Source organism: Arachis stenosperma, chromosome 6 (assembly GCF_014773155.1).
Source record: "Arachis stenosperma cultivar V10309 chromosome 6, arast.V10309.gnm1.PFL2, whole genome shotgun sequence".
Classification (NCBI taxonomy): domain Eukaryota; kingdom Viridiplantae; phylum Streptophyta; class Magnoliopsida; order Fabales; family Fabaceae; genus Arachis; species Arachis stenosperma.
In genome coordinates, this window is record NC_080382.1 from 130,225,322 (window position 1) to 130,296,625 (window position 71,304).

Consider the following 71,304-nt stretch of genomic DNA (forward strand, 5'->3'; position numbering starts at 1 on the left):
AAGGAGAAGTGAATACTTAGCTTTAACATTTTCAACTTTCAAGAAACTATAACTAAAGTCAAACTAGTTCCGCCGCTTTCTTTGAAAGGAAGGGTTTAAATTTGAAAATGATCATATACATAGAAATGCAATTTAATTAACCATAAGGAAGGGTTTTCACTTTCAGTTAATTGCTTAGGAACGACATATTAACTTTTTCCTAACCTCTATATAGTGTATAGACATCAATTCAAGCAACTTACCCCTTAATTATTATATGGATATTCTACTTTTTGGATTTTTTTACTATAAAACAAAAAAAAATTATTCAAACTTTAATTTTCGAGATATAATTTTTTTATACATTTGAGTCAAATTTATTGTACTTTTCATGAACCTCATTATATTAATAAGATTTGTCATAAATCTAAATTTTATATAGAATTTGTTATATTCCGATGAACTTCACATTGAATTCGCCTAAATATAAAAAATCGTAGGAAGAATATTTGATTTTTTATAATTTTATTTATTTTTTAACTTTTTTCATTCTCATTCTCTCTTCTTTTGTCAAGGTTATTTCTTTGAATATTGTTAAAATTTTTTATCTCTTTAGTTAGATCAAATAATTATTCTGTTGTTTTATTTTTTTAATTAGTTTGTAGTTATTATGTTTCTCATATTTTTATGTTTTCGTTTCACATTTTTGTTATGTTCGCTTTCATTCTCTTGTATTTTGTCAAGATTATCTCTTTAGACATCGTTAAAGTTATTGATTCTTTGAGTTTGCCAGTTTAAAATAATTCTGTTGTTATATTTATCATTTAGCAAATAAAGGCGTGCATGTTTATTTTCTCAATGATGTAGTGTATGTAGGTTAATTTTATTATTGTAGTAGCTAGCTAGCTAGGTTGGGGGTTGCAGTTTGCACCTGCAAACTATAAATAAGTTGAAAAATGTGGGCAATACAGAAATTATTATTTAGGGTTAACGTACACACCAAATGTCTCTTAAAGTTTTCTTTTAAATTTAATTTACTATTGCTTGTGCCAAAGAATGTTCGTTCCTTCTTTGAATCATATTGAAGTTATTTGTATTACTTATTGCTTAAGGCAAGTTCAATTTGATTGAATGTCTCCAAGCAAAAACAGAGTCCGACAATTACGTTTTTTTTTTTTTTCTCATTAGTAACTTTTACTCCTTCAATAAATTCAAGGATGCTTGTGGAATTTAATCATACTATTATATATGTTGTATTATATATATATATATTTGATACAAAATTTATCATAAATATGCCAGGTATAGTTAATTATTATTACCCTATTAAATAATTTGCAGATTTATCGGGTGAATTATTATTAGCGTGAGTTGTCAAAAAAAAATAAATAGGCAACTATATATCCAGAATCCAGATAATAACTAGCTAAATAGTCAATAATAATGAATAATATAATATCATATCACATATATAGCATTTACCTTCAATATATTTTGTTGTTGCCTTTTTTTTCCCTTGGAATATATTAGTATTTAACCATTTCTATAGAGTACCTACAGTATGGCATTGACTGAGGACAATCACCTATATCATTCTGTTTCCAAAAGGGACAGGTTGACCCTGTGATTCTGTGAATAAATAATTAATTCCACATATAGATATTTGCTCATAATTTTAATTTATTTTATTTTATTTAGAGTTTTTTTTTTTTTAAAGAAAGGTAAAGGGTCTAGTAATGTCCTTTGCATGAAGGACATGACAATGAATTACAATTCACTGTGAAAAAGAAGGATAGGAAACATGTAAACAAGTAAAGAGAATCTGCAATGTGACCAGGTTATTGATGTTATATATAGAAAGGAATTTAGCAAAAAAATAAAAGCAGCCCCCCTCCCTATCCTTTTTTTTTTTACTGTTTTGTGGATGTGAGATTTTTGAAAGGACTAAAAGATACACATACTCATTTATTCATTTTTCAAATTTCAAATGTGAAAAAAAAAACACAAAAGATGTGGAAAAAGAGAAGAACAATAGCCAGAAAACTATAATTTTTATTTAATTTCGGTGTAACCGAAGTATTTAATAATTAATTTTATTTATAAATAAATTTAGAAGCATTATAAATTTTTATAAATAAAAATGATGATATATATAAAAGTAAAACAAAGAAAAAAAGGACCAAAATCTCAGCAAAGGTCAAGATGAACTGTCCATGGGACCTACATGGTAGACAAAACTGGCAGAGTTAATATGACTTTAGTGAACCTAACTTTGGAAGGAAATGATAATAATAAAAAAAAAGTCAATCTAATCTCTCTTGCATAGATGATAGATCTGTATTTCATTCTCAAGTTTCAACTACCTAGCTACAATTCTACCATTTTCCTGTGCTTTTTATTTGTAAACTATCATTTTCTCTCTCTCATTTCTCAATTGGATCATGCTATAATATATATTTTACTAAAACAGTACTATACTACAATACAAGGACCATTGAGTAGGTATTTTACTTGTTAATCGGAAGCAATAATTGGAACAAGAATCCTAAGTCACATTTTTTCTTGAGGCCCTTTTATAAACTTAGCAATTAGCATAGTCAATTAAAAGGTGACATAGCCCACCATTTGGACACTAATTTTGCCATGCTAATGAGATTTACAGTAGGCAAATCTTATATTGCAGGCTCGTTTGTTTGCGTTTTCAAGATAAATAAAATATATATTTTAAAAAAAATAAGTGCTCATTTTATTGTTTAAAAGTCAATTTTTTTTTTGAAAAGATAGAAACTTGTTTATGCTAAAAGCAAAATCAATTGAAGAAGGAAAAAAAACTGTAAAAATATTAAATTATCAATTTATTTTCATATATTTTTCCTTAAAAGTATCTATTTAAAAGTATAAAAATCCTAACACAATTAGTATATTCTATTAAAAATTTATGTAACTATTTGATTTTATACCAACAAGTAAATATATAATAAAATAATTATACTTTTTAATTTTTTAAATATCATGTTGTGTAAAATATTTTTTTCCTTGTGACATTAATTGTAATTGGAAAAGTATAGAAAATCAAGAATTGGATAACTCAATTAATAATTATTAATTTAAATTATTTTTTAAATTTAAAATTTAATTAATTGACATTAATGATATTTTTTAATTAAAATTTATCATACTTTATTTTCACTTCCACTCATCATTTATCACACAAAATCATAAATCCTAATTCCTCTTTTCAATGCCTACGCTACCGCGGTTCATCGTGCCACACTGCCATTGTAGCGCTGCTGTTGCACCATCCTCGTATGTGATCATCATTGGTCGTCCTTGCATCATTTTTCGCCACCTTATCTGCCGTTTGCGCAGAAAAGACAGCCACCATTGCGCTTCTACTTTATCCACTTTGCTTCCCATCGTGAATCGTCCGTGTAGCACTCGCACCCACTCCGCTGCCCGACGCATCCTCGTCGCTTGCGACTCCCCATTGCTCCCCACTCGCACCCTAAGGTTCTCCATCCGTCGCGACGCAACCACTACTAGGCCCCCATTCGCGACGCACGATCAACTACTCCGATCCGTGGCGACTCCTCCACTCGCAATGCGCGGTCTTTGTGGCTTCCTCCTCACAACGCACCACCGCGAGTCTCCCACCGTCCATGACGTTGTCGCCGGCCACCATGCGACTCTTCTTCTCCTCCTCCTATTTGGTTTTGAATGATTCTTTTAACTAATTTTTTATGTTTTTTTCTCCTAAATTTCAGAGGATTCTTTTTATTAGTTTTGGATGATTTTTTTCGATGTTTTGTATGTTTTTTTTTTTTAGGATTTAGATTATTCTTTTTTCTATATTTTTTATGTTTTTTTTCTTAAGATTTTGATGATTCTTTATCTTATGTTTTGGTGTTTTTGTTTTTTGGAATTTCAAAGTTTTTTTTTGGAAAGAGGAATCAGAGTTTGCGTAATAAATAGTAAAATAAAATGTGAATTAAAGTAATAAAAAGTAATTAATAATTATTAGTTTTGTATCTTTAAAAAAATAAATTTAAATAATCACTAATTAATAAGAATTAATTAATATAAAATACAATTTAAAAATATTTGTTAGCTTGTTGTTTGTTAGACCCTATAGTTCTCTAGTGAGATTGTATTTAATTTTATGTAAAAATATTTATATATTTATATCATATTAAAATAAATAATTATTTATATAAAATATTTTCTGTTTTAATTTATGATTTGAAGAAAAAATAGCCCTCTTAATTACACAAACAAGTGCCGGATTCTCTTGTCCCTAGAAAGACCATTATTATCTAAATTCACTGCTGATTGGTCAAATTGATAAGAAAAGATAATAATTTCTCCTTTTTATGAACTCTTGCTAATTGGAATCCACCTTTGGAACAAATTAAAGGTAGGTCCCCCCTCCCTCCTCCCCGTCCTTCTGCCATGGTGAAAATAAAAAGTGGCCAATGCCAAAAAATGGAATGCATGTACATTAAGGAAAATTGGACTGTTTCTGCATCACATGATTATTAGTATTAAACTATTGTATGTATTATATTAAATGTCACTCACTGTATATAAGTTTTAACCCTCCCCAGTTCCCACCATAAAAAATAAATATTTGTGACATTTAAAAATTCAAAATTCAAAAAACATCACATTTGTAAATTGTAATGTACGAGCAGTACCACAAAAGTTTATAGGTCCTGTAATTACGGTTTGACCCCCCCCCCCCCCCCCCTTCCCTAACCTTTTGTGAGAAAGACAAGAAAGAGTGAGCTTTGCCCAAAAGAAGAAAATGGCATCTTGTTACTGCTATGCTATGCATAATGCATGATTGTAGGGTGTAATATTAGTATTTATGATGATAAATGGGAAAATAAATAAATGAAATAAAAACAAGTAAGAAAAAGGCAAGATATATAAGGACAATAAATGAGATGTGGTAAGAATAATAGTGTGTGTTAGTGTTACTGCTTCCACCTCTTTTCTTCTTTTTTATACAAGAAAATGGTGTACACGTGCATATGGTTTTAAGTTCTCAGTTTCATAGGCCCCTCTCTTCTTTTTCTCTCTCAAAAAAATGGCACGAATTTCCAAGTGAACACACAGTGAATCAATGGAAGAACCAAACAGATTCAACTGTTAAGTTAATAAAGCTAAGAGAAAAAAAAGAAGAAAAGAAACCTCTCTTCTCTTCTTCTTCTCTTCTCTTCTTCTTCTTCTTCCAACTCTGTCTATGCTCTCTTCTATTCTGTTCTGACTTTGTATGTTCATACACTTCACTCTTAACACAACAGAGAGAGAGAGAGAGATTATTATATTCTGTTCTCTGCATTCTCATAGGAGTCATTTTTGGTGCAAACTAATGATAAGGTTTCAGTTTCTTCACTTCTGTTTCCGTTGTCTTCTGCCATTCATTCTTCTTCTTTAATGAAACTAACTGCAACAACAACAACAACCATGACAATGGAAGAAGACTCCTTAGCTGCACTTCCATTTGACAGAGCTGTTGAACAGGTTCAATTTCCTCTCTACACTTCAAAGTTTAGAATTTTTTTTTCTTTCAATTTTGAATTCCTCATTTTCCTTTCTGCCAATGCCATTGGCTGAGTTTATGATATCACTTCTGATTATTCCAGTTTTAGTTTCAATTTTGAATACTATATGGGATTGGGAATTAATCATCTTTTCTGTTTACATCAATTTTCTTACAACATAAGAATCCATTGAGGCATGTTAATGTTCTTTCAAAAACCAGAATTCTTTCTTCTCTCTCCTCTCTCTCATTTTAGTGTATATATATATATATATATGCACACATTCCCATGTCAGTGTGGATCATCATGAAAGGTAGACTTTAGTGTTTGTTCTTTGGAATTGCCAATGTGAATGATATTTTATTTTTGTTTTTTCGGTATTTCCTTTGTGCAATAGTTTCTACTGTTTGTTTACCTTCCTTTCTGACAAACTTCAAAATTGTTTTTTTTTTTCCTTTTTCTTAATTAATTTCTGTTCAGGCAATTGTATCTATAAAGAAAGGTGCATATTTACTAAAGTGTGGTCGCAGAGGAAAACCAAAGCTCTGCCCTTTCAGACTTTCCCCGGTAATAGGCATATTTTTTATGACACATTATTTCAATAATTTCTTTGCTTCTTCTGATAATTTCTTAATGATATATGGCCTATGATTTTCATTACATTCTCTTCTTCAAATTTGTTATATAAACATTAAATTTAGAGGTTTTGAAATCTTCCCCCTGTTAGATTCTCAATGGTCTCACTAGTGATTGAAACTTGTATTTGTTGTTTGTTATTGTTTTTTATTTTTACTGTTAACTACTAATCCATAATGCTATCTTCAAATAAAACTCTACTTTGATCTGGAAATACTACTATCTATGAAGTTTCTTTAACTATGATGAAGATGTTAACATGTCTTCTCCCCTGATTATAGGATGAGAGGAATTTGATTTGGTACTCAGGGCAGCAGGAAAAGCATTTGCGATTGAGTTCGGTTTCGAAGATTATTCAAGGGCAGGGAAATGTATGTAACAAACATCCATGGCCATGCTACCTTCTTGCTTGATGAATTTTCCAGATGAACCTGAAGTTTTGGTCTAATAATACAACACTAATCCTTTTTCAGATAAGGTGCCAAAGGCAAAATGAAGCTGAAAAGGAGTGCCATTCATTTTCACTAATCTATGCTGACAGCGAACACTCTCTTGATCTGGTAATATTTGTGATTAGCACATTGCATATAACTGTATTTGTTTTCTTATATCCATATATCATTTATTTATTTATGCTAAATGTAGATATGCAAGGACAAAGCACAGGCTACTACTTGGTTTGTTGGATTGAGAGCTGTGATTTCTCGGTGCCAGCATCCTCGACCCTTCAGTAGTTTAAGAAGCTGCAAAGGGGTTCAGAGTTGTGTCAGTAGTCCGGCTGGAATATTACGAAGAAAGAAAAATCTTGGCCTCCTGGATGATACCTCCCAATTTGCTCAGGTTATAGACATATTCCATGTATCTATCCTAGCTATTTATAAAGACTTGAGAAATCAATCTCAATTGCTGGTTGATAATTCTAAGTTCCATATACAGAAAATTATAATCCTAGTTTTTATTCTTATATAATAAAACTAAGACATGTTGCTTTTCGCAGTTATGTTTGACATGCAACAAATTATTAGTCTTTCATGTACTGACATGGTGGAAATTTTCGTTTCACCTTGTTGAATGGTTTGGTAGCCTGTTATGCTCTCGGTTCCTTTCACATTTGGTGCTTCTTCAATATCTTGAAAATAAATGAATATTTTTGGAGTGATTGGATTATAGTTTAGATAGAAAATTAGGAGAATCATTGTGGAATTGAATGGTATATTTCAGACAGAGTAGAATATAGAAGAAATGAATCAGATAAAAGAGAAGAATATAATTAGGAAGAAGAGAGTTCTAAGGCATTTTACAAATTCCATAATGAATGTTATAATACCTAACTCCTATTTAAACTATTTCTATTAATGTCTAATATCTAATTCTATTTCTAAGTCCAATTATGCTCATTACAAAATGTATAATTTTCATAGAAGACTGAATATGACTTTCACTTTTGATTTCATTTTGAAGGTACATAGTGTATGCGCAAGTCCCACTTTGTCACTCTCAGAAAGGTGTTTTTCTGATGGCTTATCATATACATCTGACAAGTTTTATCCATCAACACCTTTCCTTTCCAGTGCAAATGACATGATTGATAATTCTGTCCCAAGTTCTCCATATATTGATCCAGATACTCCTATTAAGATCGAAACAACACGTCTCAACAAGGAGCACAAGAATTTGTCCTGCAGGTCTATGTTGAACCCCGCCGCACCACTCATAAGAAACAACAATGCATTGAAGGATGTAATGGTTTGGGGTGGAGGGATTGGAGGTCTTGTAGGGATTGTAAATGAAAGGTTTGTGAACCAACATGGAATATATTCTTTAGTTCCAAAGTTGCTAGAATCCACTATGATGTTAGATGTACAAAATATAGCTTTAGGAGGAAAACATGCTGCCTTGGTAACAAAAGAAGGGGAAGTGTTTTGTTGGGGTCAAGGGAAGTGGGGAAGGTTGGGGCAAAAAATTGATATAGACACTAGCTCCCCGAAAATAGTCGATTCTCTTAATGGTGTTCATATAAAACAGGTAACCTGTGGTGAGTATCATACATGTGCTTTGACAGATTCTGGTGAAGTATATGCATGGGGGAATGATGTTTGTTGTTCGGATTTGGTTAATGAAGGCCGGATAAAAAATCAATGGATACCACATAAACTTTCAGGTCCTCTAGATGGTATTAGCATTTCAAGCATTGCTTGTGGAGAATGGCACACTGCCATTGTCTCTAGCTGTGGAAAATTATTTACATATGGAGATGGTACCTTCGGAGTTCTTGGCCATGGCAATCTTCAGAGCTGTTCTCGACCGAAACATGTTGAGTCTCTTAGTGGTCTAAAGGTGAGGTCTGTTGCTTGTGGTTCATGGCATACAGCTGCAATTGTGGAAGTCATGGTTGATCACTTTCGGTATAATACTCCTACAGGCAAGCTGTTTACTTGGGGAGATGCAGATGAAGGGAGGCTTGGTCATGCAGATAATGGAAACAAGCTTGTTCCGACTTGTGTTTCGCAACTCGTTGACTATGATTTTGTTCAAGTAAGTTGTGGAAGAATGTTGACTGTAGCACTTACTAATATGGGGAAGGTATTTGCAATGGGAAGCGCGAGATATGGACAGCTCGGAAATCCTCACGCCAGAGATAGAGCAGTAATGGTTGAAGGACAGCTTAAACAAGAGTTTGTTAAAGTGATTTCGGCTGGTTCATATCATGTTGCTGTTTTGACTTCGGCCGGGAGTGTCTATACATGGGGCAAAGGTGAAAATGGTCAACTTGGACTAGGTGATGCCGAAGACAGGTACACGCCTTCTTTTGTTGAGGCTCTAAGAGACAGGCAAGTAGAAACAATAACTTGTGGATCAAGTTTCACGGCTGCAATCTGTTTGCACAGACCGATTTCTATCAGTGACCAGTCAGCTTGTAGTGGGTGTAGGCTGCCATTTGGATTCACAAGGAAGAAGCATAACTGTTATGATTGTGGCCTTCATTTCTGCCGCGCTTGTAGTAGTAAAAAGGTTATAAATGCTTCTCTAGCCCCGAGTAAGAGCAAGGCCTTTCGAGTTTGTGATCAGTGCTATGATAGAAGGCAAGGAAGTACACATTCAGCAGTGGCTTTGAAGTCTAGAAATTGCAACTCCCAGCAGATGCACAGACTTCCTGATCTGACTGAAGATAGAGGAGAGACAACTATGGCACAGGGTCCTCTCTTGACGCTCGGCCAATCATGTTATAGGAAAAGCATGCCCAGTGGTAGAAAGGACTGGAAAAACCAACAAGAGAGCCAGCAGCATTTAGAAGATAGTTCTTCTTCTATGTTAGGTGGGATGCCCCAGTGGGGGCAAGTTCCATGCCCTGCCCAATTTAGAATTAATTGTAAAGAAAATTTGGCTGGGCATGTTTCTTCGTCGAAAAATAAAGTAGCTACTGTTGCCCCACCAAATATAGAATCTCCGGCGGCAGCATTCAACTTCTCTAGTGCAGAGTCAGATACAACAAAGTCTGATAGGATGCTCATTGAAGAAGTTCAGAGGCTGAGAGCTGAGGTAACTTTTGTTTCAATGTTGTACATGCTGCATTTGTGACAAAGAAACAGTTAATTATCCTGCTGAGATTTCTATAAATGAATATATTCCTGTATGTATCTCCAGCATTCAACTTTAATTCAAATTGGTAAAATTTGTCTTCGCATTTTCCGATAGTATAACTGGTGAGCCTTTAGCCCTTTAGGTTGCTTCATTTCATTCCTCTCATTCTGATTTTCCTTTATCTGAGTAGCAATTAACCAGTGCTGTTCACTTGCGTATTTAGAAAACATCTGACTGTGCATTTAATGTGTTCTCTTATGCATGCTATTATTTCATTTCTTTTGATAGTTAAAGAGACTTGAAGAACAGTGTGAACTCAAAAACCATAAGATACAAGAGTGCCAACAGAAAATTGAGGAGAGTTGGTTTGTAGCAAAGGAGGAAGCTGCTAAGTCCAAAGCTGCAAAAGAGGTCATAAAAGCTTTGGCTTTAAGGGTAAGTTTTCTTATATTGTTTTTGTTACAAGAAACATATGTTGTAGTAGTCCTTATGATATGGCCTTAACATTATATTAATTATCACCACTGCAGCTTCATACAATATCAGGAAAAGAGAATGCTGGACAAGAAGGAAAAGTTGGGATACATGATTGCATGTCTAATTTGGCACCTATACATATAGATATGAATAGTCCTAGGGATGACAACATGGACAGTCTATCTAATTCCCCTATAGTATTCTCAGACACATTGAAATCAAAACTTGGGAGAAACATGTTACTCAAGAATGATAGAGTGACGGAAAATTCTAGCGTCGCTAAACCACAGTCACAGCAAGACAATACTGACAGCATGAAGGTTGAATGGGTAGAACAGTATGAGCCTGGTGTTTACATCACATTCACAACCTTGCCATGTGGGAAAAAGGGCCTTAAAAGGGTCAGATTCAGGTAATGCCTATTCCATGCTTCTTGTCAGCCAAAATATATCTAAACAATATGTTTTCTGAATCTGCATTACATGCATAATTCACAGCCGGAAACGATTCTCGGAGAAGGAAGCAGAACGGTGGTGGGAAGAGAATCAATGCAGAGTGTACCATAAATATGAGATTGAAGGGTGTATAAACAATAGCCAAAGTCAGGTGAAAGGCTAATTTTTGGTTTGCCATTCATCTCTTGAAGTTTTTGGTTTCACTATTATTCTTGGTAGTGGAGAGCAGGTTCTTAGATATGAGCAGAAGCTTATTAATTATTACTATTACTGCAAAGAAAATATCAAAGTCTATCTTGCATGTATAATCATGCTTTGATGATTATCAATCATCATGGGGCATTCTATATATCCTATTGTACAGCTATAAATAACAGAATGTCCCCGGATTTTCTTACTATTCAATTTATAAAAGCTCTTTCAATTTTCAATGTTTTTTTTTTCTGCTCATTTTTCATCCACAGTTAGCTCATTGTTGAAGATCACTTCTAATCACTCTATTAACAATTTTTTTCAAAGATTGATGTAGTAAAATGTAATTGATAACATATATAATACCTGATATGTTTAATTAGATATTAATCAAATATGTTTATGAAAATTTATTAATTTAGTCATTTTCTCCAATTACAAAAATCTTATTCCTAATATGACCTAGTGACTAAATTGATAAATTTTTGTAAACATATTTAGTCAACGTCTAATTGAATATGTTATATGTCATGTATGCTATTAGTTCATGTTTCACATTATCAATTGTCGACGAAAATTGTGAGTTGAGTAATTGAAAGGCAGATATAATTAATTTGTAATACCAATTTGATTGAAAAAAAATTTTAGGGACGAATTTGAAAAATGTCTTATTTAAGACTACTTTAATTATTATCCAGTGCAAAAATTAAAAAGATAATAGTTTTCAATCAGAGTATTGTGAATTAAATATAAATTCACCAACCTGTGATTAGTAATCATGGTGCAACCAGTAACAAAAAAAAAATGAAAATATTCAATGATTTCTTTTTCACTATTTCCTAGTTGAAGAACTGGATCATGTGGGCCCTGCATTCAGGCCAGCTATTTTCTTTAGGCCTGAAAACTGAAAAGGATTCCATATAGTCTCCTTTCGGCCCTTGTATATGCTTTAAATAGCCATAAAACAAAAATTTGTATTTTATCTACATCTCTATCCTAAGTTATTGCAATTGTGTCCGAATACAAGGTTAAGGGGAAAGGCATTAAATCAATTAACGAAATTCATATAAAAATGAGGGCAAAGTCTTGATAAACATGTTACACGTTACGTGCGTATGTTGAGACTTCAAATGGAGTTCGCTTTCCGAATAAATACACCGACATTTCTTTTCTGTGATTAACAACAATTATCTCCTTTCCAAGTCGGTCTTCTGATTATATATAAAATAAAGACACATATTTCTATTCTAGTAACAACTAATCACTCATTTGGCTCCGTGGTTATCCTTTTCAATTTTCATTGTTTTTGCCTTACAGAATTTATTAATAACAAATGTAAGAAATCCTAAATGAAATCTTACCACGATTATCTATTCTTGTTTTTATATAATCAGATTTCTTTTTCTTTTTATAATTGTATCCATTGGATAGAACTTCTATCCTCCATAATTTTGACCAAATATATATAAAAAAGAATAAAGTGGAACATTTATATTCTATATCTATATCCTAATTAAATTCTAAGCCATGAAGAAAAAAAATAAAAATTTTATTGACATGTGTCCTAAGGTACATTTTAAGAATACTATAAAATTAAAAAAATATATTTGTCTTAAAAATTATTAAATATGTATATATTAAAAAATTAGTTATCAAATCAGTAATTATATATATATATATATATATATGAAAAAACTACCATTTGTAACCATAAATTTTGCGAACTCTGATAAAAGTACCCATCAAACAAGAAAACTAATGTTGTACCTATAAAAGATGGGTTCTGTATGACAATAATATCCAAACAGTGATTTTTCGTTGACTTTTTAATAAAATTTTCAAATTACCCCTTTTATCTTCTTCTCCAAATTTCAAATTTCACAACCCTCATTCTTTGTCTTCCTCCTCTGCTGCTGCTAGCCACCAGGCATGAAGACGTTTCCTCCCTCCGACACCTTTTACTGGTACAAGAATGAAGATGTTTCCTCGTACCAAGGTGGCTTGGAGCTGTGGAACCATCATCGTTATCATCACCAACCGGAACACGACCTCATACCTCAAGCAAGGCCTCTCTTCCACCAAGATCTTTACAGCTTCGCGGCTGCTTTAGGAGTGGGTCCAACCACCGTGTCCGACGATCAGTCACCCTCGAGATCGGCCTTCCTAGTGACGGCGTCGGCCGTGGGGAGCGAAGCAGCAAGTGGAGCACGTGAGATTAGCTTCCAGGACTGCGGGAACCAGGCGAAGAAGGATTGCCCTCACATGCGGTGTAGGATATGCTGCAAGAGCCGTGGCTTCGATTGCCAAACCCATGTGAAGAGCACTTGGATTCCCGCTTCCAAGCGCCGCGAGAGGCAGCAGCAACTCACCTCTATCCAACAACAACAGCTTCTTGCTGTTGATGTTTTCAAGTTCCAAAGAGATCATGCCTGGTGACTGCAGCAGCAGAGGAGGAAGACGAAGGATGATGGTTGTGAAATTTGGAATTTGGGGAAGAAGATAGAAGAGGTAATTTGGGAATTTTATTAAAAAGTCAACGAAAAATCACGGTTTTGGTACTACTATCACACGGAACCCATCTTTCATGGGTACAACGTTAATTTTCTTGTTTGATGGATACTTTTGTCAACGTTCGTAAAATTCATGAGTATAAATGATAATTTTATATATATATATATATATATATATATATATATATTATTTAATTCATTTTTAATATATATTTAAAATTGTAACATATATTTTATTCAAGTAAATGATTATTTGATGTCTTATTATTTGTGTATATTAGCATGGTTGAAAAGTTATTGAAAGATAATATTTTTTATATTTTTAATACATGAAATACATAAAAAGTTCAAAAAATTTAATTATTATATTTTTAAAATATGATGTTAAAGACACAAAAAAAAAACTAAATTCTAAATTCAATTATTTTAATATAAAACATTTAATTATTCTAGTATCTGATTATTTTAATTTATTTAAAAAACATGTAAAAAATATACAAAAATATGTAACGATGAATTAGTGATTAGTTTTTTGATGATGTTCAAAATTATTGTTAATTAATTTGTATTTTCTCTAAAAAATTTATATTTGAATAAAATAAAATGGCATGTCATGTTAGGATAATGAGGAGAAAAATCGTAAGCAAATATAATGAATTATTTCTTAAACAATCCCATGGCAGCATAAACTGAGAAAGGAGAAAAGCACCAAAAGATGGATTGGTTAAAGGGAAAGGGAAAGCATGAGATGACATAAGACTAAGTTATAGTAATATACTACCTATTTAGTTAGGGAACATTTAATTTGCATCCATCTATCAGCTCATATGGGAAAAGCATCAGATAACACACACAAGTCATCCTGCCATGCCACGTTGGTTCTTTATTCATTTCACGTGGCAAAATCTGGCCCCACATGGGTCCCACTTCCAAATTACCTTTCATTCATTGGCTGATCCAACTATAATAATATATAATCATTTTCTTTCCATGCACAAAATTTAAGTAATCTATGTTCTTATATGAAACTCCATGAGTAGTAGTCAAGTGTGAACGGTATGTAGTTTTCTTGGGTTATGAGGAAGAGCCGCCAAAGTTGGTTTTCCTACTGTTGGTCACGTTAATGCAGATTCTTGGTCTGATGAAAAAGGTTTTGAAATGCATCCAATTAATATATTCCATGCATTGTCATGTGGAGCATACCAGAATCCAAGAAAGAACTAGCAGGAAGCATAGGATCATTACCACACAATAACACAACATATTAAACCCAAGCTTGAATACAAAGATAAAAAGAATCTTCCATTCCATTTGATCGAAAAAGAGATAGTGGGACAACCCCAATTTGCTTCTTCATTATATTCTCTTTTTGTCCTCTTTGTTAAAACCCCAAGCAACCCCAACATTCCACCCTCCTCTTCCCTCACCCATTCTCTCGCTCTCTCTCATTTTTCTAGCTCCCAACGTTCCACATTAAGGTCTCTACTCTTTTATTATTATGTACAAATACTACTATATGTCGTATTATATTAATTTTGCTAACAAACTGTTCTTTTTTGTTCGTTGGTGACAGGGAAGGGAGAGCATTATTATTGCATCATTGGAGATCATCGCTTGGATTATTGAGGTTTCTGATAGTTTGTTAAGTGGGGTATTAGAGATCATATAATATTTAGATATTATAATGGCACCAGTTTCATTGCCTCCTGGTTTTAGGTTCCACCCAACAGACGAAGAACTGGTTGCTTATTACCTTAAAAGGAAGATCAATGGCCGTAAAATTGATCTCGAGATCATTCCTGAAGTTGATCTATACAAGTGCGAACCGTGGGACTTGCCAGGTACATATATTATATACATGCATGTCTATATCATCAAGCTTAGTATATTTTTTTTAATTTGGTTAAGGGAAAGAGATACACATATATTAATTTAGGGTTAGCTGGCTAGCTATTCTGAACGTCAACACAGAGTAATGAGAAAAATAGTGGGATTCCCAATGCAAGTAATTAAACAAATAAAAACAGTAAAAAGGAAACATTCACCCCATACTTGTTTGATGCGCTTGGACAAGAGGTTGAAATTCAGAAATTGAGATTGAAAAATAAAATTTGGAAGGTTGAAGTTAAATTAAGTTTTTCTATTAATTTTTGTGTAAAATATACTAGATTAAATTATATCTTAATATTATATTTAGTTTAAAATAAATATAAAGATTAAATGTAGATTTAGACTTGATTTAGTAAAGTTTTTTAAAAAAGTGTTTGTATTTTTTTTAAATATAAGTATTTTGTTTTATGTTTGATAAATTAAAAAATTTATATATTTATGTTTATAGTTTTTAAAAGTTAAAGTTCTTTTAAAAGTACATAAGAAAATAATTTTTAAAATTAAAAAATTTAATATAATCTCATATATTTACTAATATTTAAATTTAATTTTTATATTAATTTCTATTATAATATTTTTAAAATTTAAAAATTATGTTATTAAACACACTTATTATTACTTGTGTTTATTAAAAATCATTTTAATTTAATTTATTAAATATAAAAGTTATAACTTTTAAAAAATTATCTTTTACAAATTAATTTTTATAAATGATTTTTAAAAAATAAAAATTTTATTAAATTAAATTTTAGAATTTAAAATGTTAAATAAATTATTATTTTTTTAATATTATTAAAGTTTTAATATGAGTCAAAAAATTTTAATTTCTTATACCTTTATTTTGTGTTTTAAAACTAAAATTTTAATTGGAATATGTGACCTTTCAGTATCACCGAAAACAAACAATACCTAACTATTTTCCTTTATATTGACTCAAGGAATATTTATTATTAATATTATACAGGGAGGTCGTTGTTGCCGGGTAAGGATTTGGAGTGGTACTTCTTTAGCCCTCGGGACAGGAAGTATCCAAATGGGTCAAGAACCAACAGAGCAACGAAATGTGGGTACTGGAAGGCCACTGGAAAGGACAGGAAGGTAAATTCACAGAGCCGCGCCGTAGGGATGAAGAAAACCCTTGTGTACTACCGAGGCAGGGCGCCTCACGGGTCTCGCACTGGTTGGGTCATGCACGAGTACCGTCTCCATGAGAGGGAATGCGAAACCAATGCTGCTTCTGGCTTGCAGGATGCCTATGCTCTTTGCCGTGTTTTCAAGAAAGCGGCGGTCATAATCCCCAAAGTGGCAGATCACTATGCTGGTAACAATATCATGATGATGACAACTGATTCTCAAGGAACACCCCAAGTCTTTGACACCATGCCTTGGGATCATCATATTGGACACTTATCTCAAGATCCATTCCTCAATAACCTTCCTTCTTCATCATCCTCCTCGTTTCCTCATTATGGAGCCCTAACTTACTCTCCATCTAAGGTGCCTAATACCTTTCTTTTATTTAAATTAAAAATATTAACTGCACACTAAAATAAGGTGAATACTCACGTTTAATTATTTTTATCAAATCATTTGACTATAGTTAACTAATAACTTCACATAAAAATAACTGCACATAAATTTCTCTTTAAATCAAATTAATTATTATATATTTGTGTATATTTTTATGTTTTTCAGGTGGATGTAGCACTAGAGTGTGCAAGGATGCAGCACAGTTTTTCCATGCCTCCATTGGAGGTAGTGGAGGAATTCCCTAATGTGGGAATTTCAGAGCTCAACATCATGACACGTGGCACCACTTCAATGTGTGGAGGAAGCATGAACAATAACAATGAATCGGATATCTTGCAACAGATTCTTTCACTTGCTAATGCTAATGTTTCTTCCCATGAATTCACAAATCAATCAAACCATTCGCACACATTATTGGGTGGCAACAATGCAAATTATGCTGCTCCTCATCATCACGAACATGATTTTGCTTTTAATGCTGGCACAAGTTACACTAATCACGCCGTAAATGATATGAACCCCATGAGATATGAAATCCAAGATCAAAACCTAAGAACAATAGAGATTGGAGATCTTGAAAGCGAGTTCAAGGTATGTTGTACATGACCTTATACCCATTACTTGCTACAATAAAACTAATGTTGGAACTTATATGATTATTTTCATAATTTTGCAGAGCTTTATGGAAGAGCAAAAGACGGTTCCGATTGAGGATATATCAAGCTTCCAAACAAACATACAAGAAAATGAGGTTCAAGGTATATTAATTAGCCAACAAAGCTAGATAATTAGAAAACTTTATATATTTGCTCCTATTACTCTTAATAAATAAATAAATGAGTTTTATTACTTTATTTCATCAAACAGTTTATTAATAAATATTTTTTTTCTAGTTATGTAACACTTTTCTATCATTAAGCATGCATAACTATACACAAACACATGCATGATTGCTGTTTCCCTTTGCCATGTATAACTTTCTCTTGTTTACCTTTTTTTTTTCTTGAAAAAAAAATAAAACTTTATTTGCAGCAGAATCTGAGCTACACAATAGCAACAAAGAATTCAGTGAAGCTGACATTGACAATTTCTCAATGGGGTTCATCAACGATGGTGACCCAAATGAGAACTTCATCGACGATGATGACAACATTGATTATTCAAATTCCACAAGCTTTGAGGTCCTTGAAGAAACCAAGGTTAGCCATGGAATGTTTGTGGCGACTCGCCGAGTAGCCGACACATTCTTTCATCAGATTGTTCCTTCACAAACCATCAAAGTTCAACTGAATCCAGTAACAATAATGGGCAACAATTCTTCCATGGAGATGCTCAAGAATAATCAAGAGTCTTTGTTCAAGAAGCTGATGATGATGAAGTCACCAAATACATTAGCAAGTGCTATTGTATTTATCTTTGCACTATTGTTGACGCTTTGTGTTAATTTGAAGGGGCAAGTTGAAAATTATTGGGCATCAAGAAGTGATGATGATACAATTAATGTGAAGAAGAAATGTTGCTATGGTGCTAATAGAAGCATGAAGAGAATGAAACAAGTAGCTCACAAGATCATATGGAACCAGCAAGAAAAATCTTGGTGTGTTGGAATTAAAAGTGGGAGAGGATTTAGTGTGGTGTTGAAGAAAATTGGTATTTTCCTCTCCATATCTTTGGCTCTTTGTACCATGTGGGTTAACCATGTTACAATTAGTCCTTAATTGACCTAGTAATTTTATTTTCTTTTAGCTTCTAACTTAATTAAGGATTTCATTATTTAGAAGGATACTTGTATTTTCTTCTCACAACAATTCTTGTATTTTACTTGGTCAATATGTTATTTAATTAAGAAGTAGTATTGTACTCAATTGTATCAATAGAAATTGATAGGGCCGTCAAAATGGGCTAAACCCATCGGGCCAGCCCGTTTACCCGTTTAAATGGGCGGGCTTTGCCCCTAAAATTAAGCCCGTTTAAATTTCGGGCTAAACGGGCTGAGCCCGATTAACCCGAAAAAAATGACGGGTTAAACGGGCTAGCCCGCGGGCTAAACGGGTGGTCCGTTTAATTTTTTTTTAAAAAAAAGTAACACTTTTAGCTAATATTTTTCCCGACCCGACCCGAAAATCCGACCCATCAACTAAAAAAAAAAAATTTTTAAATGATTTTTGACCTAAAAGTGGTATTTTTTGTCAAAATATTTTTCAAAAAAAAAATAAAATAATAAACGGGCTGGCCCGTTTAACCCATCGGGCTGACTATAAATGGGCCGGGCTAAAAAATTTTGGCCCGCGAATAAAGCGGGCTTAAATGGGCCAGCCCGTTTAACCCATGGGCTTAATGGGCTGGGCCTAAATGGGCCGGGCTAGCCCGTTTGACAGCCCTAGAAATTGATATATAATTCATTTTCATTTAATCCATTTATTTTGTTATTCAAGCATAAAAAAGAATCAGTGTGGACAACCACAACTAACAATAACCGCCGTATGAATCAAACAATGTCATTGAACTCTATTATATATCGTATTTATAGAAAGACTATTTATATGTAAATTTTGTTTGACCATCTCATGAATGGTCTTTCTAAGTTTTTTTCTACCTTTTATTCATTGTCTATCTTCCATCTCATCCACCATCCTAATTGAATGCTCTATCGGTCTTCTTTTCACATATCCAAACTACCACCACTCATCAATCTGAACATCTTCATTTCTGTCACAGTTAATTTATGTTCGTGCTTCCATTTGACCGCCCAATATTCTGTACTATAAAGTATAGCCGATTTGATAGCAATGTGATAGAATTTACTTTTAAGTTTTAAAGATATTTTTTTGTTATATATAAAACCAGACACATTCCTTTATTTTGACTAATATGCTTAGATTATATGATTTACATCATGTTCAATCTCTTCGTTATTCTGTATGATACACCCAAAATATTTAAAAAAATTTAACTTTTCGTAAGATGTTTTTTCCAATCTTCACCTCTGTATTAGGATTTTTTCTTCGGCAACCGAACTTACATTCCATATATTCCGTCTTGCTATGACTTATGCGCAGATCATATATTTCAAAAGCTTCTCTCTATAAATCCAACTTTTTATTTAGATCTTCCTTTAACTCTCTCATAAGAAAGATACCATTGGCAAAATTAGGGGTGGCAAACAGACCTAAACCTGTCGGGCCGGCTCGCGTAACCAGCCAAAAAAGACGGACCGGACTGAAAAATTGAGACTGTCACATATCAAAAGTCCGCTTTATCCGCAACGCTTAAACCGTGGGTTTTAGTGCGGTGGGCGGGTATTTCCGCCGGATTTAGGATTTTTTTGAAGATGTTCTAATTAAGTGTTTTGGATTATATTTTATGTTTGATTGATTATGTTCTAAACTTGTAGATGTTTAATTATATATTTTGGATAATATTTATTTTACTTTGGACAATATTGGTTTTATTATTTTGTTTCAAAAAATTTGGTTTATGATTATATTTATTACATATTTATAATTATAAAGACTTTAATGTTTGTGAATTTAGATATTATAATTTTTTATGTCTTTAAAAATTATAAATTTATTAAAATGGTTGTGAAATTATATATATTATTTAATAATTTTTTGGTAATTTATATTATTTAATACTTAATAGTAAAAAAATTAAAAAAAAAGATTTGGCGGGAGCGTGATAAACTTTTAGGACTATCTCATTAGGCGGGCGGGACGAGCCAACTCGCTAAAGGGTGGACTTTTCCGTTTACCACCCTTAGACAAAAAGCGTACATCATGACATAAACTCTTCGATATGTTTTATGAGTACTCTTTTAAAACTAATGTAATAAAGTATATATTTAAAGATGATCTTTGGTATAATTTTATACCAATAAAATTTTTTTCTGTTACACCACTTTAAATTTTCACACTAATTATAATTCTAATATTTATAATTACACGAATATATACAATAAGACTTTCTTTAACACTCCATCATATGTTTTTTTTTTTAAATATAAGGTGACAACTATCAGATGATTTTTTTTCCCATATATAACATTTTCAGTTCCCAATCTTTGCATGTCATTAATTCTTTTTTGTTAAAATAATTTTGACAAAAGATTCCTGTATTATTAGACTAATATTTTTAATCCCATAGCTTTATAAAAAAAGAATTGGTTTCAACACACAGTTATGCACGCACACATTAAATACTCTCTTTACATATTCTACTTATTAAGAGAGATTCGAATTCATCACGTGGTATTTTCAGAAGGCAAATGTATTTTTTTTGTGTCTAAACATAGAAAGAAATAAAGTAAATACTATCTTATATTCAAATAGATGATTTGTTGGAGATCAGTATAATACTCAGACCAAATAACATTATTAGAATTATTCTTGGCACTATATCTAGCCATCCAATTCGCAGCTCTATTTGCTTCTCGGGACACCTACTCAACGTGAACAAGTTAAGGACGAGATAAAAGCTCCTGAATCTTATGAAACAAATCTGTTAGTTCAGATGAATACCCACTTGTAAGCTCATGCATGATAGGCAGAATGTCAAGGCAATTCGTTTCACATCTAATATCACTCAAACCGCAATTCCAAGCTAAAACCAGCCCCCTCCAAGCAGCAAATAATTCACATCTGATGATAGACCAGGGGAAATGCTTCAAGAGCAGCCCGAGATCCAATCTCCCTTAGAATCTCTAATAATACACCCAAATCCCACTAAATTTGAATCCAGATACAAGCTTGCATCACAATTAACTTTAAAACTATTGCCTATCGGTAGTTCTCAACACAGGCAATTTCGGAGAGACCTAAAGACATTGTTTCGATTCCTGTAAACTTGTAAGTCCTTGGCGGTAATTCTGGTCAAGGCAACAACCTTGTGGTCTGTCCAAGAGTTGTCAGTATTGAATATGTCATTGCACCTATGTCTCCATACCCACCAAAGTCCTACACCAAAAGGCGCCTCGTTGTTAGCCAAGGCCTTCCGAAACCACTCTTCAAGAGCAGTACCCGCCGTTGAGTCCAAGATACTAGGATCCAACATATGCCAAATTGCCTTTGATCGATCACAGTCTCTAAGGCAATGATCCATAGTCTCCTGCCTTGTTACATCTCTTACACATATCTGAAGAAGCTAAATGCCGCTTGAATCGAAAGGTCTCAGTTGGTAGAGTATCATGTAAGCCAAGCCACATAGTAAATTTGAGCTTCTTCGAAATGTTTGTATTCCACAACCAGTTCCAGTTACTATTGGCATTCCAATTCAATGTTTTCTCTAATAATAACCATCTATAACCCTCCCTTGCACTATACTTTTTTGTTGTTGCAGGCCACCACTCCCATTGTGGCTCCAACTCAATCAAACTAGGATAACTCAGACCACAAATAAACTGTTTAATCTCATGCAGAATAGGCGTGGTAAGACTATCAACCTCCCAAAACACCCCTTTCTACAAGTCAGCCACTATGAAATCTGATTCAGAAATATGTACATAAGGAACAAAGTTGCAAAGCTTACCAAAAGGAGTCCACTCATCATATACCAAACTGATTTGTGAACATTCCTAACATTCCAATGAAGCCTTTCCTTGAGATGCTCATAGGCACTAACAATGTTCTTCCAGGTAGCCGATGAAGATTTTCTACTATTTGCATTCATACCAGATTGATTCCTGAGATATTTATACTTCAGAACCTGCACCCACAACTTCTCACTATTATTTAGACAATCCCATACCAACTTTTTCAGAAGCGCCATGTTAGCATAGGTAGTATCTCAAATACCCAATCCTGCCCTTTTAGAAGTTATGGCGACCTCCCACATGACCAGAGGCAGCCCTTTGCCGGTCGCTTGGCCTTTCCACAAGAACTGTCTCATCAAGGAATCAATTTTATTACATGCATACTTCGGGAGAAGAGAAATTTGCATTTCATAAACCGGGATAGAGGCCATAACCGATTTAACAAGACAAAGCCTCCCTGCCTTATTCAGCAAGCATCCTTTCCAACTGGAGAGCTTCCTCAAAATTTTTTCAATAACCTCCTGAGCCGTCTTCCTGGAAGCTCTGGCATGACCGATGTTAATTCCCAAGTATTTACCCAAATAATTGTAAAAACGGATGTTAGAGACTCCTGAGAGAACCTCTTTTCTCTTCTCCGACACCCTCTTAGAACACTGGGCCTTTGACTTATGAAGATTTATCTTCAAACTTGACGCTCTAGAAAACAAGTCCAGGCGATGCATAACCTCTATTACTTGAGCTTTCGATGCCTTACAGAAAAGTAAAAGATCATCTACAAATATCAAATGAGAGAGTCGTGGTCTGTTTCTAGAAACCGCTACCGGATTCCACAAACCTTGGGAGACTCTATGAGAGATAAAGCACGCAAGCATTTCCATACAGAGAACAAATAGATAAGGAGACATGGGATCTCCTTGCCTCAATCCTCTCATTGGATTGAAATTTTGTAGCCTGTTCCCATTCCACAAAACTGCCAACGAAGAGGAAGTCACACAATTCAATATAAGATTAATAATAGCATTTGGAAACCCAAATCGGACCAAAATCGCTTCCAAAAAACGCCAGTCTACACTGTCATAAGCTTTTTTCAAATCAATCTTGAACGCCATGGTCCCTTTTCGAGACTTGGTGTTCCTCATGAAGTGCATAATCTCCTGAGCAATGATAATATTCTCTGTGGTTCCTCTTCCTGGAATGAACCCTCCTTGCAAAGGACCAATAATCTCCGACAGGAAAGGTCTGAACCTGTTAACTAGAACCTTTGTGACAATTTTATAAATTACATTACATAAGCTAATGGGTCGAAACTCCCGTAAGGAAGAGGAAACTTCCACTTTAGGAATTAGAACAACGAGAGTATCGAAAATAGCCGCATTCATTGGCTCACCCTCAAAGGCTCGCTTGACCAGTCCACACACAACATTGCTAAGAGAGTCCCATAACTCTTTGTAGAAAATTGCTTGAAATCTATCTGGCCATGGGGCTTTAAACGAACTCATGTTCATCACAGCTCTTTTAACCTCTTTAGACGTTACTGATTCCACTAGCTTTTGACAAGTCTCAGTACTAAGAGATGGGCAAGGAAAATGTCCCATGGCGTCCAAGTCAATATCCTCCCTTGTAGAAAAGAGTTTTTGAAAGAAAGAATTTGTCGCCATTTCTAGAGTCGAAGTCTCTGTGGCCCAAGACCCATCCTCCAAAAATAACCCATGAATTTTGTTCCTCTTTCGCCTAATAACCGCCTGCAGATGAAAAATTTTTGTATTTCTGTCTCCACATCGCACCCATTGTTCTCTAGATTTTTGATACCACAACAGCTCTTCTTGAAGAAGGACAGCATTCAGTTCCTGATGTAAAACTTGCTCTTTGATCCTAAGCTGTTGATCCTCTTGACTCTCCAGAGTAATCTGAATGTCATTCAAAAGCCTCTCCAGCTCCCTTTTCTTAACAAAAATATTGCCAAAAACCTTTTTATTGAAGCTAGTTGCATCCTTTTGAACCTCCAACAAACATTTGACCACATCCGGAACTCCTTTATTCCAAGCTGTATGAACAACATTCCTAAAGAAAGGATGAGTCATCCATGCAGTCTGAAATCTGAACGGACGATGATTCTTGGTAGCCTTCTCTGCCATTTGCACCTAGTGAACAACGGGCAATGATCAGAATGAAGGCGCGCCAGCACCTCAGTATAAGCCTCCGGAAACATTAGTCGCCAGTCCTAATTGATGACTACTACTCTATCAAACTTCTTAGGTATAAGGCAAATGTATTTGCCATTATGATAAAACTCAGCCAAAAAAAATTTTAATAGTGAGAATATTCTTAGATAATTATTTGGTGTTCTTTTTTTTATATTATAAAGAAATAATTTTTTTTTATTTTTTTTAACATTTGAGAAAATAAAATATGATTTTTTATTATTAATTTTATAAATAAGATAAAAAAAAATATGAAACAATAAATATTAAAGAATTAGAAATTATACTTTACTCTGTTAACTGTTAAAAAAATAAATAAAAAAATTACACGTTCCGTGATTAGTACTGCGATATTGTCTATTGAGTAGGAAGTAAATTCTTATTGTAATTTTTGAAATTCACGCCATTACTTAATTTAATAATTGATGCTCTAGTTTTAGTATTTTATAATAGTGATCTTTTAGATCAAACTTCAAATACCATTGCTAACTTAATTATTGAAATGTTGATGTTGTTCTTTTTTGTTATACTAGAATGTTCCAACAAGTAACTGACGTGACCAAATTATAATTAAACTCAATTAGTCTCTCCCTAAATTTGGATAATTACATAAATACTAGGGACTGCTATAAAAATTTTCTCGAATAGGAGGAGTTTATTAGCTTGAGAATTCTTTTCCAGCATATAGTTATTCATTTCCTAAGCACCTTAAATAATTTATTCCATCAGATAAGTGGCATGAAGGTCAACGAGAGGATACACAGAAGGAGTTGCACCCAACAAGAGGAGTTATTGAAGGAGATAGAGCCAAGGCATTTCAATTACAGGTTGAAGTTTTTCATCTCAAGCAGAGACTGCAATCAAAACTTTCCATGTGTAGTGAAAAGGTAATTTGATGTTTAATGTTGGTAAGAATTTCAGGAAAAATGCATCTTCAAAAATGTTTTGATGGACAGTGTATAAAAGTATGCATTGAGCCGCCAGCAAAGACGCAGTTAATGAAAGAATTAGAATTTGGCAGATTGGATTTGTACATGTTTGACTTAGTGAATTCATCTTCCACAGTCCTTTATAGGAATAGATTTTGTTAACACTTGAGCTGAAGGAAAAATATTATGGAAAAATAAAATAAAATAAAAAAGTGAAACATCAGAAACTATTTACGAATATTTTGATATTTATTCACATTTATATTATGACATATGATATTCCATAAATATCTGATTTTGAAACAATAATCCAATGTCATTGACTTATTGTGAATTTGGACTGTCAGCAAACACGAAGGAGTCAATTTACACATGATTCGTGAAGCTGTCTATCACGGGACCATACACCGTACCATTCATCATTTTACATTTTCTCAAATGCGTCACTCGCTTCAACACGCTTTGAGATTTACACCATAATTGTCTTACCCTATGGTATCTTAGACTCTTAATCTTAATTAGTAAAAAAATATAAGGTTAATTACATTTCATTTTTTCATTTTATATTATGTAATTATGTGTTATGTGTATCTTGATATCCGACAATGATCAATAATCAACTACATACTATAATGGAGCCCTATAAAAAAGCGGAGTTTAGGTCCCTTTGTTTTACCAAAGTGTTCACACTTCACAGCCGGTTTATTTATTTATTATTTTTAACATAGCTGATATCAAAATTTATTATACAAGTCACAAGATAACCTTTTTCTTTTCCTGAACGGCTCATATGACAACTTTAATTAAGCTCTTGTGAGTCATTGGTTGAGCAAATGTTAGATAATAAATTTATCAATTAATCTGGATGTAGTAATCATTTTTGTTAGTTACAAGAAGCTGCAAGCAGGGAATGAATGATTTTGATTTTGAGTGTAGAGTTGTGAAGATGAGGTAAGGTGAGTGCACAGCACATGCTTGATGAATTGATCACTCAAACATTGCAGAATGCAGAGTATCAAAGTGAATTATAGGGAACAGTAAGTACCATCAATTTAGGAACCAACATAAATATACAAGTTGAAAAGAACATGACAAAATAGCCCAAAGATAGGTTCACGGGTCACTACACTATTAACCTCTTTCTAGTAAAATATAAGAGTGCGAATCCCACTAGCTACATGCCAACAATTCATTTCATACTATAGGAAAATTATCAGGTGTTCCTCAGAACATCGGTGTTCCAGTTGTTTTAACCGTTGATTTTAATTAATATATATTATATATAATTTTTATAATTCAGATCAACGATTAAAACAACTGGAATACCGGTGTTCCTGGTACACCTGATAACCTTCCCATACTATATATTTCAACAATATTATTTCTTTATTGCAATCCATTTATCATTACATTTCTGTACTCTCAAGTCTGAATCTCCATCTATATTTCATTATTCTCATCACAGAAACTAAAGCATTATTTATCAGTTTAGCTTGGCTGCAAAACATAATTGCTATAGCTAAAAAGTTTATTAGCTTTCTATTATTACCTTCTAAAAGGTAGCTTAAAATAATGACTATGAGCAAAGTGTGGCACATATATAATTAGCTCAACTGTTCACATTATTTGTGTATAGCAACAGGTTTAATTACTTTATCATTCATTCACCTTCATGGACTCAGCTCCTTGTAGTTCTTGGCTGCAAGCCTTGTTCTCTCTCTTGGCATTGGGTTGGGTCTTGAGCTGTTGTGGAGGTGTTCGTGGAGGGACCACCCCAACAAAAGTGAGCAGCTTCTCAAAGGTGGAGGATGCTGTGAACTTCCACATTTATTATGGCCAGACCTTCAAAGTCATTAAAAATGCTATTGATGGCCAGAGCTACCTTCTTCTCCAGGTAATTCATCTTTCTGAACATTTTTCTTTTCATTGTCTTTGAACTCGTGTTAAGATTGCACTGTATCCTTAAGATTTGTTTAGTTTTCAGTTTACAAGGGTAAACAATGACATGGAAATGAGGGGGAGGTGAGGTCCTTAACATGAGTGATTGTGTTTTTTTAATCTTTACCAGCAAAGTCATTTGTAGATAAAGATAAGAGATTTTTTTAAAAAATGACATTGGCATAACAAAAGAAATAGATAACATTGATCTGAAAATACTCAAAATAGATGCTGATGAAGGAATAGCTTCTCATCTTTTGGGAAACATATGAGTTAGGAATTGCACTATTTTTCTTTCTTTTTTTTCCTTCCTTTTATAATTTTACCATGTGTGCTGTATTTTCCCTGCTAATTAAGCTGTATTTCTCAGCTACTCATTTTCTTCCATCATTTTGCTGTGTCATTGGCAGAATAATTCAAGGATTGCATCAAGGACTAAATACTGCACCTCAAGAATCAAATCATTTGTCATTCCATTGTCAAACTATTCTGTTGATACAGATTATTTTCCAGGTATATACCCTGCTTATCTCATTCACCTTATGGTTTCTATTCTTAACTGGGAACCAAAATGTTAAGCATAAAAAGGTAACACATCATTTGATCTACCACCAAACTAATGCAGTAACCCTTTCATTGTATTTGTCAATATTAAAAAGATTTTTCAATTCATTTTAGCCAATTCTTATTGAATCATATACTTAAAGGATGCCTTAATACAATAATGCTTTCATTTACCTTTGTTGCCCCTAACTTGTTTGTCATTCTTTTCTGTCTGCTGGGATTGGAACTCAAGTTTCCTTCTTAGAGGTGAGAGTCTTTCAGTGCTCCAAGTTTACATGTTAAACTTCAAACGATCATGATAGAAGGATTTTCATCTAATCTTTCCCTTTTTTAGAGCAGATTTTAGGTTTGCTGGAGAGCTTGAAAGGCATAACAGCAGACTCGGTGGCTTCTCCATGTGTCTTGAAATTGCGTCAAGAAGGGCAGATTCAAATATTAAACAAAAGTGATTATCAACAGATTGCACAGTTCTCAGCACACTTCTATAGTGACACTGATCAACAACCAGCTTGCAACTTTGCAACTTTTGTTCCCTTTGTCGAGGATACGCCTTTGCAGGTAAGCACCTGAAGATCATGCACTGGCTAGATTTTCAATATCCAAAAGGACAGAACAATATATATATATATATATATATATATATATATATATATAGATTTTTACCTGGAACAGTGGACATAGGGTACCAGGTTAGCTTGTACACCTGGCTATTGAAGAGAGATGTATGTACTTATGATAATGAAGATTTTCTTTGCCTAGAATGTTTGAACTAACTGTGTTTACTTTGATAGAGAGCAGAGTGGATCAAGTATATTGGAGCTTTTGCAAATGTTGAAGCTAGGGCCAATCAAGTTTATGCTGCAGTAAGAACACTCCTCTGTTCCACCATCAGTAATAGTTTATATATCATTATGAAGAATATTTTTTTCTCTGTAAATTTTTGCTATCATCAGTAACCTGTAGACTAGTATATTTAAAATGAAAGCTACAGTTGGATAATACACAATGTTTTCATAATTTTATGAGATATATTGCTCTGACAAAATGGTTTATCATTTGTGTAGGTTAAGGAGAATTATTTGTGCATGGCTAAACTCACAACGAATCGAACATCATTCAAGCCAACAGTAGCTTGGATGAAGTATGATAATGTATGTATCAGTATCACCAAACTCCAGGACACACCCTTTTATCTGTCATCTTCAAACTATATATAAGGAGCTATTGAGTATTTTATCTTTTCAGGGTGTTTGGTCTTTTACAAAGGAAGCATATCAATTGAAGGTATGAAAGCATTGCTGTTAGATAAACAAGCCTTTAACACTTGATCTTTGTTAATTTTGATACACAAACTATTCAAGCAGTATGTAGAAGATGCGGGAGGAGAGAATTTGGATGCTTCTATAAACAAGAACACTTACAATGTCTCTAATCCTGATGATGTAGAGGAACTCCATGCCATCTTATGTGTAAGTTTATTATGATTATGTGATAATTGTTTGTCATAATTCTTTATCTTTATCTATGATTTTTTTTCCATGTAGACCGTGGAAGTAGTCATCGACGAAACATTAACTTCTGATCCAGCCAACTACATGCTATCAACATTTATCCAAAATTTAAACATTGAAGATCGTTCTTGTTTTTCCTTTCTTACAAACACAAGCCTATGGAGATATGACAAAAGGATTCAAAATTATACACTAGGTAACTACGAAGTTATAAGTTATAACTTGTTGCATTTACCTCACTAATTTAAGCTACTTGATAACTAACTAACTAACTAACTTTCCATGGTGCATGTATATGTAGATTGGTATAATGGAGCATTGGCCCAACCTCAATTGGTATTAGCAGATCTAATTGAAGTTTTATTTCCTACCGGAAATTACAATATGACTTACTTTAGGAACCTTGCAAAGGTATGATTTCATTAAATTTTTGAGAATAAAAAGAGAATTTGCAAGATGGTGTTTGGTATTCCTTCCCTAACTCTCAAGGTATTTCCTGTCTTCTTGCAGGGAGAAGCACCTATAAACATTGGTCCTGAAATGTGTGATAGGAATACTTCCACTACAATGGACCCTACAGTAGTAGCATGTGGATGATTATATCTCAAATCTCAAATTACTTTTTTCTTTTAAAAAAAAATATAGGATCTATACGTTTTTTAATTATTATTATTTGTACTCAGCAATGAGTATCGATAGTTCTATACACAGAATGTAATAATGCCACTTTTTTGTTTGGTACCATTTTAACTACAAAAATTGAACTTACGACTATTGGTTATGAAATTAAAGAACTTACCATCTTGATTAATTTTAAGTTAATTAGTATTGCATATTAATTTGTTTTAAAACTATAATATAACTAAAAAACTGTATTATTAGGGTAATTTAATTTGTCTGTTGTATAAAGAAATAGAGTTTAAAGTTTTTCTGTTGCTCCATCCATTCATGTCATTCTCTTCCAACAACAAAGAACAAAGGCTCGAGAGTTAAATAATTCTTTTATTGAGTTTTCTCACACAAAGGCCAAAGCAAACTATTTGTCACAGAGAAGCAACTTTTATTGAAACAATTTTGAATTTGTAACAATTACAGAATATTATTTAATTATTATTAATTTTGTAATTATATAATGTACAAATTTTATTATCTTATTTAATAATAATTAAACTCTCTTTTTTATTTTATCAACTTTGGAGCTTAATTCAACAATTAAGCATTAGAAAGAAAGACAGACACCAACATCCAGCACCGTGACAAGAAGAAGCATTATGAAGCACCCTCCACTTGATGTTATGCTCCAAATAAGCTAAAACGAAGAAAGAAATTATTGAGTTGATAAATAAAAGAAAATCATGAACTTTTCAAGGACTATATAGCTATTATTAAGTAACTTACCTTTGCAATTTGGACTGTGAACGTCTGCTATAGCAAAAACAAATAAACTATATGTTAGCTTGGATTAAATGAAAAATCAATTTCTCATAAAGACATGATACACATCTTGAAAGCAGAAATAATTCAAGTGAAGGATATTTTTTTTTTCAGTTACTTCAGTGTGAAGCTTTGTGTGAGGTGCTGATTGTTATACCTAGTTCCTTGTTTCTTCATACTCTGCTGCTTTGGCACTGGTTGAGGTGGTGGAGGAGGTGGTGGAGGTATATCACTTGGAACCGGTATAGTCTTCACCTGTGACATTTAATTTGGGACATCAGAATTGATAGTCATTCTTGATCATAAGATTATATTAACTATATTAACTATTAGTAATTATTATGGATGTGTTTCAAAGGACTAAGCACATTGACTTACCAATTTTTTTAACATAAGATTGTAGAACATCTGAATGTATCTCTTCTTGGCCTGTTTTTGCTCATTATTCACTCTCCTCCAAAATGTATAAATGTTTCCCATATCCAGCAACTTGTTTGCATAGATCTTCCAGGTATAGCTACAAAACAAATTCATCAAATTTTTGAGATTATGATTTTACATGTAGGTGTATTATAAATGTTAAATTGGTGTGAGTCTTGTTTACCATTCGTCTATGCGCTGCAATCCGGCTGCAGAAACCTTGTCCCAATATGTTGAATCTACTTGGCATTTTTCAAAGAAATCAGCAATTTTGTTGCTTGATTCTTCTCCATTAAGGGGATCAATATGGAAGCCAGAGATCCCATCTACAATGATTTCAGCTGGACCTCCTTGGTTGGTTGCAAAAGTAGGCAAGCCACAGTTCATTGCTTCAATGACAGTAAGGCCAAATGCTTCATACAAAGCAGGCTGCACGAAAGCTCCTTTCGTATCAGCAATGAAGCGGTAGAGCTCGCCATTTCGATATCTATCCGTCTGTGCAGCTATCCATCTAAATTGACCCTTGAGTTGGTACTTTTCCATCAAATCATGCATCTTTCTTATTTCTGCCATTTCCTCCCTATCTTTGGATTTTGAAGGGTCAAAGAAGCCTCCTACTATGACAAGGTTCACCAGGTTTCTCAATCTCTGGTTCTTCCCATACCATTCGGCTAAGCCGGTTAAGTTCTTGACAACATCAAACCTTGCCATTGAGAATATGATTGGTTTTCTTCTGTTTTCTAGATACCCACTGTTTCCATAATAATTTCAGCATAAAAAAATTGTAATTAAGGAAGAATATAGTGATTATTATCTGAACACTAACCATAAGAAGTGGCAAGTAGTCACTTACATATGCTCTTTGTTATCAACTTTGCTGTATAATAGTTCCTCAATGGCAGCATTAAATTTAGTGAGTCTTTTGTCTTTCTCTGTGTTAGGAAAATAGACAGATTGGTCTGCTCCAGGTGCAGCTATGTTGAACTTGGGATCAAATACATTTATACCTGAAACAACCCTGCAGAGCCCTGGGAGTGTAAATGCTGCATGACTTTCATATTGTCCAGGCCTATCTTTGCTGCAAAAAACAAAAACTTTTTGTTACAAACTTATGTGTATATATTCATCTTATCTTTGAGTTCTAAGTTATGTAAGTGAATTTTCTTTTAATTTTTAATATGGATGCTAACCTTCCTGCAATTTCCTGATAGGTGCTGGTTATGATGAAATCAGCCGCATTCATTGCTACTGTATCAGCCATGAATTGACTTGAGAAATGATACTTGGGGTCTAGTTCTTTCCACTTGACATCTGAATCTTCATACTTAGTTTTCTCTAAAGCATGCGCTATAGTTCCCTGGAATTCAAGCAATGACTTAAGGAAATTATTACATAATGTAATAAAAGGACATCATTGAAATTAAAGAGAAGTTGTCAAGGACAACTTAGAATAAGGGATAGTGACCTGAGTTATCCCAAGTTTGTTAGCCATAAGAGAAGCTACCAAATTTCCATCAGTGTAATTTCCAATAATAAGATCCGGTTTCCCTTCCATGAAGTCTAGCACCTTGGCTGTGGCATCCTATCATCATGAACCAAAGAACTGGTTAGGTGGAAATTTCATCATAACAAAACCTCCCAGGTTAAGATTCATAAAAGATGTTGTTACACATGCCTGAGAAAACCTCTCAAGATAAGGATAAATATCAAAGCGAGAAACCCATTGACGCAAGACTCCATTATCAGTTTGGAAAGGCACGCGCAGAATGTTGGAGTGCTTGGTATCAATGATTGGTTCCAACTCTTGGTTGCATTTGGTTCCTTGAGCATTTGGTATGAGCCTTGTGACCTGTCAAGTTCAATAGTATATTTGCATGTGTGTTTTTTAAAAATTAAGTTAGAAACGGATCACTTTTTTGTAAGAACCTTACCACAAGAATCTGAGGCTTCACATTTAGCCCTTGTTGCTTAATTCTCATAAGCAGCTCTGCCTCCAGAGCTCTCACTTGATCCAATATGTAAACTACCTGTTCCAAATAGAAATAGAACAAAGGTTATAGTTTACAAAAGTTGTTATCCATGAAAGCAATCCCAAAATTTTCACTTTGGTAACCTTTTTTTTAGCTTCTTTTGTCAATAATTAGTATTTTTTAACATATGATAAAGTCATCAAAACTTGCTTAAATTTTTTCCTCTCAAGAACTTATCAAATTATCATAAAATTTACAAACAAAGGCTTTCAAGTAACTGGAGTCAAGAACTGCTACCTGTCCACCAGTGTCTGGCAATCCAAGAACATCAGCTTGGCCAAAATAACCATGGATGGAAAGGATGACAACATTGAATATTGTGGGAACTCTGCTAAAGAACTTCTCAAGATTCATTGGATCTGGAGCTTGGAGCACTTCTGACAAAAATCCCATTGTCTCCTTCACTCTTCCTGCAGTGTCTCCCCATCCTTTCTCAAATCCCCATTCCTTAAGCCTGCACTCAACATTGGTATTGATTATTGAGTCAAAAATCATGTTCCTCCTATATAATATATCTAAGAATATAAAGGGGTTGTTCTGTTCTGTTTACCTTAGCTCAAAATCTTGGTAGGGAGCATCCATGGGAGTTGCTGAGAGATATGCATTAGCCACAATAAGTGCAAGCTGAATCTTTGCAGCAGTGTTCAGCCTCTCATTCAGCATCAGTTTCTGACAATTGTAAATGAAAAATTGGAAGATACATAAATGTAAAAAAAAAGTATATGTTTTATGGATTTTAAAAGTTTATGTTGTTGTTCTGGCACCTACTTCTCCTTGATGATTCAGTGATAACAAGTAGTCCACTATAGGCTGTGTTTTTGACAAATTGCCACTAAACTTTGATGTTAAGAACTTTGAGACAAAATTGAGTCCATTTCCGATCGAAGATGGTAAGGTTAAACGGGGAATAGGGAAATCATAAGCTCCAAAATCCGCTTCGAATGAGTTTTCATCATTTGCCCTGTGACATAGACCCCAGTTAACCATCGAAACAACAGAGTTGGTCACATTGGTTAATTGATAAAAAAGAAAAAAAAAAAATTGATACCAATTTTCATCATAGACCCGTTCCTTGAATTTGAGGTAGTCAGTGGAGGTTATAGCCTCAACTTTAAGGTCCTCAGAGTTGACTCTGACATGTTCCCAAACTCCAGGACTTTGCCTCACAGCAAACGCGACATATGGTGGATGAACAACAGCTTCCTGCATGCATGTTTCAAAGTTCCAGGAAGCAATCAAAGGTGACTTGTATAGCAAGTTACAAGAAGAAAAAGGAATAAGCTAACCTGTGTATGGCTCAATATAAAGCCAAGATTGCCCTCCAAGACATGATCCCTTTCAGTCTTGTCATCTATGACTTGCTCCATTTCCTCCATCAGGTGATGGAGTTTCATTATCCTTCTTCCCTTCTCTAAGTAATTGGCAAAGCACCTCTTCATATGGTACCTACTCTGCCTCAATGCATCCGGCATGTTCTCCGTTATGGAATTCGTGCGCTTCAACTTCGGTGCTGAAGAAGCAGCAGCAGCCATTTCAACAAATAAAACAATGTAAACTAAGGCTTAGAAATTGGTATCTATGTCTTTGGTTGCTGCTCTAATGAGATGTGTCGCACTTTATATATACATTGCTATTGCTATTTGCTAATACTATTAATATCATGTGTGAGGATAACTTTTTTGGGTGGAATTGGGCCCACTAGAGGAGGTGTTGATTGGTGCAAGAGTTGGAGAAAGAACATTTTTCCAGCACAAACGTGAATATATTTTCTAGGATTATAGGTATCATTCTTTTCTTCTTTATGTCTCTTTGCGTTGTTGTGCTATAGCCAAAAAATGTTTTTGTTTGTGGGGGTGTGTAAGCATGCATCAGAGAAAAAGAATCTAGTAAACTCTCATGTCCAAGCCATTTACTTTCTTCTTGATCTTATGCAAACAAATGGATACAATATTCATATATCAACCATACTAATTATACACTAAAATCAATGGCCAAAATTAATATACATTAAAATACATAATAAATATTAAAAATAAATTAAATTTTATATATATAAGAGCTGATTTTGATAGTTAATTTTAATATATAAATAATATTTTTTATTCTTATAGTGGAGTCTCTTTCGAAATTTCCATTGATCACATCTAGTATTAATTTTTATATTCTTAATTATTTTGTATTTTTATAAAAAAATTTGGTTAGAATATTGTTTCAAATATTAATCAGGCTCAAGCCTGTTAGTTATGGGCTAAATCCAATAGCTGACCGAAAAATGACCCAATAGATCATTCTCCCTTAAAGGACCCGCATCCACCTTTCAAAACCAGGGTTTCTTCAAATGCAAAACTAGGGTTTTCGCCGCACTCTTCCCTCTATAAAATACAGCGCTGCTCAAGCTTCTCTCCTTCACTTTCTGCACTCTTCTCAGTTCTCTCTCAAAGTATCAATCTTTCTATTAGTGTTCGTTTTAGGGTTCTGGGTTGGCATGTTCGTGCCGAATCACGCGTCAATTACTGATTACCATTGCCCTAATCGAGTTGGGCACTGAGTATGAGCTGACGCCACATCAATTCCTTCCTGCAATTTAATGTGCATTGTCAACCCATTGATTTTAGTTCCTATTGCAGAATGGGAAATTCTCTTCTTTTGTCAAATTTTATGTTTTCAAATTTGATTTTGAATCTATGTATTGAATATTGAGAGTTGGAATTGAAATGATGACACTTTCCCCATATGATCGAAGTTGATTCTAACTTTGCTATATACATAAATTCAGTCTTCTGAATTTCCAAGCCAAAATTCTGATCTTCATACCAACTCAATTTTTTTGTTTGATTAGGTCATATTTTTTATTTTTGTATTCTATGCTAGGAACTATTTTTTAAATGATGGAAGTGATGATTATTTCCCCAGATGATCGACGCTGATATTACTGTGCGATTTTTTCTCGTTAGAGAAACCAAGCCAATTAATCTGATCCATCTTTTTAAATAAACACTTATTTACACACTTTAATTTCTGATATTAGATTTCAGTATATTGTTAATTATTTTGTTGTATTGGAGGAATTAAACAAGGGTATTTGACACTGAAATGTTTTTATATTTTGGTATATCTTAATACCCATAGAATTTATACTCCAAATACTATAAAAACATAAGTTTAATGCTTGGATTTTAAAATCAGTAGAATTCAAGTTTGGCTCTTCTGTAATATCAATATCATATCCAGAATTAGGATTTTTTGTTATTGTTATTTATTTATTTTTATCATTTTCAGACTTTGATTCCATTGAACAGCCCTCTTTCCTGCGAAAAATCTAAAAGTACCTAACAAGTTAATTATGTAAGAAAATCTTACAAATGAAGAAAAAATTCAATTTCACAAGAAATTCTGCCAACATTTTTATTCTTTGCGCCAAGTACATAGGAACACATCATCAAGGATCAAGCACATTTGATATCCAAACATAAAATTTCTGTTTTATTTATTGCTAGACAAATCAATTTTGTGGATCATGATATTTTTGGCCACTAGGCTCATCTGTTTTTAACTCACACAATGATTTGGCACACACAAAAGCTTACATTTTATAAAAACATAAGATATTTATTCTTATTAAGTTTAAACATTTCGTAATTAATGAATCAAATTCTTCAATTTTATCCAAGCTGGCCTGCTTGCTATTTTCTGCCACCAAGCATTAACATTGGTCCTCTGAGTGATCAAGTGCCCCATCTTGGCATCCTCAATGAGATGATCGATCCCCGGAAGGTGACTAAGATCAGCCAAAGTGAAGGTGTCTCCGGCGAGATAAGCGCTCTCTGAGAGCCTCTTGTCGTAGACATCAAGCACCTTCTCTAGCTTCTGCTCAGAGCTATGAGCCAAAGCCAAGTCCCCTGGCTGACCCATCTTTGGAAGGATCACAAGTTGAAGCATGAGAGTGAAACACAAATCGTTGAAGTTGTGTGCTTCTACTTCAAGCCACTGGTCCACCATTGCTCTCTCCTCTAAGGTTGTACCTAATAGATTAGGACCACTCTCTGCATGTTTTGCTGCGTAGTACCTTATTATAGCCCTTGACTCTGTATGCAAAATTACAATTTAATTCAATAGATGGGAAATTAATGATGAGTCCGTTTCATATAATAACCTAAATCAGTAAAAATGCTTTGTCAGCTAGCTTAAAATAAAGCTCTAACTATAGAAATATGATTTAAGAGTGAAGGAACATACCAAAGAGTCTGAAATCCCCGTCTTCCACAACTGGGACTTGACCAAAAGGCTGCAAAATGAAGAAGAATCAATAAAAACACAATAGCACGAGTAATTTCTTATTTAAAAATTTTCCAAAATTATGTATAATAAATGTCTCAATCTCCCATGACATTTTTATGTGAGTATAATGTAACACGATCTCTCAAGTATATGTTGACATATCACCTGTTTCAGAAGGAAATGAGGTTGCTTTTGCTCTCCGTGATCAAGGTCAACATGGACAATTTCAAAGTCAACCCCTTTCTCTAAGAGGCAAGCTAACACCCTCTGAGGGCAGGCTGCTGTTCTTGGACCATATACCTTCACCACCATTTTCTCTATTTTTGTAGGCAAATTAAATTGTATATTAAGCTAATATGTCTTCAAATCTTGGATGCCAGTGCTGAATATATAATGTATGGCCCTATTACTGCTTCTGCAGGTTACATTCTCCAACCAACCTGGGGGTTAACACGTGATGACGTCCACATTCGTCCCCATTTTTATGAATTGTGTATATCAATTTAAAGGATCGAGATGTTCAAAATTTATGTCATCTTAATTCATTACTGTTATAATTCATTACTCTTAACTCTCTTAAATAATCACATACCAAATAGTTTACTTTTGTCTTTTAATGAATTGTAATGCTTTTAACCGGAACGTATAGCAAAAGGTGATTAGATGTAAGTTATCGGTTATGTATTATATTTTTATTCAACGGCTTAAGCTTGATTAAAAGAATTGGTTTCCGATAAATAAATTTTCACCAACAAAAATATTTGCTTACAATTACATCTACATGTCACGCATTCATGACAATTATTCTCACACAAATCAATTTTAGTTTTGTTACTTAAGCACACGCACGTCTAAAATACATTTCTTATTCATTACTTTGGTATTTAAATTGTTTCCAATTAATAAAATAAAAAATTCCTATTAATTGTTAAAAAGATATTAGATCAACACAGAGGCGGAGTTTCACTAAGACAATTGGGGGCATGACCCCTCTAAATTTTTTATAAAAAAATTAGTAGTAGTTTTTCAGAAAATAAAGAGTAGTTGAATTGGCTCAAATACTTTACTATAATTTAGAGTATCTAAGTTCAATTTTTATTGAATACTTTTATTGTATAATAAACATGCTCCTTAATTCAGTCACAAAAAAAACACTCTCCTTAATGTTTGCTGCTTTGCTTCTCATTATAAAAAATATGCTTTACTAAAAAATTTAGGTATTTTTTATTTATTTAATTTAATATTATTTTATATATTATTATTTATTTTATTTAATTTTTTATTTGATAAAAAATATTAGAATATTCAATAAATATTGATATTATTGTATTTGTATAGATTGATAAAAAATAATAAATATTATAAATTTTAATATTTATCTTTTTAATATATTCAAATTTTTATACAAAATAATTATGAAAAATCAAAGAATTGATACATTTTTTAAGACGAAGGATAATATTCAAGAATAAGAACATATAACTTCTACAATATCAACACCTGCCAATAGTTCTTCTACTTTAATGAATCACGAAGAAAGTAAAATACAACTTTCAAAAATTTAAAGAGTGCATTTGATGAGTTTGACCTTAATTCTTTGAAATGAGACTCTGGAAAACGGTTTTAAAGTTGACAATATCACCCAAATTAAAAAGATGAGGTTAGACAAATTTATCTTAAATGGGATCTATATTAAAAATATCTTGACAATTATTCTCTATCTTATAGAATTATTTATTTATTATCTTATTAGTAACAAACTTAAAAAATAATTATATTTATAAATTTTATTTTAATATAAATATTATTATTAAACTTTTATGTTAAATTTTTGCCCTCCAAAATTTTATTTCAAACTCCACCATTGATCATCAACATATGGTGTTTAAGATGGGAAAAATGTACGTATAGTGAAATTGTTGTGAATTTATATTTCATTCTAAGGTAATAGAATGATTAGTCAATATATAGTGTGTGTGTACAAATTTATGTCATCAAACTATTTTTCTTTGAAGAAAAAAAGCTCGAAGGAATTTGATTATATTATATATGCATGTACATTTTCATCCACCGTTCCTTGTCTTACAATAATTATGTACTGCTTACCGGTGGTTGGGGATATGATGCATGGTTCTCTATCTGATGTGCATGATTTACAATTTTTCTCTGAATACTCTTGTTTTGTGATATTTATTTTGTTTTATTTTTGTAATGTGGATCAATTTAAAATGAGTTTTATTTTATTATTTTTTAATTTAAATTAAACAATAATAATAATAAATTAAGATACTAATATAAAAGATAATTAATAAATTAGAACAATAATGCTTATTCTTGAAACTCTTAAGAATTTTTGTTTAATACTTTCAGTTTAACCCCACTTGCCATTATATTGTCATGGTTTATGGTGATTCTGTTTTCCTTGTTTTTAATTAGGAAAAATTTAGGTAGACAATGAAAATATTAAACAATGTGAATAATAGATATATTGAATGTTCATTTCACTAAATGTACGGATGGTTATTTTAATATTAAAATTTAGATGGTTAATTTGGAGGTGTAGTGTGTTTTTATTTGATTAGTAGTTGTTCATATTGTTCAAGATAGTCATTGTTTACCTAACACTTCCCATAAATAGTGCTAGGTAGCCAAAAAATAATGTATAATATAGATATAGTACAGAATAAATGACAGTTTCATAATAAGCGAGTAGAGTACACTTGCTTATCAATAACATACTTATCACTCTACCTTCTTCTCTATTCCCAGAGTAATTAATTTCATTCCCAAAATTAATTTTAGTTTCCTCTCAATCAAATCCCTAAAAATCTCTCATCTACATTTAATTCAATTAAAATGCAATTTCACTCCAGTGGTTTAACATCCGAATACACTATGAAATTAACCCGAGTGAAAGATCAAGATTTTTCTCCCCATTATTTCATCCATAACCCCACAACCGAGGAAAACGAAAAGACGCAGAGAGAAGAAACCTAGCAGCTTCATCATCGGAGCATTCCATAGCCTTGTCTCCGATTTCAATAGGTATGTTATTTAGTTTCATGTTTCCATTAATTGACATATTGGGACTCCATTATCTGTTGTTGCATGTGGTTGGAGCTGATGTTAACGATGAAAATTTTGATCTTTATCTCACGTTGATGGGTTTGGAAAAAGAAAAAAGAGAAAAGCTTGAAAAAGATGACGTTTTGGGGGTAGAGATGAAGGGAATGTATCAGAAAAAGGGTTTTATTTTTTTTGTTTTTCGACGCTTCACTTCTTCACTAACACGCCGAAACGCATTTCGTCCTCTAATCCCTTTTTCTTACGCGCGATTCTCGCACCCAACAGTTTCAACGCACTTCTCAGTTCTCACTCTCACACTCTCATCTTCCCTATATTCGCATTCATTCACGTTTTTCTACGGTAAGTAAAACCTTTTTCTCGCTCGCTCGCTCGTTTTCACTTTATGGGCTTTGGACTTTGATTATCTAAATGCTTTTTCTGTTTATTGAAACTCATTGAATCATTTTTTTTGAACTGTTGCGGCCGTTAGAATTGTTTTCCATTTTGCAATGTGCGCGTGATCATGTTCTGCATGTTACATGATCATGCTTTTGAACACTGTCTTCGTTGTGTTTGTCGTAACGTGACTTCTCTCTTTGCTCATTATTAATACTTTCATTCGGTTCTGATGCTAATCATTCTTCTTTCCCTCTCTGGAATCTTTGTTAATTGGGATTGTGGAGTCACTCTGTAATTATGCTATAACAGACTCGTTTTACAATGTCAATGACATGTTCTGATTATAGGTTATAGCATATAATACTCTTGAATCTTGATACTGTGTGTTAGGTGGAGTTTTTTATTTTTTGATTTTTATTTTGACAGAAAGTATTTCCTCTTAATTGATTATGGATATGGCAAGACACCATTCAAAATTTATGTCTTAACTCTTCAATGGAATTTGGTGTGTCCTTCATGGATGCTTTCTAATATGACAATCTATTTATAAAAAGCCTTTCTATCAATATTTCAATTCTCTATTTTTTATGAATATTTTATTCTCACGTATGCGGTGCATATGAACGTGTATTGAGCTATTTTTTTTAAACAATTGAAAAAAAATGCTATGAACTTGTTTGGATGCATTGTGATTAAGCATCAAAATCAGCCGATAGGACATAAGGCTAAGTCAAACCGTGATAAGTAGCCATGATTTTTTTGGTGTGTTATGGTTTTCCTGATTTTTTATCTGTTCAACCGTAGTTTGAATTGTTATTTTGCATACTTGGTGTTATGCTTTCTTTCAAGTAGTTAATAATGTGACAAATATGAAGCATTCATTTCGTTCAAGTTGCCTCCATATTTCGAAAGTCTCCACTAAAAAAGCCGAGCATCGCATAGCCTTGTCTCCGACTCCTATAAATATGTTATATAGTTTTATGTTTCGATTAATTGTGTTTCAATTAATTGGCATATTGGAGCTCCATTATCAATTGTTGCATGCGGCTGGAGTCGATGTTAACGATGAAAATTTTGTTCTTTATCTCACGTTGATGGGTTTGAGAAAAGAAAAAAATTTACAAAGATGACATTTTGGGCTGGAGATGAAGGGAAGGCATCAAAAAAGAATTTTTTTCATTTTGATAAGCATTCATGATTTTGTTGGAGTGTTACAGTTCCACAAATTTTTTATCTATTCAACCGTGGATTGATTTGCTATTTTGCGTGCTTGCTGTTGTGCTTTCTTTCAAGTTATTAACTGTGTGAACTAATGTAAAGTAACCATTTCGTTCAGGTTACCTCCATACTTTGAAGGTCTCCACTGAAAAAGTCATAATTGTGTCTCTAGATGATAAAGTTGAGACAAAGGAGTAGAGTAAAAACAAAATTGCTTTCATTCTAGCTGCTTCAGGTACTGTTCATTTTTTCTCTTTGTCAATTCTACCATGAGACAAAAAACAAATATAAATAAAGTATTTTTTTATGTCTGTCACTTAGATTATGTATTTTTTAATAGTTGACTGATTATGATAGTTAACTATAGTGGAGTGTATTAACAGTAAACTCTCAAAAAATTAGACATGTAAATGGTATTTTGAGGGGCCACTGTGATAGTATAATGATAGAGCAAGATATGTTTCAATCATAGATGTTATACTAAGTAAAGTTGTTAGCGTATTTATGTTATTGATAAACATGTTGGTATGTTAATGATTAATTTAAGTGGGTTATTTGAGTATATATAACAGTTACTTGTGAACAGGTGTTCAAAAAACAAGAAGTAGGCATGGCTTGTACTAGGAGCAAAAAAGAGACACACAAGAATAACATTCCCGAAAGAGGATCGCAAAAAAAAAAAAAAACTGGTGGACCAAAAACGGTACGTTGGATGGTTAGCAGTAAATTAACTATAAACTCGGGATATTGTGTTTTAATAGTAAATGTTAAAACTGACATTCTCCTTCGTTGTCACTTTGTGTTGATTATGAATGTTTGTGTAGAAAACACTGGTATCTAGGTGCTCGCCATGTTGCGTGGCTTCAGTTATGAAGCAATTAGGTTCAAACGCGGGCGGAGAGAAAATAATGGAGGTGCAGAACATGGGATTTGGCTAGCTGCAATATGTGCCTGAATAGGATATCAACCAAGATATGATGGTGGCATTAGCATCATCATATAGTCGGGATGAGAAGTCTTTGGTCGTCGAAACAAGAAAAATTCTCATATCGGTTCAATCAATTGCGCGGTATTTTGGACTACCGAACCATGGTAAGCAATCCCCAAATAAAATATGGAGAAAAGGAAAAAAATTATCCACAATACTCTTGTTGAGTATATGTTTTTGGTAAAATTAGCCATTAAATATTTGGACTGCATCGACTCATTTTGTGTTTGGCAGGGAATAGTTTCAAAATTCCAGAAACACCAGTAGAGCACCGACTTGTTAACAGCTTCATAGGAAAGACACAAGCAGATTTGAAAAGGGATGGTATCACATACTCGATGCAGTCCGATGCCGATAGAATCAACTTCCGGAGACAGTTCATCATGTTGATAGCGAAGTGTTTCTTCTTTCCCTCGCCCAAGGCCACAATTTCAGACATATATATACGGGCTGCCATTGATGTATCGAACCCAAAGAAGATATATTGGGCGAGGTACATTTATGATTTTCTAATTGAGGGAGTTCTGAGATTTCAGGATGTAGGGAAGAAGACGGTGGATGAATGTATATTCGCATTACTGGTGAGCCGTGTAACCTTAACCTTTGATTTGTTGTTTGTTATTTTATAGTATACCTTGTTTATAGCAATTACTATAACTTTCAGATTATATATCTCCATGCTAACAAGAATGGAGATTTAGGAAGATATAATGAGAGAGAACCGTGGATCAGAGACTGGTCACTTGCTGATCTGAAGAAGATGGATGAAGAGGAAAGCACATCTCACTCGGTGAGGCATATGATAGATATATAATCTTTTAATAGTGATAAGTGTGAAAGATATGTTAATCGGATCACTTCTTTTAAGCTCTAACGAAAATAAAACTTATACTTTGTCTACTGTAGGGGCTTCTAAATTTAATTGGAAAGATGTCTGGGTTACCAAAAAAGTACAACCGTGTATCAAAGAGAGGATGTATCAGAAAAAAAGAAAGTCTAATAAAAAGACTCGTAAAGAAGCTCCCACAATAGAAGAAAATGAGACTGACATACTGGCTGGTCATGCATCACCTGCTAAATTTGATAAACATCCTTCCAAAAAAATACAATTCAATGATTTTTCAATTTTGTTATAAAATTTTATTACTCTAACTTGCGTCTTTTTAATAGTATTATAGTATAAATATTTTTTAGATTTTGCGTCTTTTTAATCGTTTATAAAGTTTTACCATGTATAGAGTAATTAATTATTTATCTAATTTTAGAAGTGTGATATTGATGTCGTAACTAGTAGATCTATCTTTAAAAAACTGTTTGAGCTACTTATCTTGAGCATGGCAAAAGACCTTACACATGTAAATACATCTTTTTGTGTTTTAGCATTCATTTCATAACATAATAACTTTGATTACTATGTGTCCTCTCCCTTATGTGGATAGCTAAATACCCTTTACTAAGCTGCTTTGGTTTTAATGTGCAACATGGATGACAGTTTGATGAGCGTTATTCCAATTAAATAAAGATCTAAGTAATGCCAATACTAGTTACTCTAAATAGTATTTTATATAGCTAATTTTTGTCTTATTAGTTTGGATGTTATGTATGCATGATACCTGATGTTATTCGTGTGGTCTTATGGATGTTAACTGATTGGAATTATGGATGTTATTGTCCATTTCGTACTATACTCGGCACGAAGCAGCTTTGGGTAAAATTTCGAATTAAACTCATTTATATATTTGGGTGTACTAGATTTATTTGTTCGGATTATGTTTGTGCTATGTGACCTTTTTTATTATCACTTATAGTTGTTCACCCTCCAATTTATTTAAATAGAAATTGTAGCCAAGATTCACAAAACTGATGCATTGGGGGATAAAGTGTGTACGAACAAGACATGTATGAAAACGTCCATAGGGGAAGAGACATTGGCCGACACCTCAATGGTAAATGCAACAGATGATAATGTTGATGAAGGGCCTTCCAAGGAAAGGCAAGTTACTGAATTTTCAGTTATAGTATGAAATTTTAATGCTTTAAACTGCCTCATTTTAATAGTATACTAGTATAATTTTTTTTATTTGGGCATCTGCGTTGATATAATTAATCATTACATTTGTTGGTATATAAAATTTTACCATCTATAAACTAATTTTAATACAGGTTACCTACGTATAATATTGTGCTTAGTTGAGAAGGATGACAACATTAGGGGTTGTAACTTGTAGATTTATCTTGAATAGGAGTTCGAATAGCTAATATTGATCATTTACATTGGGCTGTTATGCATACCTCATACCCGATGTTATCTGTGTGGTATTACGGTTGCTAACTGGTTGGCACTGCAGATGTTACTATCTATTCTTTACTTTATTCTGCACAAAGAAGCTTTGGATAAACTTTCGAATTAACATCATTTACACATTTAAGCGTACTAGATTTACTTGATTAGATCAGATTTGTATCAGGTGTCTTTTGTTATTATCACCTGTAGCTGCTCAACTTCTAATTTATTTAAACAGAAACTGCAGTCAAGAGTCCCAAAATAGGTCCATTAAGGAAAATACTGTGAGTATGAAGGAAGACATGTGCTGAAATGTCCAAAGGAGATAAGACAATGCCTGACATACTTGTTGGAAATGGAACAGATGATAATGTTAATGAAGAACCTTCAAAGAAAAGGCAAGTTAGATGAATTTAACAATAATACGAAGTATTGATAATTATAGTAGGTGCATGACTTTTTATCTCTGACTCTTTCCTACTTTTGAGGTGGAATGTTTAATCAATAATAGATGTTATACATATAATCTTATGCTGGTTACACAAGTTTCTTTATTTTAGTTCGCGCTCAGTTAAAAATTGTTAAGAGCACTCCGTTAAGAGCACTTAATTGTTAATGAATGTGTAGGGAATCCGGAGAACTTACAATGGTAATGTATGTTGCACCAGAGGACCCAGCTTAAGTTGACTTTTCAATCCTGTCATTCTCACTTGGCATCACTCAGACGCTCATACGAAACTCAACGCCGGAATTTTCGGTAACAAATGAACGAAATGCGACTTCGGAACCTGAAGCACCAGAAAACATAAAAAAAAAACAAAAGATGTGGTGGACACACTAATGCCATCTGGGGGTGCTACAAGGCCTACAGGTGATGACATGAACAGGATATACAAGTGGGTGACAGATCGTAGGGGTGCAAAGAATACCACGCTCGCATCGATTCGCAATGGTGATAATGTTCAGCTGCAGCGAGCGGACCTTCAATCACTGGGATGGTGTAGAAGAGTAAGCGATATGGTAAGTACAAACAAAAAAACTGTAATCAATTGTTGAGTATGTGTTCTGCATTAAAGTGCTATGAAATGCAATGCGTTTATTCTATTCATGTGGTTGATTACTGTTGTGCCATGTTCAATGCTTCGAGCAACACAAGGTTTTGCACCGATTTTTACTGTATTCTACTGAGACTGGTTAGTGCAATCTGTCCTTACCCACTTAATATTAATTAATACCCATAATTGCCTCGGTGAAGGATACTCTAAATAATTTCGTTAGGTGTTTAACTAATACAAAATGGGTTTGCAGGCCATAATACTTACTGATGATAATATTGAACGATGTGTCGGGACGAACACTGGTTTTGTCCCTGTTCTTAGCAGCTTCATTAGCTGCGGGCAGCACTGGTTCGATGCGGGGAAGGCGAAACAAGTTAAATATGTAAGTAATTCATGTACTTATTTATCCACACACAAAATCTATTTTACATTACAAGAATGCGAAAAAAATAACTATATGCTAACATGCTTTATTCAACGATGAAGTGGTTTGTTTCAGTGTGTCGAGATGATCACTGGTGGCTATATGTACTCCACCGGCAGACTGATAACCTATGGGTGTTAGACTCTCCATGCACAATGGCCTACACTCCGAGTGCCGGGAGAAAATAGATAAATATGTAGTAAGTGAGAATAGATTTGATGATGCATATTTTTTCGGGTGTTAAGGATTGCCTTCCATGTATTTTTTTATATTTTTTCCCTAATTTTTATTATCTGGCTTGTTGAAAGGCTTTCTTCTCCAAGAGTTGGCAGTAACTATAGACCCGAATGTAGTATTCACGGCTGATGACTATGAGTGTTGCTATGAAACAAGGCTCCAAAAACAGCCAAATGGGTAAGTCTAGAGATGAAAACGAAGAAGGTTTAAAAAAATCAACCCACATAAAAATTTTAATATGTTGGCACGACTTTTTTTTTTAACTTTTTTTTACGTGAGATTAATAATTGATGATTTTATTTTTTAAATGCTGTTGTGATATTACATTCAATTTTCATTTGTTCGAACACATTTTTTTTAATGAGGAGTGTTAATGGGCCAGCAACTTTAGTGATTTGTAGCTATCAAGTAGCCATCAATGATGTTTTTAATGGTGTGAGATTTCATCCAATGGTATGAGATTACTCATTTTTTTTGTTGGTTACATGTTGGCAAGAATTTAATAAAGTTGCTGGCCCCTAGACTTTTTCTTTTTTAATTGTATTTGATGGATTTGTTAGAACTTAAGAAGATGGATGAATTAAGTTAACTCAAAATTAAACTTCTTGAGCTTTGTTTTCGTCGAAAACAAATATGTAGGTGATTTTTTCGTTTTGTCTCATACATCATATAGAAACAGAAAAGAGAAGAAGAGAAAGAGGCCAACATATATTCTGATTAAGTTTTTATGTGCTATGAAACCTATGTCCAGTCTCCATCACAATTATGGTAAAATTTTTACTATAATCAAACTGATTACAATCACCAATACTAATGAATTACAACCTAATTCATCTAGTATCTTTCACTAAACTTTCTACCCCAAAGCTCAGCTTCCCAAGTGCTGTTCCAACTTAAAAGGAGAACCCAACCAGATTCAACTCACCACCAAGTACTATTCCAATCTGACAAAGGAGAACTAATCCTAGTTCACTGAAACTAATTTATATAGAAATAATTCATTTGACTTTTGCATGCATCTCTCTTGCTTCTTCTCTCATGACTTTTTACTCATATAATTAGCCTTTTTCTCAAATACAGAAAAATAACATTAGATAGTCATAACAAAGAAAATCTGAAATGAAGCACAAATAGAAGAAAAAGAATTCAGCTCAAGTATGTTTAGATGATGCTCTTGAATTGCTCTCTTTTTCTTGCTTTCAAATGTTGAAGTGAGGCCTCCTTTTTAGAGTCAGCTTGCTCTTTCCATTTGTTCTTTATTGCCTCTTCTAATACCTTGTACCAACAACTCGTTAGAACTGTCTCTAATAGTATGCAATCCTTTTTTCATTCTGTTCCACTAACTTTACTTGTTGAGGAGCTCCTCTACTACCTCTGTTGTCCTTGTATTGCTTTGTTGCTCTTACATGTTGCATTTTACTCTTTTCTTTTTTCTAAATGTTGATCCTCTGATGTCCTTGTAGTAATGGCATTGTCTTGTATTTTGTTTCTTTTCTAGAACCCCAACTGTCTAGTAATAATGTCATATATCCCTTTACCCTTTTTTTCTTTTATTTCAAATATGATTATATGGGTGTCCTTTCTTTTTACTTGTTTGACTGGACGGTGCTTGATAAAGATATTATGGGCTGATATTTTGAATTGAAGTATTGAGAAAATACTTAAACAATAATAGACTTGCATCACAAGTATACACATTAAACTATAATTAGATTTTTAACTCAATAAATATTTGTTATCATAATTGTTTATTAAAATTAATCTTAACTCGAACAGTATTTTAATAAAAAAAATTGAATAGGCTACAAATAGAATCACTTGTCATGGCTACTATGTCCAATTTTATTTTTAATTGATATTATTAAAACAATTTTTGAAATAATATTTAAAACTTCATCTATATTTAAACTAAAAATAATTTATTATATAACATTATAAATAAATTGGCCTATTAGCTCAGTTGGTTAGAGCGTTGTGCTAATAACGCGAAGGTCGCAGGTTCGAAACCTGCATGGGCCAAAATAAATTATTTTGCTTGATAGTCGATATCCTTTTTCTCAGGTATGAAGTCGTTTACCATGAAGGATCAACACGTTATAATTTGTAGAAATAAATATTATAGTTTGATTATAAGTATCTAATAGCACTTTTTAGAAATCTATAAATAAGAGAATTTTAATATATAAAAAAATTGTAAAAAGTTTGAGTTTTCAGTCCAACAAAATCTTCAACTTTTTAATCTTTCAACTCCTTAAAGAATACTTTATAACTACCAATATTTCTCAACTCTATTATTTTTTAAATCTATACTTATATATTACCACAGTTATTAAATTCGATCAAATTAGATACGAGCAAGTTGGTTTGATTTAATCGGTTGAATCATCTATGTGCAAACCTTTACAAATAATTAAAAATCGATATCATCATTTTTCATATCTATGTTTATATATTATTATAGTCATTACATTCGACTGGATTATGCGTGAATAAATTGGTTTTTTTCGGTAGTTAAACCATGTTTATACATAATTCCAAAATAGCTATAGCGCCGAATCAAATATCTTATAATATATATAATTGTGATTTTACATGCATAAAATATCTTACAAGTCACTAATATTATATTGTCTTGAAAATTTTAAGTGTAAATTTGTTAGATAGGCCAATTCCAGAATACTATACTATGAAGAGTAGAACTTATCAGATTATTCTGCAATTAATTACAATTTACATAGACAATTTTCTCTTGGTCATCACTATCGAAATAGCGATTACAATTATATTCAGAAAGAAGTACATCAGAGTTTTATGACCATGTGACCCAACATGAAAATAGCCTCTAACATTCACCCTAGCTGCTAAAATCAAAGTTTAGGCGTTTGATTAATGCTAAAGACAATACAGCTAATTTAAACAGCCAAAAAAGCTATAATATTTTTTCTATTTTTTTTCCAATACTTACACATCTATTGATGGAATATGAGCTATTTTCTTCCACTCAGTACCTACTTTTCTTCTACAATTTTTTGCTAAGTCAGGACAGTGATGTATCCTCAAAAGTTTAACATTTCCTGGCAATCCATTTTTGGGCAATGAGTTTAGTTTTGTGCATTCTTCAATCACCAACTCATTTAGCATACTCAGGTTTTTCATCTCTGGAAGGTGCTTCAGCTCTGGGCAAGAAATAATGTGAAGCTTCTCCAACTTTGGTAAATCACCATTAGCAAATCCAAACCAAGTTTCCAAATCAAGCATAAAGGAAACATACAATGTGCAAAGTGATGGAAAACCAACTTTGACCTTTCCATGTCCATAGAAACTTTCATAAATATCATTCACCCCAGTAACTACCGAGATTCTAAGGCTCCTTAGAGAAGGTAATACACCAAACTCTGGAAGCTGTTCACAGACACATTCCTCCAAAGTAATTGAGCTAAGATTCTTGAATGAAGGATCTGAAATCCATCTTGGGAATGTGGAGTTAAGGTATCCATAAATCTCCAAGAGTTGCAAATTGTGATGAGGCTGAAGGAACTCAATGACATCAAAGTTAACATCAACATCAAGAATATCTGATTCAGACCAACATAGCCTCAACCAAGTTAAATGTTTCTTGAGATACAATCTTGCTTGTTGAGCCTCATCACAAGATGTCACATTTTCAAGCTGTCGAATGCATAGCTTTCCACGAAGGTTGTTCAGATCCTTCAACTCAATGATCTTGCATCCGTTCTGCCTATTGACAACGAAGTCCTCGAAAGTTTGGAGAGAAACCAATCTTCCAATGTATGGAGGAACAGATTCAAAACACATGCCAGAGTCTGTACAGACGTGGCGCAAATTTACCATTTTGTACAAATTATTGGGAAGGCTTTTGATGTAAGTTTGAAGAATCTTCAATGTCTGAAGGCGAAGCAGATTAGTGAGTGAATCAGGCAACTCTTTAAGAGGATTGTTAGAGAGATCAAGGTATCTTAGATGTAACAATCCACAAATGTACTCAGGGACAATACAAAAACCAATTCCATACAGAATCAACACCCTCAAGTTAGTTAATTTGAGAAAAACCATTGATGGTAACTTGAACTTGTCACAGTAGTGGTGATCCTCAAGAAGTGTGTTGGAAGAATAGTTATAGTTTTGGCTAAACACAAAGAAAGATCGAAAAACATTAGAATTTGGGAGGTTAGAAATTGTTTCCATATGCGATTCAGAAAAACATGGCATGCACACATGATGCTCATGTTGTAGGAGATTATCATTATCAATGCAACCATTTGAATTATCAAAGCAGAAAAATCCTTTTGGTACAATTGGGAATTGATGATTGAACTGGTTTTCTATATCACCCCTTTGCAAAAGACCATCAAAATAGTGAGATGCTTCATCCTCCAAGCTTGTTCCATGTGCCTGCTGAACAAATCCCTCTGCTATCCACAACAACAAAATTGTTTCCTTATTGGGTCTGGAAGGAAAATTTGTAGAAGCAAAGTTGTAGAATTCAACACACTGTTTAAGATACCATGGAAACCCTAAATCCTTCCAACAAGGTGGGAGCTTTAGGTCCTTGAATGGAGCAGAACACTGAAGAAAACCAAAACCCCTTCTCAAAGAAGAAAAACGTAAGGAAGTACAATAATTACACCTCAAAACACAACCATGATTATCATCAAAACCAACACTACTACTAGGACTTTCATTTTCGTCAATGAGTTGTTTAAGACCATGGTAGTTATTTCCAATTTGGGGTTTTTGCACTATAACATGAATTTGAGTTTTAGGAAGTGGAAGCGAACAAGCAAAGGGTTTGATTTCATTAACAAGTTGGTCTAAGAGTTTGAGCATGGAAGCAAGCCTTTGTGAAGTACCATAGAGAGTGGAAGAAGAACCTTGATGAACAAGTTTGTGTTGTGTAGCTAACAATTGAGACCAAAAAGGGGGGTCAGACGAATAAGAAGATCCCACGTGCTGTTGAAGCTCAATGTCCTCGAACAAGGTTTCCAGATCATAGGACAGGTCCATAACCTTGGAACAACAATGTTGTTGCGGATCACGATCATTGTCGCGGAGGCATGATTGCAATGTGAGAAGCCGGTGTATGAAATGGTTAGCACTGATACCAGCGTTTGCGAAGGCTTGAGAACCTTCTAGAATATGGCAGTATTCGATCAACGAATCTAACATGCCACGAACACGAGGGGGTGAAGGTGGCGCTGTTGATGATGTGGTTTCCATGCTTACGATGTTGTTTGGTTTGTGGTAGAAAGATGGTGTCAACTTCTGGGTTTAGCGTGGCTACAACTACAAGGAATAATTCAAATCCAAGATTTCGATTACCGCTAAATAAGCTTAAACTAGTTTCATTTCACTTCTTCTCAATCACTACTCAAATCTCATGCAATTATCCTAATTAACAATAAAATAAATATATCCAATTAATTTAATTTGGTCACCAATATTGTTTATTAAATTAGTCTTTAGTGTATTTCCGTAATGAGAAAATTTAGTAAATCAACTATAGCATAACAAATTCAGTTCATTCTTTTTTGTTTTCAATTTTAAAAAAAAAAATAGTGAAAAGTTATTTTATTTTTTTATAAAAAATGCTACTTATTTTTTAAAATTTAATTTTTAGTCAATTTTTTTAAGAATTTATTATTATTTAATTAATTTGAATATTCATTTTCACATATCAAATATTTAAAAAATAAAAAAATTATTTATTTTTTTATTTTTTTAAATTAAATAAAAAATAATATTTAAAGAATATTTATTTGTATTATTTTTTATGTAACTAGCATATTTTTTAACTAATTGACTATAATTAGCTATACCTCAAGTTAGTTTTCTAGCAAATGTGTTTGTCATTATACCCAGAGATGGATGTATGTATATGAGTGTGGGCAATCGTCCTTACTACGATTTAAAATTTTTTTTAGTAGTATATAATAATAATATTTATTTGTCCCCACTAAATTAATAGATTTGACTTCATAATAATTTTTTATTCAATTTTTGGTATTTCATAGTCAATTAAAAAATTTCATATTAGATGTCATTAGAATGATGAATTCTCAATTTAAATGAAATTTGTGTTTTTTCTTAGAAATCAACTCGAAAGAGTATTTTTTTTATATTAGTTTTTTTTTTTCTATAACTACATTAATTAAAAGAATTTTTTCAACTATAAATCTCAATAAGAATTGACTTCTAATTGTATAAGAAGTAAATTTCTAAATAAGTATTTACTTATATATATGTAAAAGAAATACTACACATCCAAATCTTTTTATGAACTAAGTCTAACCAAGTTAAATAATAAAACTTAAAATAATATTAACCATAACTGATTTTTGTTGTTTTAGACAAATTTGATTAGACTTGATTAACAAAAAAATATGAATATGTAGCATTATCCTATATAAAAAGACAGATATTTATAAGGGTAAAGTATAATTTTTGTGCCTGAAATTTGGCAAAAGTTTTAACAATATTCCTAAATTTTATTTTGTTTCAATTTTGTTCTAGAAGTTTTCGATTTGTATCAAATATACCTTTGGAGGCTAAATTTTGAAAAAATTTAAAACCAATATAACAATAATGCATGAAAATATGCTTAATTTGCTTGTATTGAGGAGTTGTTCTTATGAAATTGTTACTGAATCGACCTTAAATTTTTTGAAAAGTTAGCCGTCAAGGGTATATTTGATGCAAATCGAAAATTTTTTGGACAAAATTGAAATAAAATAAAACTTAGAGATATTTTTGAAACTTTTGTCAAACTTTAAGGACAAAAAATATACTTGACCCTATTTATAAATGATTATTTTAGTGTTTTAATTTGTAAAATTAGATATTATAAAAACTAATCATGTTATATTTACATCGAAAATAACTATATATATATTGTTCATACCCTGGCCCAATAATAAAGGCCCAGGATCAAGCAAAAGACCTAATCCAAAGGGTTGGGCCTCACCAGTACCAATCTTCATCCCATGAAATCGGTACTCACTACGACTTGTTTTAAAGAAGTCAGACACGAGGGTTAGCTGGCGGATAAGCACTCATTCAAATGAGTAACTGCCTCTAGAATCTCTCTAACCACTTCTACGAGCCATATCCTAACCTCCCTAAGATAATGGGACGGTTACCACCCTAAAAATATGGCACTACTCCAACGGTGGTTATTGGTTCACCACTATAAATACACTGACACCCCTCAGGTATCTCTAAGTACAATACTCTCTAGACCTGCTCATCCTCTTGCTAACTTAAGCATCGGAGTGTCTTTGTAGGTACCACCCCCATCTCCTCACAGAAACAAGTCGGACGGAGGCCCCCGAGTTGCAGACCCATTCGGAATCCTTCTCCTTCACACATTTGGGCCAACCAACGCCATTTAGTCCATCAATCTCCGGTTACCCACCGTAACATTGGCGCCGTAGCCGGGGACCCGAGAGATCGACCACTAATGGCGGACAGATTCCCCGAAGAGGGTCATGTGGAGACAGATTCTGAACAAGAGAATCTGGACACAGGCAATAATGATGCAGACTTCACCCTCCACCAGGGAACTAATGATCAACACAGGGAAGGTACCTCCGGAGTAAAAAAACCGAAGGTAAACTCTTCAGAAGGGCGCGAATCAGAGAAAGAGGGACTATCCCATGTAACTGAACTCATGGGATTAGTCCACAGTCGCCTGGAACAGTTAGAACAAGAACGGGAGCGACAAAAGAAAACTGAAAAGAACCTAAAAGAGGAGATGGAACGACGAAAAGAGTTAGAAATAAAACTCTTAAAGTTAGAATCCTCCCTCAAAGGTCGCAACTCCCATGACGAACGAGAAGAGCCGTCCTTAGGAGGGGAGGATCCTTTCAGCGAGGACATAATGAGGGCAAAAGTTCCGAGGAACTTCAAAAGCCCCGATATGGACCTCTATGATGGAACCACGGATCCAAAGCATCACCTGAGCAATTTCAAAAGTCGGATGTACCTAGCTGATGCTTTCGACGCTACGCGATGCAAAGCTTTCCCGACCACTCTATCGAAAGCAGCGATGAATTGGTTCGACAGCCTCCCCCCGAGGTCGGTTACCAGTTTTGAAGACCTCTCAAGGAAGTTTTTTGATGAGGTTCTCTATCCAGAAAGATAAAGTGAAACATGCACCGAGCCTCTTGGGAATAAAACAGGAGGTCGGAGAATCCTTACGAGCCTATATGGAAAGGTTCAACAAAGCATGTTTAGAGATTCAAGACCTGCCCATAGAGGCAGTCATAATGGGGTTAGTCAATGGACTCAGAGAAGGTCCCTTCTCACAGTCCATATCTAAAAGACACCCTGTTTCTCTAAGTGATGTACAGGAAAGAGCTGAAAAGTACATCAATATGGAGGAAAACGCTAAGCTGAGAGACCTGAGTTGGCGACCTGGGCTCCCTCCCTCAACAAAAGAGAGGGAAAGGAAAACCAAGAAAAAGGAGGAACTCGGTCTCGAGAGACCAAGAAAATACCACTCTTATACTCCTCTGAAAGTTTCTATAGTAGACGTATACCGAGAGATTTGTAACACTGAAAGACTGCCACCCCCTAGACCCATTAAAAATAAAAAAGGGGGGAGTCGCAGCGACTACTGTGAGTACCATAAAATATATGGTCACTCCACAAACGACTGTTACGACCTTAAAAATGTGATAGAAAAGCTGGCTAGAGAAGGTCGGCTTGATAGATATCTCATAGAAAGGTCGGACGGTCATGGAAAGAGAAAGCGAGACGATATGGATAGAAGAGACCCACCGCCGCAGACTCCAGAGAGACATATCCATATGATCTCAGGAGGGTTCGCGGGAGGGGGACTCACCAAATCCTCTCGCAAAAGACATCTCAAAAGAGTCTACCAGGTCGGAGAAGAGTCATCCGACCTCCCTACCATTTCATTCACAAAAGAAGATGGGCAAGGAATAATCTCTGGACACGATGATCCAGTAGTAATAACTATGATCCTGGCGAATGCCCATCTCCACAGAACCCTAGTAGACCAAGGAAGCTCAGCGGACATCCTTTTTAAGCCCGCTTTTGACAAACTAGGGTTGGATGAGAAAGAATTAAGAGCCTACCCCGACACCTTGTATGGATTAGGTGACTCGCCAATAAAACCACTGGGATTTTTGCCCCTCCACACCACCTTTGGAAAAGGGGAAAAATCAAAGACTCTGAGTATAGACTTCATAGTCATTGATGTGGGGTCAGCATATAACGCTTTAATCGGCAGAGCTACCCTTAATCGACTCGGAGCAGTGGTATCCACTCCCCACCTTTGCATGAAATTCCCGACTTCAGCGGGGATAGCAACGGTAAGGGGAGACCAAAATTTGGCAAGGAAATGCTACAATGAAAGCCTAAATCTGAGAGGAAAGGGCAGAGAAGTTCACACAATAGAGCTCGGCGGTGCAAGGACCAGAGAAGAGCTGCGACCACAACCGGGAGGAAAAACCGAGGAGATACATGTCGGTAAAGAGGAAGGGAAAAATACTCATATAGGAGCCAACCTAGGGGAAACCCTAAAACAAGAATTGACTAAGCTCCTAAGAGATAACTCCAACCTCTTCGTCTGGAAGGCCTCTGACATGCCTGGGATAGACCCCGAGCTCATGTCCCACAAGCTCTCAGTTTATCCGGGATCTCGACCTGTACAACAAAAAAAACGCAAGCTCGGCCCAGAACGAGCCCTAATAGTAGAAGAACAAGTGCAGGCGCTCCTGGAAGCTGGCTTCATCAGAGAAGTCAAGTATCCAACATGGCTAGCCAATGTAGTGCTAGTCAAAAAACAGAATGGCAAATGGAGAATGTGTGTCGACTATACCGACTTAAATAAGGCATGTCCCAAGGACCCTTATCCACTGCCAAGTATTGATACCCTAGTGGACTCCAGCTCGGGGTATCAATACTTATCATTCATGGACGCCTACTCGGGATATAATCAAATCCCAATGTATGAGCCAGACCAGGAGAAGACATCATTCATCACACCCAGAGCCAATTTCTGCTACGTGGTCATGCCATTCGGATTGAAAAATGCAGGAGCCACACATCAAAGGTTGATGAATAAGGTGTTTGCCTCTCACCTTGGGAGCCTAATGGAAGTATACGTCGACGACATGCTGGTAAAGACCAAGAAAAAAGTCAACCTCTTGTCAGATCTCTCACAAGTCTTTGACACCATAAGGCTGCACGGGATGAGACTAAATCCCGCAAAGTGCGCCTTCGCGGTGGAGGCAGGGAAATTTCTAGGATTTATGCTAACACAAAGAGGGATCGAAGCCAATCCCAATAAGTGTAGAGCCATCCTAGAGATGAAAAGCCTGACTTGTTTGAGAGAGGTCCAGCAGCTGAATGGCCGACTTGCAGCCCTCTCCAGATTTTTGGCAGGATCAGCACTAAAATCCATTCCACTGTTCTCCTTATTGAGAAAGGGATGTCAGTTTGAATGGACCCCTGAATGCGAGGAGGCGTTCCAGGAGTTCAAAAAGTTCTTAAGCCAACCTCCTATTCTGACCCGACCCGTATCTGGAAAAGACCTTACTTATCTGTAGCAGACAAGGCTGTCTCATCAGCCCTGATAAGAGAAGATGAGGTCGGACAACATCCAGTATGTTTCATCAGCAAAGTTCTACAAGGCCCTGAGCTAAGGTACCACAAACTAGAGAAGTTTGCCTACTCCTTAGTAATAGCCTCACGAAGGCTACGACCTTACTTTCAAGCTCACACAATAAGAGTCCGTACGAACCAATCCATGAAGCAAATCCTCCAAAAGACGGATGTTTCAGGGAGAATGGTTCAATGGGCAATAGAGCTTTCCGAGTTCGACTTAAGATACGAAACTCGGACGGCGATTAAAGCCCAATGCCTCACCGATTTCATTGCAGAATACGCAGGGGATCAGGAGAAAAAACCAACTACATGGGAACTCTATGTAGATGGATCCTCCAACAAAATAGGAAGCGGTGCAGGCATAATATTGGTAGATGAAAGAGGAACCCAGATAGAGGTTTCCCTAAAATTTGAATTCCCAGCTTCAAATAATCAGGCAGAGTATGAAGCCTTGATTGCTGGATTAAAGCTGGCAGAAGAAGTCGGTGCTACAAAGGTGATGATATACAGCGACTCACAAGTGATGACCTCCCAGATAAGCGGAGAGTATCAGGCAAAGGACCCAAATATGAAGAGGTACTTGGAGAAAACTCTGGAGCACCTTGGGCGCTTTGCAGAAACCGAGGTTAAACACATAACTCGGGATCTAAACAGCAGAGCGGACGCCCTATCCAAGTTAGCAAGTACCAAACCGGGAGGGAACAACAGAAGCCTGATCCAAGAAACCCTCCAGGAACCCTCAGTGGTAAAAATAGAAGACAAACAAGAAGTCCTTGAGGTATTCGGTTTAAACCTCGGATGGATGAACCCCTTGGTCGAATACATAAAATTTGACATCCTTCCAAAAGAGGAAAAAGAGGCCAGGAAAATTCGGAGGGAAGCACAACATTACACTTTGGTGAGAAATATTCTCTACAAAAGGGTGATATCAACACCATTGTTAAAGTGCGTACCGACCTCAAGAACCACCGAGGTGTTAGAGGAAATCCACAGTGGAATCTACGGAAATCATCTCGGAGCAAGGTCACTAGCCAGGAAAGTAATCCGAGCTGGATTCTACTGGCCGACCTTGCAGAAAGATGCCACAGAATTTGTGAAAAAGTGCCAACCATGTCAGATGCATGCAAATTTCCACGTGGCTCTCCCAGAGGAGCTCATCAGTATCACTTCTCCATGGCCCTTTACAAAATGGGGAATGGATTTGTTAGGTCCTTTTTCCCAAGTGCCAGGACAAGTCAAATATCTGATCGTGGGAATAGATTACTTCACAAAGTGGATAGAAGCAGAACCATTGGCTACCATCACTGCTCAAAGAAGTCGGAGGTTCCTCTACAAAAATATCATCACAAGATATGAAATACCTTACTCCATTACTACAGACAATGGAACCCAATTCACCGATTCTACCTTCAGAAGCCTAGTAGCCAGTATGAAAATAAAACACCAGTTCACCTCGGTGGAGCACCCACAAGCCAATGGGCAAGCCGAGGCAGCCAACAAAGTCATACTGGCAGGGCTAAAAAGAAGATTACAAGAGGCAAAAGGAGCCTGGGCTGAAGAGCTCCCCCAAGTGCTATAGGCTTACAGGACAACACCCCAATCCACCACTGGAGAAACGCCCTTCCGACTAGTCTATGGCATAGAAGCAATGATACCAATAGAAATCAATGAACAAAGCCCAAGGGTAATTCTCCATGACGAGATCGGGAACATACAGGGACACAAAGAGGAGCTCGACTTGCTCCCAGAAGTTTGAGAAGAAGCCCAGATAAGAGAAGCAGCGTTGAAGCAAAGGATGACTACAAGGTACAACAAAAAAGTCATTCGAAGAACATTTTCCCTAAATGACTTTGTCTTAATCAGAAACGACATTGGAGTCAACAAATCAGGGGAAGGAAAACTCGCTGCTAATTGGAAGGGACCATACAAAATCAATGAAGTCTTAGGAAAAGGTTATTATAAAGTGATCGACCTGAACGGCACTGAGTTCCCAAGGTCGTGGCATGCTTGTAATATGAAAAGGTACTACAGTTAAAAAGCGAACTCTACTCCCTGATGTACTCTTTTCCCAACTTCATGATTTTTTCCCAAAATCAAAGGGTTTTTTCTAGAGAAGGGTTTTTAACGAGGCATCATAGTAGAGGCTAAGGAAAAATAGGCTATTAAAAACCCTTAGTAGCAAGAAGGTACCTCCCCAATCAATAAAGATCTTTTTTTATCTCTTATAAACTCCTTTCTATTTTCTAAGTCTTTCTACGAAACGCGCCGACTTAAGCTCGACAAAACGTGAAAATCCCATGAACCGACCTAGATGGTCGTCAGGATAAAACGACGAGGTACAAGTCGGTGTAAAGAGGTTATATAAGTCGATAGTAAAAACTCGGAAACACTTCGACCCGTAAATCGGAGTGAAGAACCGAGTAGAAGAAAAACGCATCACAAAAATAACCTAAGTCATAAGAACTCAATAAAGCAAAGTTGAGTATAATGAATAACAAAAAAGAGATTGAAAAAACCTAGGAAAAAGTTTAAAGGTTGTCCTAAAGTCCTTAAACAAAAAGGCTCAGAAAAACAGACAAGCCAAAGGAAAAGGTTTTCAGAAAAGATCAAGGGAATTTCGAAAAATCAAAATCAGAAAAGCATGCACGCATAAGGTAACTTAAACCCTTATCTAAAAAATGGTATTTATTTTGTTAATTTAAAACCCTTATTAAAAAAGGGTATTTTTAAATATTTTGTTAAACGGCCTTAAAAGGCCAAAATAAATTGTTCAAACACCACCAACAAACAAATATAAAGAGTTTAAAAAAGGGGGACCCACAGGCCGAGCCCCCATATAGCCACATAAAGTTATTTTTGCAGAGGAGTAGACGGATCACCACCACTAGAGTCAGGAGGAGCGCCACCAGGACCGGGAAGAGAGACGTCCACAGGAGATGAAGAGGAAGTCGGAGGAACAACAGAAGAGCTCGGAGCATCCTTAGAACGAGGAGGGGACTCAATGATCCTCTGCCCCCGGGTCTTAAATTCTGACTCGAAAACGATCACGGGGGCAGGAGGATCCACAATTACACCATCGATGACGACTTTATCCGGATCTAAAGGAGAAAGGTCCAAGTCAGGGGCAATGACTCCGACCTGTTCCTTGAAAATCCTCCAAGCCTCCTCGGCGCCATCAGCAATAAAGTCCTCCAACTCGGCATACGCATTTCGAGAATTCAGCAGATCCTTCCTCACATACACAAGATCTTGAAATAAACTCTGGTAACTCTCCTGTGCTGTTTTCCTCAAACCCGCCTCCATGTTGCATTGGGCTTGCAACTTACACTCCTTCTCCCGAAGGCTATCTCTCTCCGCCCTCAGCTTTGCGACCTCCTCCTTCAACTCCCTCTCATGCTCTTGATAAGAAAGAAGCCTTCCTTCCAGCTCCTCAACCTTCGAGGTTAACCTCAAAGAGCTGAGAGGAGTCTTCTCAAAAATATCCAAGAGCCTGCCACAAACACCTGCCGCCCTAAAACTCTCCTCAGCCAGAGTGGTAAGGTGGTTCCGAACAGAGACATCATCCATACTTATATGAGGATAGATGTTCTTTCGGACAAATGCAAGAGCATCCGCCTTAACCCCACCATCAAAAGAAGAGCCAGACTCTAAAGTCTTGCGCTTCTTCTTCTCTGGCTCAGAAAGAAGTCGGGCGGAGGGGAGCGGCCGAGACAAAGCTGAAGAAGAAATCACAATGGGCTGGGAAGGAGTCCCCATGTTTTGAGGAGGAGGAGGAGGAGGAGGAGGAGGAGGAGAGATGATCGCCCTGGTGCCACCAGTCCTAGCCCGAGATCTTGCCTTAGCCTCCTGAACTCTTTGGTAAAATTCTTGAGCATTTTTCTTTGCCATATCTGCAAAAGAAACAATTAGCAAAAACAACAAGTCGGCAAACCTCAAGTCGGCAGATACAAGTCGAAAATAAGAATTGTATATACATATATAAAAACTACCTAGCTGTGCCTGAACAAAGGTTGGAGACCCCCTGGAGAAACTTTTTAGTGTCCAAATATGGGACCCTCCCCCACGCTTCTCGGAGGAACCCCACAATGGCTGCTTCTACCTCATCCAGGTCGTCCAGACCATATTTCTCGCAGGGGGAGGCCTCCAGCCAGTATAAAGGAAAACGGGGAGAAGAATTATCATCCAGGAAAAAGGGGTGGTGACCCTCTACAGCTTGCACTTTGAAGAAATAATTTTTGAAGTCATGGAAAGATTCATCAAAAAGGGTGAAAACGCTCCGACCTTGTATGGCTCGGAAAGACACCCACTGTTGCTTATTGTTTAGCCCACTAAAGGGTTTGGTCATATGAAAAAGATAGAAAAAAATCTTCAAAGAGGTCGGGAACTCCAAAGCATAGCTAATAAATTGATAAATTTTCAAAAAACCCCAAGAGTTGGGGTGAAGCTGAGTAGGGGCAACTCGACAGTGATGCAAAACAGACATCTCGAAATCTGAAAAAGGAAGAAAAATACCCAAACGGGTGATCATACACTCATACATAAAGAAAAAATGAGGGGCCGCCTCATCGCTCCTCCCAAAATAAATCCGGTCTTCTGGACCCGGGACCACCAACTCATACTTCGGCTCGTCTTCCTCAGAGGTACAAATTCTGTGGCGAGTACGAAGATGAGTGATAAACTCGGTATCGACCAAAGGTTCCTCCCCTAGGACCGTGACATCAACCCACAGAGAAAAAACATCTACGGAAGCCATTTCTTTTCTTAAAAAAGGTGACAAAACCCTATAAAGGAAAAGAAAAGAAAAATAAAAAACACGGTCTCTAAAGGGAGGGAATACGGAACTAAAGACCACAAACCAACCTATCTATCTACAAATAAAAGCATGCAAATATAAGGCATGTTACGAAAGAAGAAAAGCTAACCTTTATCCAAAAATGAAGGTTGGAAGAAGCAGAAGTCTCCGAAACACAAGAGCGCAGCACGAACGAAGGAAGAAGAAATTTGAAAAATCGTAGAAACGAAAAAATGAAAGACAGGGAAAGTATTTATAAACATGCTAAGGGGCATAATGGTAAAAGCGGGGCAGTCATTAATGAGAATGCACCGTTACCAAGACCTACGCACATCCCTAACGGACACGACGCTTGATTAGACGTAATTGTCAGAACCAAAAGAACACGGAAAGTCACGTCGGTTTCAAACCATCACGTCGGTCCGCCGACAAGTCGGCTACAACCCCGAGCAGAATACTCGAACCCAAATCTTGAAAAAATTGGGCTCGAGTAGGGGCACTGTTCATACCATGGCCCAATAATAAAGGCCCAGGATCAAGCAAAAGACCTAATCCAAAGGGTTGGGCCTCACCAGTACCAATCTTCATCCCATGAAGTCGGTACTCACTACGACTTGTTCTAAAGAAGTCGGGCACGAGGGTTAGCTGGCGGATAAGCACTCATTCAAATGAGTAACTGCCCCTAGAATCTCTCTAACCACTTCTACGAGCCATATCCTAACCTCCCTAAGATAATGGGACGGTTACCACCCTAAAAATATGGCACTACTCCAACGGTGGTTATTGGTTCACCACTATAAATACACGGACACCCCTCAGGTATCTCTAAGTCCAATACTCTCTAGACCTGCTCATACTCTTGCTAACTTAAGTATCGGAGTGTCTTTGCAGGTACCACCCCCATCTTCTCACAGAAACAAGTCGGACGGAGGCCCCCGAGTTGCAGACCCATTCGGAATCCTCCTCCTTCACACATTTGGGCCAACCAACGCCATTTAGCCCATCAATCTCCGGTTACCCACCGTAACATATATATATATATATATATATATATATATATATTGAAATAAAAAATACACATTAAAAACAAATTAAACAATACATATATTTATATACAAATACATAATAATTAATAAATAATTTGATAACTAATTTTTATGTACACATAATATTTTTATTATTAAAATTATTATTATATTATATTATATTATATTATATATATATATATATATATATATATATATATATATATATATATATATATTTGCCCCACTATCAAAATTTTATGGATCTATCACTTGATTATACCATTAAAAGAATGCTGACATAGACATATTTAGAAGTGACAATACTACCCGAACTCAAAAATACCTAATCCATCTCTACTTGTTTGGGACGAATTTTTTACGAAACAGAATAGAATCGAGTTTAAGTAATATCCGCTTCTACTCATTTCAGTATATATATAAACTTTAAATGGAGGGATGGGAAGAATATTCACGAACCGAATAAAAAAATATAACACTAATAATTATATTTTTAATACTAAATTAGATATTTTTAATTTTTTATCGTATATATTGTACAAATATTTTTGTTGGCTCCTTATATTTTTTCTTTTTACTCTAAAAGTAAAACTAATTCTATGAGAGCAAAACACGACTAGATAGGATAAAAATTCGCCCTACCGCAGATTGCCACCCGTATACGTACCGCTGTTCATATTGGACTAACGGTTTTTTGTGGTCATTTCCGTTCAACCTTCCAAATCTTTACTTATATTGAATGACGTCGTTTTCTATATCATTAGCCACTGTAATATTAAAAATAAATATTTCAAAATATTGATATCGAAGTTTATGAAGTAAAGCGCATACTATTTTATTAGAAGAAAATTCAAGTGTAGTCGATTTTACGTGAAGTTGATAAAGTTGATAGTTGAGAATTATTAAATAAAAATTTAGTCAAATCAATCAAATCATCTAATGGTTCTTAATTATTAACTTTACCTAAAATCGACTGTACCTAAATTTTTACCATTTTATTATGTGGCAAAGAGGCATGTAACAAACACTAACTAGGGAAAATTAAATAAATAAAGAAAATCCCCGTACCCACTTTCCATTTGATGAGTCATCTGCGCTGAGAGTAACCCAATACTTGAGAGGTTTTTCGTCTCTTCCTTCTTTCAAAATAAAGCCTCTTGAATATCAGTTACCTTATTTAGGATTTCTACATGAGAGTTTTTTCATGTGATACAATGATACATACTACATTAGATTTTTATGTAAAATTTTTAAAACTGATAGTGCATAATTTTATTTTAAGAAGATGATAATTGATACATCACTACTTGACCAATACGAAACAATTTATGTTTACTTGAATGGCTGAATGAGCCGGTCTAGTAACGATCTTTTTCATTTTCGTAAAAGGACCACTTATGGTCTTTCTAATTTAACATATTTACAATCCACATAGTCAAAATTAAGAGAGACCATTATTGATATTTATTTAAAAGGACCAATATAGAAATATATAAAGGAGAATGCCAAAAAGTCAGTATATTTAATAAGAAAAATATGTATATGAACGACAGCATGTATATGGTTGTTAGCAGCCCCAAATTTTTATAAAAGAATTAGTAAATATTAATATAAAAGAATACATATAGTTTAATTGGTTTAAGTTTTATTTTTTTATAATAAATTTGTAAGATTAATTCTCATTTTTTGTATTTAATTATTCAATTATTTTTAATTTTAAATATTAATATTTTAAATTTAGATTTTAATAGACTTTTACAAATAAAAGATCTTATTAGTTTATTTATACAAATTAAAATCTCATTTTTATTATTATTTATTATGTTCATTATCAATACAATTTTATGATTTTAATGTTAAAATTAGTTATAGTAAAATGAATTTATTTTATTTATGTAGTTATTTATTTTACCAATAACATCTTTAACTTGGGTTTCAATATATAGACTTTTACAAATCAAAAGTTTTATTGGCATATTAATACAAATCAAAATTTTATTCTCATTATTATTTACGAGGAGTGCTAGGGGTGGTAGAATTTGTGATATTTAGCCATTAATTAGTCATCATATGTGTTTTTACTGGTAGAAGATGACATTTAATAATGTAGAATTACTCATTTTTTTTTATAGTTAATTGTTGGCCAAATTTTAATAAAAGTGCTGACTCCCTCAACTTTTTCATTATTTATTATTCTCATTATTAATTAAGTTTTACAATTTTAATATTAGAATTAGTTATAATAAGATTAATTTTTTCTATCTATATAGTTATTTATTTATTATCATATTAGTAATAAACTTAAAAATAATTATATTTATAAGTTTTATTTTAATATAAATATTATTATATAATTTTTATATTACAATTTGTTGCTTTCCATTTTTTTCCAAGTTCCACCACTGGTGTTATAGTATGATTTTGATAGAAGATGAGAATTATAATTAATAGATAGATAATATATAATTAATAGTTTTTTATATATAAATTGTAATTTATTTATATGAAATTATAATAATTATGTTTGTGCTTTTGTGCATTTGAATTAGTTTGGAATTTTTTGTGAATCGAATTTCAGTTTTTTATAAATAATTTCGATTATATTATTGATTTTATCCTTGAATTGAGTTCAATTTTTATAAGCCAAACTTGCTTTTAATTAGTCTGACATTATTTTTTTTAAAATCCGAAGATAGCAAGGGAACAGTGTGTGCACGTTAAGAGGGGAAAAAAAAGTGCTAAGAATCTGCATGTTTAATTTTGGTTTTTTATTTTATTTATAGTGTTTTCATTATTCGACCTTCTAATTTGCTTAACAAATAATTGGACCGAGCGAGAACAAGCACAAAGTGATAGAAGTCTAGAATGCCGGCCCCAATTAACTTTACAAAGAAATTTACCACGTTGCATAATCACAAATTAAAGTGCAATATAAAAAGGGATTGATCACCCAATAATCAATATTAAATGTTAACATAAAATTTTATATGTTGTTAGTTGTTACACAAATGAGAACGTGATCAACAGATGTATGATTAAGATTCTAATAACGACACAACATCATTATTAATATAATAACTAAGATAAGATATAACCCACCCTTCCCTTGCAGCTGATTAAAGAAGGAAAATTCTTTAGAGCAAAAAACAATATAATAGTAAGAAAATTAAATCCATAAGAATCGTCTTTGTAACAGATTTACTTTGCCAAAAGATAATGAAAAAGAAAAGAAATAGATAGTGATGGTGATCTGTGATCATCATTAATTAAAATACTTTTCACCCAAATAGTACAAGTGAGGGTGGGCACAAGCAACAATAATTATTTTGCCATGGAGGAGGCACTGTTGCCCAAGCTGGTCGATAAGCCCCCAAAGCCCCACTTTCTTGCCCCAAATGTTTGGAAGTTTTCCTTAAAGAATAATCACTTAAATTTAAAAAATAACTAACAGTTAAGAACTCACCATTTAACCAATTTAAATTGGTCGAGTAATTTATTTATTTATCTATTTAAATAAATAACAGGAGTTCAAATTTTACTTTATGCAAATAGCAATCTATTAACTAGAGATGGAGTTTCATTAAGGCAAGGAGGCATAGCCCAAATTTTTTATAAAAAATTAGTAGAAGTAGTCTTTCAAAAAATAAATAATAGTTGAGTTGGCTCAAATACTTTATTATAATTCAGAGTATCTAAATTCAATTTTTATCTCATAATTTTATTACATAATAATTTTTAGTTTTAGAATAGACCTTTGTTGGCTTCACAACACATTAAAATTAAAAGATAAAATCAAAACGCTTTGCTAAAAAATTAGGTATTTTTTATTTATTTAATTTAATATTATTTTATATATTATTATTTATTTAATTTAATTTTTTATATGATAAAAAATATTAGAATATTCAATATGTAACCTAATATTCAAATCCTTATATTCGAGTCATAAGTTAATGATATTACGGTGTTACACAATAACTATTGATATTATTGTATTTGTATAAATTAATTTTATCAATAAATATTATAAATTTTTTAATATTTATCTTTCTAATTTTTTTTACATATTTTACATGATATATATTCAAATTTTTATACAAAATAATGATGAAAAATCAAATAATTAATGTATTTTTTAAGACGAAGACTAATATTCAAGAAGGAAAACATATAACTTCTAAAATATCGACACCTGTAAATAGTTCTTCTACTTTAATGAATCACGAAAAAAGTGAGATACAACTTTCAAAAATTCAAAGAGTTGCATATGATGAGTTTGACCTTAATTCTTTGGAATGAGACATTGGAAAACAACTTTAAATAAATTTCACAATATCACTCAAACCAAAAAGATGAAATTAGACAAATTTATCTTAAATAAAATCCATATAAAAATATCTTAACAATTATTTTCTATCTTATAAAATTATTTATTTATTATCTTATTAGTAATAAATTTAAAAAATAATTATATTTATAAATTTTATTTTAATATAAATATTATTAGATTTTTATGTTAAATTTTTGCCCTCTAAAATTTTGTTTTAAATTTCGCGACTGCTGTTAGCCAACGAACAAATTATCATTTCTCTCATTAGATGAGAGGAAGTAAAGGTTGAAAAATAAGGATTACTCCCTTTGGATGGTTGTTACAAATAATTTTCAACAGAGGCAAATAGCGTTTTCAGTAGGCCTTATCTCGCTAATAAATATCAAAATTGCAGTGCCCACTGTCTAGTCTAATTTGCAGAGTGCCTGTGCATGTTGGATGTAGGCACAAGTGGTGGTCAAATTAAATATCATGCTTACACTATAATTACATTTTCCCGTGTTTGAAAGCATTTACTAAAAAAAAACGTTTCTCATCAATGTTTTGTCTTGTGACTTTTGTCCATTGTTTTTATTATTCTCAATACGTTTGTCAACTAAGGTAATTTATTTCCAGAAATAGATATTTTCTTAAATAAATGAGTTAATAAAAAAATCAGTATCTAAAAAATAGGTTATTTTTTAAATTTAGAGTAAAGTATTATTTTTGTCCCCAACATTTTGGGTAAATCTTATTTGTGTTTCTAACGTTTAAATCGTCTTATTTGTATCTCTAACGTTTGTAAAAGTGATTCAATGTTATCCTGTCGTCAATTACACTCATGATGAACGTTTTAGTTTGAGTTTTAAAAATCTCTTTTTGAAGTTAGAATACAAATATTTGGGATAGAATTGATGATCCACTCTGAAAAAATAGCTCATCAAAAATTGAAATTAATTCTTACAACATTTACATAATTCACTTTTCTAAGAACATAATTGAATCTAAACACAAATAGTGGGTATAATATTAAAATCAAACACATACAAGTGAGACCTAATTGAAAATAAATACATCCAAGTGAGAATAATTGAAAAATATAATCTGATTTGTTAGTATAATTGATAGTAGAATAACATTGAATCACTTTCATAAACGTTAGGGATACAAATAAGATGATTTAAACGTTACAGACACAAATATGACTTATCCCAAACGTTCGGGACAAAAACGATACTTTACTCTTAAATTTATTATTGAAAAATTTTATCAAATAAATTAACTCGTTAAAAATTATAAATTAATCATTTTTATTTTTCTACCACTTAATTAATAATTTTTGTTAATGATTAATGATATAAAATATTAACTTTCAGCATACATAGTATCTAATATATTTAATTGGATACTGAATAAATATATTTATAAAATTTATCCATTTAATTTATTTTCTCAATGATATAAACCCTAATCTTAATATAACCTAATCACACTAAATTGGTAAATTTTCATAAATATATTTGTTCAGCATTTAATTGAATATGCTAGATGTCATATATGATGTGAGTTAATGTTTTGTATCATCAATTGTTAACAAAAATTGCTAATTGAGTGACTGAAAGACAAAAATAATTAGTTTATAATCTTTGAATGACTAACTTGATTGATAAAATCTTTCAATGACAAATTTGAATAATGAATAATTTTTTAGAGACTAATTTGACTATTAATTCTAAATATATTGTATAGTTATATCATTTTTCAAAGAAGTTTATGTTCTATTAATTTTGTCAAAAAAAATGTTTTATTAATTTTGACTTCTATTATATATAAAAGAATTGGGATATAGGAGTTTAATCTAAATTTTAAAAAAATGTTTTTCATCGTATATTATTACTAAAACTTTAATAAAAAAGTTTTTAATTAAAATAAAAAAATACTTATCATTTTACTAACTGTACAATTATTGTTGTTCCACTTCCACTTCCACATGGTTGATAAATAAAAAAATAAATTAATAATCACGTTATAAAATAGGCCGTAATCTGAAAAAATATAAAACATGTTGCAAATCCTTAATTAAGCAGAAATTTATATAAAGAAATGTTAATAGTATTTAGTTTTCCACAAATTTCCATATAGCGTGATTGTTTTGTTTAACGAAACGAAAACGACTCATAATCCATAGTAGTCCAAAATGTAGTACAATTCAGGTTAACTCATGTTTTCAATCAATTTGTTAAAGTCAAATATTTTTTTAGATTTAAATTTTGTCAAAAATGTATTTATCAAAAATTTAAAAAGTCAGGACCTATATATCTTTTTTTCTAAAATAAACACCCTTACGTTAAGAATTCATTACCGCTAAGGAATTACATTTTTTTTTTGGTGAGTGCTAAGGAATTTACATTTAAGTACATGTTCAAAATTTTTAAAATATTGCGTTGGAGTATATACGAAAAACAAATCGCAAGGCATAAAAACTTGGTCGGTTAGAAAAAAAAAAAAAATACAAAAAAGATCATTTGAAGGGTGATTGTTAACTCTCACCAATAAAGTGTTTTCAAAAGAAAATAATTGGAATATATGTAGTTATAAATTATAAATTAAAAAAAAACTAGACTAAAAACCTTATTTAATACTATTATGAATGATATTACTAAGAGAAATATAACCTATAAAGATAGATGTGAATCGATTAATCATAAGGAATTTTGGAACACAACTTGAAAAAAAAAATATTGGTTTAATTATTGTTAGTACTATAATTTTACTAAATTTAAAATTAAATTTTTATATATTTTTTAATTGAATTTTATATTATTTTTAATTTTATAATTAATTTTTTATATTAAAAATATTAAAATTAATAAAATATATTTTTTTAAAATATGTGATTAAAGAGATTTAATTAAATTTTTAATTATAAATATATTTAATTTATAAAAAAATATTCAGTTAATTCTAATATTTTTTATTTTAAAAATATTTAATTATGAAATTAGAAATAGTATAAAAATATAATTAAAAAATAAAAAAATTTAATAAAATTACAACCGAGTAATTAAATAAAAAAGTTTATTGAATATTGATAAAAAAAAAAAAGAAATTATAAAATTTTGAAGGAATTTGATTAAATTAAGAGAGCGGCCGCGGTATTTAAAAGGGCGAGTGGTGTGTGTCTTGAGACACCACTCA

At 33.6% G+C, this 71,304-nt stretch overlaps 7 protein-coding genes and 3 non-coding genes across 11 annotated transcripts in view; 8 read left to right on the forward strand and 2 right to left on the reverse strand.

Annotated features, from left to right (window-relative positions):
• Positions 1-5,052: 5,052 nt before the first annotated feature.
• Positions 5,053-11,087, forward strand: LOC130936755 (PH, RCC1 and FYVE domains-containing protein 1). The gene is made up of 9 exons (XM_057866907.1): positions 5,053-5,505; positions 6,006-6,092; positions 6,443-6,532; positions 6,635-6,721; positions 6,807-7,001; positions 7,623-9,701; positions 10,032-10,178; positions 10,274-10,632; positions 10,718-11,087. The coding sequence occupies exons 1-9, from the start codon at positions 5,419-5,421 to the stop codon at positions 10,836-10,838; spliced, it is 3,252 nt and encodes a 1,083-aa protein (XP_057722890.1). The 5' UTR covers positions 5,053-5,418; the 3' UTR covers positions 10,839-11,087.
• A 1,709-nt stretch (positions 11,088-12,796) lies between these two features.
• LOC130934621 (protein EXPRESSION OF TERPENOIDS 1-like) lies at positions 12,797-13,303 on the forward strand. The gene has a single exon (XM_057864174.1). It carries the CDS (start codon positions 12,797-12,799, stop codon positions 13,301-13,303), a length of 507 nt encoding a protein of 168 aa, XP_057720157.1.
• Positions 13,304-14,765: 1,462 nt separating this feature from the next.
• Positions 14,766-18,615, forward strand: LOC130936756 (NAC domain-containing protein 45-like). The gene is made up of 6 exons (XM_057866908.1): positions 14,766-14,855; positions 14,951-15,218; positions 16,232-16,764; positions 16,963-17,388; positions 17,474-17,555; positions 17,833-18,615. Exons 2-6 carry the CDS (start codon positions 15,062-15,064, stop codon positions 18,513-18,515), a joined length of 1,881 nt encoding a protein of 626 aa, XP_057722891.1. The 5' UTR covers positions 14,766-14,855; positions 14,951-15,061; the 3' UTR covers positions 18,516-18,615.
• Positions 18,616-25,158: 6,543 nt separating this feature from the next.
• Positions 25,159-30,298, forward strand: LOC130932860 (uncharacterized). The gene is made up of 13 exons (XM_057862302.1): positions 25,159-25,415; positions 25,805-25,952; positions 26,394-27,351; positions 27,806-27,908; positions 28,192-28,205; positions 28,299-28,517; positions 28,751-28,822; positions 29,024-29,110; positions 29,205-29,243; positions 29,324-29,428; positions 29,504-29,666; positions 29,772-29,881; positions 29,981-30,298. The coding sequence occupies exons 3-13, from the start codon at positions 27,130-27,132 to the stop codon at positions 30,065-30,067; spliced, it is 1,221 nt and encodes a 406-aa protein (XP_057718285.1). The 5' UTR covers positions 25,159-25,415; positions 25,805-25,952; positions 26,394-27,129; the 3' UTR covers positions 30,068-30,298.
• A 338-nt stretch (positions 30,299-30,636) lies between these two features.
• Positions 30,637-34,927, reverse strand: LOC130935613 (sucrose synthase 5-like). Of its 2 annotated transcripts, none has more exons than XM_057865436.1 (15): positions 34,641-34,927; positions 34,403-34,557; positions 34,123-34,315; positions 33,905-34,023; positions 33,592-33,808; positions 33,256-33,351; positions 33,000-33,173; positions 32,790-32,906; positions 32,515-32,681; positions 32,178-32,402; positions 31,509-32,075; positions 31,283-31,421; positions 31,062-31,159; positions 30,869-30,892; positions 30,637-30,779 (listed from the first exon to the last, which is right to left on the reverse strand). In XM_057865436.1, the coding sequence occupies exons 1-15, from the start codon at positions 34,884-34,886 to the stop codon at positions 30,764-30,766; spliced, it is 2,553 nt and encodes an 850-aa protein (XP_057721419.1). In that variant the 5' UTR covers positions 34,887-34,927; the 3' UTR covers positions 30,637-30,763. The 2 variants fall into 2 exon arrangements, with proteins under 2 accessions (XP_057721419.1, XP_057721418.1); XM_057865435.1 differs by having other exon boundaries at positions 30,869-30,895.
• Positions 34,928-36,062: 1,135 nt separating this feature from the next.
• LOC130938667 (small nucleolar RNA Z103) lies at positions 36,063-36,164 on the forward strand. The gene has a single exon (XR_009069825.1). It is a non-coding gene; the product is annotated as a small nucleolar RNA Z103 (small nucleolar RNA).
• Positions 36,165-36,242: 78 nt separating this feature from the next.
• On the forward strand, positions 36,243-36,336 carry LOC130938665 (small nucleolar RNA Z103). The gene has a single exon (XR_009069823.1). It is a non-coding gene; the product is annotated as a small nucleolar RNA Z103 (small nucleolar RNA).
• A 657-nt stretch (positions 36,337-36,993) lies between these two features.
• LOC130932771 (glutathione S-transferase F11) lies at positions 36,994-38,050 on the reverse strand. Its single transcript, XM_057862186.1, has 3 exons — positions 37,798-38,050; positions 37,591-37,639; positions 36,994-37,439 (listed from the first exon to the last, which is right to left on the reverse strand). The coding sequence occupies exons 1-3, from the start codon at positions 37,942-37,944 to the stop codon at positions 36,994-36,996; spliced, it is 642 nt and encodes a 213-aa protein (XP_057718169.1). The 5' UTR covers positions 37,945-38,050.
• Positions 38,051-49,251: 11,201 nt separating this feature from the next.
• On the forward strand, positions 49,252-49,325 carry TRNAI-AAU (transfer RNA isoleucine (anticodon AAU)). Its single transcript has one exon. It is a non-coding gene; the product is annotated as a tRNA-Ile (tRNA).
• A 21,939-nt stretch (positions 49,326-71,264) lies between these two features.
• The window catches only part of LOC130936619 (glutamate decarboxylase-like), a 5,107-nt gene continuing 5,067 nt past the window's right edge, over positions 71,265-71,304 (forward strand). Inside the window, exon 1 of the mRNA XM_057866713.1 lies at positions 71,265-71,304. This exon is cut by the window's right edge and continues 144 nt beyond it. The gene's annotated coding sequence lies outside the window, so the exon portion shown is untranslated.

Coding starts and splice junctions, on each gene's coding strand:
- LOC130932860 (XM_057862302.1), top strand. CDS start 27,130: ATGGACTCAGCTCCTTGTAGTTCTTGGCTGCAAGCCTTGTTCTCTCTC. Junction 27,352..27,805: donor AGAGCTACCTTCTTCTCCAG/GTAATTCATCTT, acceptor TGTCATTGGCAG/AATAATTCAAGGATTGCATC. Junction 28,823..29,023: donor CCAATCAAGTTTATGCTGCA/GTAAGAACACTC, acceptor TCATTTGTGTAG/GTTAAGGAGAATTATTTGTG.
- LOC130932771 (XM_057862186.1), bottom strand. CDS start 37,944: ATGGTGGTGAAGGTATATGGTCCAAGAACAGCAGCCTGCCCTCAGAGG. Junction 37,640..37,797: donor CTCATTTCCTTCTGAAACAG/GTGATATGTCAA, acceptor TTCATTTTGCAG/CCTTTTGGTCAAGTCCCAGT. Junction 37,440..37,590: donor CGGGGATTTCAGACTCTTTG/GTATGTTCCTTC, acceptor TTTTGCATACAG/AGTCAAGGGCTATAATAAGG.
- LOC130936755 (XM_057866907.1), top strand. CDS start 5,419: ATGAAACTAACTGCAACAACAACAACAACCATGACAATGGAAGAAGAC. Junction 6,722..6,806: donor GCGAACACTCTCTTGATCTG/GTAATATTTGTG, acceptor TGCTAAATGTAG/ATATGCAAGGACAAAGCACA. Junction 7,002..7,622: donor ATACCTCCCAATTTGCTCAG/GTTATAGACATA, acceptor TTCATTTTGAAG/GTACATAGTGTATGCGCAAG.
- LOC130936756 (XM_057866908.1), top strand. CDS start 15,062: ATGGCACCAGTTTCATTGCCTCCTGGTTTTAGGTTCCACCCAACAGAC. Junction 15,219..16,231: donor CGAACCGTGGGACTTGCCAG/GTACATATATTA, acceptor AATATTATACAG/GGAGGTCGTTGTTGCCGGGT. Junction 17,389..17,473: donor ATCTTGAAAGCGAGTTCAAG/GTATGTTGTACA, acceptor ATAATTTTGCAG/AGCTTTATGGAAGAGCAAAA.
- LOC130935613 (XM_057865435.1), bottom strand. CDS start 34,886: ATGGCTGCTGCTGCTTCTTCAGCACCGAAGTTGAAGCGCACGAATTCC. Junction 32,907..32,999: donor ATCTTGAGAGGTTTTCTCAG/GCATGTGTAACA, acceptor TCATGATGATAG/GATGCCACAGCCAAGGTGCT. Junction 32,403..32,514: donor TATCAGGAAATTGCAGGAAG/GTTAGCATCCAT, acceptor TGTTTTTTGCAG/CAAAGATAGGCCTGGACAAT.
- LOC130934621 (XM_057864174.1), top strand. CDS start 12,797: ATGAAGACGTTTCCTCCCTCCGACACCTTTTACTGGTACAAGAATGAA.